The following is a 72089-nucleotide window of genomic DNA, read 5'->3' on the forward strand; positions in this document are numbered from 1 at the left end:
TGGTCACCCTCCTTAGTCCCTGGGAGTTCACGTACTCTCAGGTCTTCCCTGTGTGTAAATGCATGCCGTTTTTCGGTAAGTGGAACTATTGACTCCGCATGATTAAAAGTTTGTTTGCTTACACAGTTTAATAGTAGAAGGATTTGTTTGCAGTGAGCTTGTTCTCCATTATCTTACCTATGTGAATATTTGGTAGCTTATAGAGATTAACAAAGATTAGTACTGCTTTATTGCAAGGTATCTCTGGGTCCGATCCTTTCATATTGATTCATAGGTAATCCTGGTTCAGGGTAATCTTTTTTAATGATTTTAATGACGGGGCACACCCCTTAGGAGGTTCCAGTGGATCTCTTTCACTTCAATCCCACCCAGTTGAAAGTAACCAAACTAATAAATGTACTGGGTAAAGGGACAGAACGAGATGGTCCCAACAAATTGGACATAGTTGGGGAGCTCGTTCACCCAGGCTTGAGAGCTACAGTAGAAAGGAAGAGGTGTTTTTGTGGGAGCACGGTTTCTCCCCAAGGGTGTGGCACGAAATACCACTCTGTTCTGTAATGAAGTGTTGGGTAAATGTTCTGTACTGACATGGTGTAACCTTCTCTTAGAGAGTGGCAACACCATAAAGCTTCTGACAAGTACTGCAGTAAAGAAATCTTTATACTTAGTATTCCAAACTTTTTTGACCCTTATTTTACCCTTTTGTACATAACACATATTAATATACTAAGACCTCTAAAGAATCTGACCCCACCCTTCTCTATCAAATCAGTCAATATTTTTGGTACCACTTTCTAGTTCTGTTGTGTAGGCCCATATTCCTCACACCTACTGCCTATCATGCTAGAAGGGGCAATCCTACTCTTCCAGGATTATTCTATCAGCACCCTACTGTAGCAGTTTGTGTATTCCAATAGTACCCTGTATTTCGCTTGTCGTAGCCTTATACTGTGTTATAATTTTCTTTTTATTTGTATCTCTCTAGAAAGTTCCATGAAGGCAGAAACCATATCTTACCAGTGAATTCTCAGTATCCAGTACCTGGCATTAAATTACTTGGTAAATTTTTGATGAATGAATGAAAGAATGTTTGTCAGATAATTGAATTAAAAAAGGAGGCTTAATCATAGTAGTAGTTTTTTTTTTAATAGGTTTCCTAACCATGAACCATCATTGCATCCTGTTATAAAAACTCTGTATTACAATATATTGTGCCTTTAATACACTCTAGAATTCTATTTGCTTTCCAAAAGTGTTAAGGTTTTGATCTGTATTCATGAGGTTTTCTTTTAAAAATTGTTTTATTATGTTGGTTTGGTTTTGGAATTATGGTTCTGCTAGCTTTATAGAATGAGTTGGCAAGCTTATCTTGTTCTATGCCCTGGAAAGAAAATTGAAAAATATAGGAATTAACCTGTTTCTTTAAGACTTGTTAAACTCCTTTGTAAAACTCATTTCTTAGAAGTAACTGGTTTTTTCTCCCATTTTTTGTTTTGGTTATCAGTCTATCCATATTTCCTACTTTCTCAGGAATCAATCTGAATAATTTATACCTTTCTAAAAAAAAAAACCCCATTTTCTCTGTCTTTCCAAATTAATTGACAGTTGTACATGGTATTTCTTAAAATTTTTGTTAAATTCTATCTGCGGTTATAGTTGTTTTAGTTCCTGACATATTTTACTTTCCCTCCCCCATCTTCATTAGACTCGCTGTGCTGTTATACATTGTGCATTTATTTATGTAAAAGCAGCATGCCACATTGTTTCTGTTTTTGAAACCTTCCCTTTTAAAGAGATCGAAGTAAAAGTTATATATGATTCCGACAGTAAACCATTTCTGGAGCTCTTTGGTCCTCCGTGTAGATCCATCTGGTATCTACTTGGAGGTTTTTGGGATATGTCTTGTAGTGCAGCCTTGCTGGTGATGAATTCTTGTAGCTTTTGTGTCTGAAAAAGTATATTTCATCTTTGTGTTTGAAATATCTTTTTGCTGGGTATAGAATTCTAACTTGACAGTTTTTCCCCCCCTTTTGCTATTTTAAAAATGTGGCTCCACTGTCCCCCTGCTTGCATTTTTTCCTATAAGAATACTGCTGGCTAGTACATAATGTGTCATTTTTGTCTGGCTGGTTTTGAGCAATTGGATTATAATGTGCCTTAATACAGTTTTCTTCATGTTCCTTTTGCTTGGAGTTTTTTGAGATTCATGGGTCTGCGGGTTTATAATTTCAATCAAAATTGGAAAGCTTTGGCCATTGTTTGAAAAAAAATTTTTGTCCTCACTTTCCTCTTTGGAAATTTCAACTACGCTTAATACGAGACTACTTAATGTTATCCCATAGCTCACTGATGTGTTGTATTTTTTAAATTTTGTTTTCTCTGTGTGTTCATTTAGATAGTTGTATTACTAGGTCCTCAAGACTACTTTTTCCTTTTTTTTCCCCCCTGCAGTGGCTAGTTAGCAATTAATTCCAATATAATCTTCATCTTAGATGTTGTAGTTTTTCTCTCTAGAAGTTTGATTGCCGTCGCTTTTCTTCTGATTGGTACTCTGTTTTTTTTTTTTTTTTTTGTCTTCAGCTTCATGAGGTACAATTGACAACATTGTAGTCTATTTAAAGTATAAAGCACGATTTGACACACATTGTGAAAGAGTCCCCCCCCCCAGTGAGTAAATTAACACATGACTTTTGGATCTTTTTTTTTGTATCTTCACTATCTTTACTTAATTTTTTCAACAATTGGAATAAAGTTACAGTAATTTTTAATGTCCTTGCCTGCTAATTCTAATATTTTTGTCAGTTCTCCATTGGTTTCTGTTCACTCCCGTTATTGGATGTGTTTTCCTGCTGCTTTTGCACACCCTGCAATTTTGACTGGTTGCTGGGCAATAGGGATTTTACCTCATTGGATACTTGATAGTTTGTATTTCTGTAAATATTCTTGAGCTTTCTTCCAGAACACACGTAAGTTATTTGTAAACCATTGTAGCCAGGACATGATTTAAGATTTGTTAGGATTTCACAACTATTTAGGATTAACTCCCCCATTACCAAAGCCAAACTCTCGAACACTGTAACAGATGCAAACACTGTAACACATGCTCGTGAATTACAAAATGTTTCAGTCTATCTAGTGGGAACAGATACTATTCCTGGTCCTCTGTGAGTGCTGAGTAGTAGTCCCTCTAATTCTCTGGGGCAATTCTTTTCCCAGCCTTAGATAGTTTCTTCAAACCTGTATGCTGATCTCTACTCTCATGAATACTGGAGGAAACCGGCAGATGTCAAAGTTTTCTCCTGGGCACCTTAACCACGTGCAGTCCTGTGTACTAGACGTTGTAGCTGCCTCGGTTCCCTGAGACTCTCCTGGAGTTTGCCAGGCTTTGCCTACCCCGCCCCCAACCACACTGCTGCCTGGAAATTGCCTCAAGGCAGCAAGCTGAGGCAATCTTAAGGCTCACCTCATCTGTCTTCTGCTCCTGAGGATCACTGTCCTTTCCACCTGACATCCACTGTTTTGTGTTTTTTTCTGTGTATTGGTTGTTCACGCAGGAGGGTAAATCCAATCCTTGGTACCCCATCTTGACTGGAGGTGGAAATTAAGTCCTGGGTTTTGACACGTAGTGTACTCACCATTCTTCATGTTAAATGGTCTGTATTTTCATGTTTGATTTTTCTTTCTAACTTGAGTTATTTAGTTCCTTTTTAAATTTCTAATTGATTTTTTTCCCTTCTATTGTGACTTTTTATAGCCTGTGGAGAGAGAACATGGCCAATGTGATAAAATAAAAAACAAATAGAACAAACTTGTAGAGATAAAACCCGATCACTAGCTGGATGATCACAGGCTTTTTTTTTTAGGTTTCCTGGCAGTGAGCTAACAGGGCTGACCCACGGCCCAGGCACACCTGTCCCAAGGCTGCGGAGGAGAACTTGGAAGGCACACCCATCCTCCTTGGCTGGCCCTTCTGCCTGTGAGTTCCATCCCGCCCTGTGGGACACCCGCAAGGTGTTCGCCTAAAGGTTTCTTTTCCAATTTTTCTAATGGTTCCATGCATGTGTGAAAAACAATGATTTTCTCTGTTTCAAAACTCTGCCTTGACAAAATTATCTCTTACCTGACAAAACGTGTAAATCAAAAATGTCAGAATGAGGAGTTATTAAAAAAAGTTAAAATGCGTGCATATTAATTTAATACACATAAGTATACATTCACTTGCCAATCTTTTGATGTGGAGCCAAAGCCCTTTCCTTATATCTAGGTATGCTAATTGGAGGTTAGTGGCTGTTCTTGCATAAATCACTACCAGATTGCATCGCCTATAATTTCCATTTTGCGTTTCCTCATAGTGGAAGGCAGTTGCAGAGAAATGTGTGAAGGATTCAAGTTTTCTGTTTCTCCTCAACAGTTGTCTTGCTCACACTTAATCTCAGCAAGTTCTTATAATGATTTATCCTTCCTGAATCTTTACAAAGTAATTCAACTAGTTTTCTAGAAATTTTTATGTTCTACGTTCGTATTCATATTTTATATTCATCCATATTCTTATTCATCCGTTTATATCATGTTTAGGTTGAGAATTTGCATTAATGAGCACTAAACTGAAGCAGGTTTGGAACAACTTAACTGGTAAGAGGAAGCACGGGTGAACTTCTAGGAGTGGCTGACCAGTCCCTAGGCTGCAGCATGTCAAGGACGCAGACATTTATTACAGAAAGAATAGGGAACACCAGTGAATCCAACAACTCAGTTAAGTGGAATCAAAGCAGAGAAATGTGCTAATTTGGTAGATAAGTTGTGTTAATTATATGTTTCAAATCCTACATGGTTTTCTCTTCTTGACCTCTTAGTTCTGAAAGAGATGATTCTAATTTATGATGTTCTCTGAGTAATGTATCCTGAAGTGGGTATGTATCCTGAAGCTATTCTAGATACAAAATGAAGCATGACGTTCCTTCACCGTGTACTGTAACTGTTACCAGTGTAAATATCCTCAACCCGTTCTCCTGCTATTAACTTTGGGTTCTCTTCTGGTTCATATTGCTATTTCACACCTCCATTTTTGTTAGTATTAGCCAGCTATGTCTTTGACTATTACTTTTGAATACCTCTATGTCACTTGATTTTAGGCATGCCTCTTATAGTAAGGGATGTTTTGATTTCTTCCTTCTATACTTCCTTGCATAGGTATGTTTCCAGGATTGATCCCCTTTTCTTTCCCCCCACCCCCTTTCTTCTAGGGTAGCATTTAATAACTCTGGATACACACTGGCATCACCTAGGAGCCTTTCAAAAAAACAACTTAATGCCTAAACTTTACCCCGGAGCCTCAGGGAGGAAGCATGGTGTCAATATTTTTTAAAAGGGTCTGGTATAAAGTCAGGATTGAAAACTGTACTGTCACACTATTTCTATTCCTGTAGTGTATCCCCGTACATTCTCATCAATCATATTAAAGTTTATAGTTTTTTTTTTTTTTTTTATCAGACAGGCTGAAACAGTTGTAGCAGTCAAGGTAAAAGCAGAATGATAAAGTATAAGGGACTTGTTGTAGAGATTTAACCTTAAGCAACTGTGATCGCTGGTGGAAAAATCTGTTGCCCTGCATCTGGTGTTGGGCCTGAAGTCACGGTAAGTCAGCCAGATCAGCAGCTGGGAAGAAAAGCTGAACAAGAACAGGAGCAGGGACAAACCAGAGAGTGGTAGCAAACAAACACGGAGCTTGCATCTGTCTCTCGTTACCCTGCCTTAGTTGACTTGGACGATGCCTGCAGGTGTGGCTGGCACTCTCGGCCACAGAACTGCACGTATCTTTGGCCCAGGACTCAGAGAAGTTGGAGGACATGTGGCAGAACCTGGAGGAGCCACAGCCTGGGCGCTGCCCCACGCCAACAAGGTGAGCCAGGAGACCAGCAACAACGTGCATGAGGTACCACGGTGCCTGGCACCCTCCTCTAATCTTCTGGAATGTAGAAAATATGGTTGCTGTTTTCCTTACAAGGTCCAAGTCTCAAGCAAATTTCCCTTGCGGTCAAAACCGCATTGCAATTCGAACACTCTCTACCTGGACTTAGGCTAAGAGCTTGTTTCTCTAGAGACTGTCCTCACTTCAGACACTAGCTACAAGCTCAGGGATTCCTGGGCCATAACTCCTGACCAATCTGCTACAAATTCAGGGGTTCCCACTACTCCCTCATGTCTGATAATTCACGAGAATGACTCACAGGACTCAGCTAAGAGCTATGTTTATGGTTGCGGTTTTATTATAGCAAAAGGATTCAAATCAGAATGAGACAAAAGAGGAGACACCTAGGGTGAGGTCTGGAAGGGTCTCCAATAAGGCTTCCGTGTCCTCTCCCCATGGAGTCAGAACGCATCACCCTCCTGGCACATCATTGTGTGTTACCAGGCAGGAAGCTTATCCAAGCTTTGTGTCCGGAGTTTTTACTGGGGCTTCGTGACAGAGGTATGATTGATTGCATCCTTGGCCGTGCGATTGAACTCCGTCTCCAGCCCTCTTCTCCCCCAGGAGTTTGGACTGGTATCAATTTGGCTCAGAGCCTCAACTCCAGTCGCCAGGCTGATCTTTCCAGCATGGCCAGCCCCGATCCTGAGACTATCTAGGGGCCTACCATGAATATGAAGGGTGCTCTTCTCGCTTGGGGAATTCCAGGGATGTGGAGAGGCTCTCTCCCAGGGACCAGGAACAGAAGCCAGTTGAAATCTTTACTATAGAGCACCAACTCTAAATGGAACTAGACCGGGGAGGCTATTCTGGTTGACACAGTGCAAAACCATCACAACAGGAGGATACCTGACCCCCTTGCGCCCCACCAAGAAAACACCTGTGGAACACTTTCCCTTTCCTTGCCACGTCTCTCCTACCATGAGCATACAGACCACCTTCCAAGCTCAATCTCTCGGGTTTTAGTTTCAGACTGCCATTACTGTTTAAACATTTTATCTTCTCTCTAAGGTCATATTTCTCAACTTCTTTATTATGTGTTATACCATATTATAGCTTTTTGGAACTACAAAGTTATCTATTATACTATATAATATATTAAATTAGCTTTTTTTACCTTATACTTCTAAAGAAGAAAGCAACATTACTTGGCAAATTTATTTTTTATTTTTATTTAAAAAATTGTTTTTAATGTTTTTATTTATTTCTGGGAGACAGAGAGACACAAGCATGAGTGGGGAAGGGGCAGAGAGAGAGGGAGACACAGAATCCAAAACAGGCTCCAGGCTCTGAGATGTCAGCACAGAGCCCGACGCGGGGCTCAGACTCACGAGCCACGAGATCATGACCTGAGCTGAAGTTGGACACTTAACTGACTGAGCCACCCACGTGCCCCTTGCCAAATTTAAAATGATGTGTATCGTATTTGGTTTGGGTCTTGGTATGGGAATAACTTTTTTCAAACAGCTAGCATTTAGTGAGTATTTACAATGTGCTAAGGGTTGTCAAAAGCTACTTAAGACTGTTTTGCAGAAGAAGGAGTTGAGGCTTACAGAAGTTAATAACATCCCCAAGATCACACAGTGGTGGTGACCTGGTTCATATCCAGTCAGTCTGATTCCAGATGTCAACCTCTTAACTCTTAACTATTCTTCTTCTTCTTCTTTTTTTTTTTTTTTTAATGTTTATTTATTTTTGAAGGAGAGACAGAGCATGAGCGGGGGAAGGGCAGAGAGCAAGGGGGACACCGAATCCGAAGCAGGCTCTGGGCTCTGAGCTGTCAGCACAGAGCCCGACTAACCCACGAACCATGAGATCACGACCTGAGCTGAAGTCGGATGCCCAACTGACTGAGCCACCCAGGTGCCCTCCCCACCCCCTTTTTTTTTTTTTGAGAGAGAGAGAGAGAGGGCACAAGTGAGCAAAGGTCAGACACAGAGCGAGAGAGAGAGAATCCCAAGAGGGGCAGAGAGAGAGAGAAGTGGAGCTCACCAGAAGCAGGGCTCAAGCTCACCCCAAGCGGGGCACGAGGTTACCCAATGTAGGACTCAGACTCATGGACCTGTGAGATCATGACCTGAGCTGAAGTCAGATGCTTAATGACTAAGCCACCCAGGTGCCCCTATGCTTCTTTAGTTATGTGTGACAGCACCAAAGGTAGACCGTATTGCTTTTATGGCTTGATGTTCGGAATGCTTGTATTTTGTGCTTAAAATAAGAAATTACTTATTTTTATAAGTTTGGTATTTTTTTTCTTTATGTAAATGATAATAGAGCAGATACCAGGAGTGTAACTGCTTCACAAGAGTTATAGTAGTAGATAGTTTTTATTCTCATTTAATGAAAAACTAAACTGGATAGGCTCTTTATTACATTTATCTTGATATTGGTACTTGAAATACAAAGATATACGAGTGTACTACTTAAAATGTTTTTATTAATGTTGCTAATATAACCTGGAGATCTTTTTTAAAATTTTTATTTATTTATTTTTGAGATGGAGAGAGGCAGAGAACAAGCGGGAAAGGAGCAGAGAGAAAGGGGGACAGAGGATCCTAAGCAGGCTCCCCACGGACCACAGAGAGCCTGAAGTGGGACTTAAACCCATGAACCACGAGATCATGACCAGAGCGGAAGGCAGCCGCTTAACCGAATGAGCCACCCAGGCGCCCCTAACGTGGAGATCTTGAATTGTGATTATTTGAATGAAATTTTCATGGATGTGATAAAGAACCTCCTTTGGGAAATTTACAGAATTATTATCATTTTTATGCGCCTTATTAACGTGCTTTATTTCAACATCAATGTGAATTATACTTTCTTTTTAAAAACAAATAATTACAATGTTCCTCAAATGCATTGGTTAGTATTTCTTTGCCTAAAAGAGTCACAAAAATGTGACTCAATTCCTGTTGGTGAAGGTAAAAACTCATGTATCCCGTTTGTTCTAGCTTTCTACTGCTGTTTAATAAACTACCCTAAAACTCATTGTTAAACCCCAAACATTTGTCCGGGACTCAACAGGGATGCCTCTTCTCTGCTTAGCAACATTGGGGTGACTCAGTTTGGGGCTGAATGATCCCCTTTGAGATTGGATTACTCATACAACTGTCACGTTGGTGGTGACTATCGGCTGAGACCTCAGCCGGGGTGGTGAGCTGGGTGGTTTTGTTCCTCTCCACACAGCTCTGCTTGGGCAACCTTTCAGCACAGTGACTGCATTCTAGCAGTGAGCATCCCAAGAGAGCAAATACACAGCACTTCATAATCTAGCCCGAGAAGTCACTTCTGCTGCATTCTGTTGGTCAAAAAAGTCACAGTGGTCCACCCTGGTTCATGGAGAGGGGACAACGAGAGCCCAATGATCAATGAGAGGAGTTTTAAGATCATACTGTAAGAGCAGAATGTGGGATAGGAACCATGGTTGTGACCATTTTTTAAAAGCTATATCTACCATAGTATTCTTCCAGGACCTAGATTTGGTAAACAGCACAACTAAACACAGCTACTGTTGTTTTCTTCTAGCTATTTTATTTAAAAATTTTCCCACTTAAATGTTTACTCCATTTAGATTTTATTTCGGTGTAAGTTTTGAAGTCAGGAGCCGATTTAAGTTTTTCTTCAGGTATAGCTGCCTAGTCACTAACACAATTTGTTATCAATCCATCTTTCATCACTTATAAGAAATGGTATCGTTACCAGATTCTACCTTTCCCCTTTGTTTTGTCTGTTTCTGGCCTAACAACCTATAAATGTCTGGCTCTTCCTACCCTAGAACCGAATTATTGCAGGACTAGTTTCTTCCATGCCCACCCCACCAATTGTTTTTCTACCCCCCCCCCCCCCCAAATTTTGCTGGCTCATTCTTGGATGCTTATTTTTCTTTGTGAACTTTTCTGTATCAACTTAGCTTGTCTAGCTCTAAACCACTCTGTTGGTATTTCCATCAAAATAGTGATTACTAATTTTAAATCACTCTTACCATGAATGAAACTGGGTATTTTTGGCTTCTTTGTATCAGCCAATAATATTTCTTCATGAAACGTTCATATTCTTTGACCATTTTTCTACTAGGGTTTTGATTCTTCTTATTGAACTGTGAACACTCTTCGTATTTGGGAATATCAGGGCTTTGTTTGAAATGTTTCTTGTAAATGTTTTCCCCAATCACAGTAGTCCAATTCTATCTGTGGTTTTTCTTTCTGTGGTTTCAGTTTTCTACAGTCATCGGTGTTCAGAAACCAGACTGTCCTCTCTGACAATGTGTGAGTAGGGCCTAGTGCAACGTCACAGCGCCTACGGCATTCCCCTCACTTCCTGTCTTCATGTAGGCATGTTTTCATCTCACATCATTGCAAGAAGAAAGGTGAGTACAGAAAAATAAGATATTTTGAGGAAGAGAGAGACCACATGCACATAACTTTTATTATAGTATATCATGATTGTTCTATCTTATTAGTTATTATTGTTAATCTCTTACTGTGCCTAAGTTATAAATTAAACTTATCACAGATGTTTTGTGAAAGAAAAAACATAACACATATACGGTTAGGCACTATCTGACATCCACTGGGGTTCTTGGGACATATCTCTTGTAGATAAGTGAGGACTGCTGTGGTTTTGCTTCTGAGGTTTTTTTTAAGTACTGAAATAAACAGTAAATTGTGTGTGTGTGTGTGTGTGTGTGTGTGTGTGCACACATACGTGGGCAGAGGAAGTGAAAGCTATCTTTTCTTGAGTGGTTTCTTCTGCTAGTTTGAGATTTATGCATTCTTTGCCTACCCCCAAAACAGCCATAGTTTTTCAGGATTTTTTTGTGACCTTGTTTTTATGTTTAAGTGTTTAATCCATTTAAAATTTTTTTCAGTGTATTGTGTGAAATTCTGACCAAACCAGTTTTTTGCTAGTCTACCTTTCCAACACTATTAAACAAATGCTTTTATTTAACTGTTTTTCAGAGTTCAAAATATAATCAAGAACACATAATTTTTCAAGTTGGAAGAAAAATCCAATTATGATTTTGACTTTAATTGTGTGAAGTCTTACACTAATAACAGCAAGAACTGCTACTCAGGCCTAAATGTGAAATGACTCGTTGCTGGAGTATAAGCACATTCAAGTCACAGATTTAGTTTCTATTTTAAGAAGATGGCCCTCCCTCCAAATTTGGTGATCTGTAAACTTTATTTAAAAAAATTTTTTTTTAACTTTTATTTATTTTTGAGAGACTGAGAGCATGAGCAGGGGAGGGACAGAGAGAAGAGGGAGACACAGAATCCGAAGCAGGCTCCAGGCTCCAAGCTGTCAGCACGGAGACTGATGCGGGGCTCGAACCCATGGACCGTGAGATCATGACTTGAGTCAAAGTTGGACGCTTAACCGACTGAGCCACCCAGGTGCCCCGAGATCTGTAAACTTGAAAAATTTTTTTTTTCAATGTTTATTTATTTTTGGGACAGAGAGAGACAGAGCATGAACGGGCGAGGGGCAGAGAGAGAGGGAGACACAGAATCGGAAACAGGAGGCTCCAGGCTCTGAGCCATCAGCCCAGAGCCCGACGCGGGGCTCGAACTCACGGACCGCAAGATCGTGACCTGGCTGAAGTCGGACGCTTAACCGACTGCGCCACCCAGGCGCCCCAAGATCTGTAAACTTTAAATTAAAAATTTTAATTCCTGTTCATAAAGGAATAATTCTATTAAAATTTTTTTTGTGGTGAGATACGTTAAATTTGGCACTTGAGCCCTTTTAAAGTGTACAGTTCAGTAACATTTAGTATATTCACACTCAGCAACCGTCACCGTATTTCCAAAACTTCCTTGTCATCCCAAACCCACTCTGTATTCAGTAAGTAGTAACATCCAGTTCTGCTGTCCTTCCCAACACCGCCCGGTCCCGCCACTCTCCCCCCTCACCCCCCCCCACCCCCCCGCCGACAATTCAGCCCACAGACATTTGGTCTTTATGAATTTGCCTTTTCTAAATATTTTATATGAGTGAAATAATGCATCATATGTCCCTTTCTGTCTGGCTGATTTCATTTAGCCTAATTAAGGGAATAGTTGTAGGAAGCAGTTGTTGCTATTATTTAATTTTTTAAAATGTTTATTTAGTTTTGAGAGACAGAGAGACAGAGCACAAGTGGGGAGGGGCAGAGAGAGAAGGAGACAGAATCTGAAGCAGGCTCTAGGTTCTGAGCTGTCAGCACAGGGCCCCACGTGGGGCTTGAACTCACGAACCGTTAGATCATGACCTGAGCCGAAGTTGGACACTTAACCAACCGAGCCACCCAGGCGCCCCACAGGTATGTCAGAATTTGAATGTAGGTCTCAGACACCCTATTACCACAGTTATCCCCCTCTGCCACCCTCCCAAGATGAAGTGTTATGGTTTGGAAATAACTGTACAAATGGGGCAAAAAAAAAGGGGGGGCGCATAATTGATTGGTTTTTTTGTGTCCATAACTTTTACATCCATAACCTTTTCTTCTCAAGATGGAATTCAAAGGCTACTTTGAGGTCAGCACAGAAACAGATGATAGGAAATGGAAGAGGTCTAACTATTTGAATAGTTAGGATTAGTCATCAAAGTATTCTCTAAAGTGAAGTGCATATTTCTTACTGCATTTCCTAGGAAGCAAAATAGATACAAAAAATTCCAAGAATGAACGAGTCCTAAGGGGTTTGTAGAGTTTGCTTTTAAAGCAATGCTTACTTTAGCTGTATCAATAATAAGTTTTATAAAATAAAAGGAGAGATGTACAATTGGATGAAACAGAAATAGGTCATTAAAGCTTGGGCTGTGGCACGAGGTGACTAACATCCAAAGGTAAATGATGAGCTCTGAAGAGAGTCTAATTTTATGAACACACTTCTGGTGTATTAGTTTACTCTTAGTTTATTTGCTGTTAATGACAATTTAAAAAGTATAGAAAACCCATTTGACTTAAGCTAATTATGCAGTTTTCCCAACAATCACCTTCCTTCCGCATGAAGTTTTCTTGTCTGTGTTGCAAGATTTCTCCCCTTTCAAAATTACATTCTGAGTGCTGTTATGCTCATTTAAAATTTAATGCAAGTGTTTGAGGATGGCACTTAATTTGCTACATAGAAAGGGAATTATTGCTGTCAGCACTTACGTTTGAAAAATTTTGTCAGGACAATACAATTATTTTAAAAAACTGTTCATTCGAAGAAGGTTTCATTTGTTAAAGTAATTATCCTAAGACTTGTCCCAGCCACTCTGTTTCTGATTGTTCTTCTGGAACCTCGTGCAGATACCCTTTTCTCAGCTTCATTCTTCCCCACCTCTTTCCCTTTATTTCCCAAGCTTCCTGCTGTCGGTGGCAATGTGGTTCTTCTTCTCAACAAACTTGTTTGCTCCTAGACTGCTTCTCTTCCATTCTCTCTGAGACACCAAGGAAAAACCTTTATTACTCTCTTTGTTAACTTGCAATTCTCTGATTTGTTTCTCAAGCTGCAGCAGAATTTTGTGTTCTAATGGCCAAATACAATGACATCTTTCTGACCTCATCCTGAGTTTGATACCAATGACTTCACACCTTCCTTCAAATTTTTTCTTCCTTTATTTTCTGTAATGCTGCATTTTATTTTTCTTCTTCTTTCCTTCCTTTCTTTTTTCTGAGAGAGAGAGAGAGCAGGGGAGAGGCAGAGAGAGAGGGTGATAGAGGATCTGAAGCGGGATCTGTGCTCACTCTGGGCTCAACATGGGGCTCAAACCCTCGAACCGTGAGATCTTGACCTGAGCCAAAGTCTGGCGCTTAACCACCTGACCCACCCAGGCGCCCCTGTAATGCTGCATTTTCTTGACGCTTTTCCCATTCCTACCGTTTTGACCAATGGTTATCTGTCTCTGATTTCCTTTCTTCACTCACATTTGAATATAGGCAATCTCCAAAGCATGTTCTATAGGGGTTAGGGATTGTTTTGGGTTATCAAGAACAGAGGCTCAAAAATAGTGTCGTAACAAAGTAAGGATTTTTCTTTCACCTAACCCAGGTTTCCGGCTAATATGGAAACTCCCCTAAGTCACCATGCATAGAGACACCAACATTGCTCCTATCTTTCTGCTTTACCATTTTCATCACTATTCCTGCTCAAGATCACATCATGGTCCAGGACAGATGCTAAGGCTTTGACCACTGCGCCAAAATTCCAGGTATCAGAAAGGAAAAGAACACTTCACAGTTAATTCCTATCAAGAAACCTTGTGGAAATCCAATGGTATCATTGGCTAGAACTTAGCCGCATGACCATAGCTAGCCACAAGGATGGTAAAGTGCCTGCTGAAACTCAGAGATGTGTTATGCATGAAGAAGTGTATTTTTTTCAATGTTTATTTATTTATTTTGAGAGAGAGAATGTGAGCAAGCACACATGCATGCAGGGGAGGGGCAGAGAGAGAGGGAGAGAGAGAATCCCAAGCAGGCTCCACAATCCATGCAGGGCCTGACACCAGGCTTGATCCCACGACCATGAGATCATGATCTGAGCTGAAATCAAGAGTCAAATGCTTACTTGACTTAGCCATCCAAGTGCCCCAAGAGAGAAATGTATTTGATAGTTAATGATTAGTGTCGGCCACAGTCTGTTTTCTCAGATGCTGGCTACGTGACCAGACGTGATCAGTATTTATATATAGTGAGTGGGGTGGGCCTTTTAAATAATAATAACAATAACTTATTTATCCTATTAAGCACTTGCCACATGCCGGGTATTGTGCCGCCTTTGTGCCTAGCATCTCAAACTCTTACAATAATTCTTGAAAGGAAGTAGTGCTCTCAGTGTTCCGAAGATGAGGAAAGGGAGTCTCAGAGAGATTAGAGTCAACTTGTTTAAGGAAATATAGGCAGAAATGAGCTGAGGTAGGGTTTGAATTCAGCTCATTTGTCTCCAAAGCCTATTGTCTTTTTCATTATACATGGCCCACGCTGAATATTGATGCCCATATTCTTTTGTCCAATAATTCATTAGACCGCTCTAACTGGATGTCATAATTTCCAGTAGCATGTACCTTGGACTATTCAGAACTAGAGTTGTCTAAATTTGGTTGCCATGACGATTACTAATCAATTCAAGTTTGTCATCAAGATAGCTGTAGACCACCACGTACATTGGTAGCACAGGGAGGTAGTTAACTCTGAACAAGCTGTGGGTGCCAATGAGGAACCCACAGGAAGGACTCACACTTCACCCTGGGGCCCTCTACCCGAGTAACTCAGGACCTCAGGTCTGCAAAGCCTCAGGCCCCAAGTACCTGTAGGTGTGCTAAACAAACCCACCCCCTGGGACACTGCCTTTGCATGGGGTGGCCCTGTTCCAAATCTTGAAATTTTACTTCATGTTTTTGTGAGAAATAAGACAGGCCAGGTGCAAGAGGCCAGGACTGTTAGGCCTGTGGTACATCCTCCACATGGAAGGGAAGTCAGGAGTGAGAAGAAATACTCCTCTTCATTCCCCATCCCTGCTCCTACCTTGCTTCAGTTTGTTGTTGTTGTTGTTGTTTGTTTTTTTGTTGTGCTAGTGGAGAACTCAAGCAGTGTTGTGCCATACCATTATCATAGGTACTTTTCGTTGAAAGAGCTCTTTTAGAATACGTGCAGCCGCTCTGTTCTCCGTGGACCTTACACACACATCCAGTAGAGACTAAGCCAGGAGACAGATCTAGTACATGAGAACTGCTGTGCTGTCAGAATTACCCTTTCCCTCCTTCTAACTTGGTCAGCTTATTCTCTGCACTATGCTCTTTGTTTCTGGCAACTTCTTCCTTTAGTTGATTTCTCTCCCGGGATACTCCTTACTTTTCCAAGAAATGGTCTTCTGGTAGGCTTGCCTCACCAGTTTGTTCAATGTATGCCAACACGTTCAAATCCAGCTGAGAACTTTTTTTTTTCTTTAATTTAAAGCTTATTTTGAGAGAGAGCGAGCAAGATTGGGGGGGGCAGAGAGAGATGGAGAGAGAGAATCTGAAGTAGGTTCCACACTGTCAGCTCAGAGCCCAATGCGGGGCTCGATCCCACGAACTGTGAGATCATGACCTGAGCCAAAATCAAGAGTCAGACGCTTAACCGACTGAGCCACGCAGGTGCCCTGAGAATCTTCTTTATATGCTAACCGGGTTTACAAATTAGGTTTGCATAAACTGAAGACCTTAGGGCTGGCCTGAGCCTATAGGTGCAGTGTTTGGACAACCTGCCACCTTCTTCCCTCCCGTTGCTTCATCTACTCTCTCTGTGTGGACGACTTCCAAGTTTATGTCTCCATCCCTGCACTCTTCCTATCTGCCTGCTTGGTCCCTCCATGTATTGTCCCTCTCAAAGTGAGATTTCAGCCTTTCTAAAACAGAACTCTTACCTGTTCTTCTTGCGCTTGGACGCTCCTTTGGGTTTCTCTCTTAGAGACCCATGACTCTAGTTGCTTAGGTCCAAGATACTCTATCTGGAATAGGCTTACCCATAATATTTGTTGTCAAAGTTACCTTCTTTAAAGATCTAATTCAGTTTCCATCCTCCTGTATCTCTTCAGAAAAGATGAATCCCTTTCCCCTATATTCCCCTAGTACTTTATAATTCTTTAAGGCATTGGCACAACGCTCTTGTATTAAGTTTTGCATTCTCTGATTTGCTTACAGAAATCAGTGAGTACTTATTATATATTAGATATTGTATATGCTTTGGTTTAATCATCATACCACCCATTGTACAGATGGAAAAATTAAAGCTGTTTCCTTATCTGCAAAATAAAGAACTCTAAACTCAAAATGAATCATCTTATTCTTGGAGCTAAGACTATCTTAATATCTTACATACTTACAGTTTCTGGTATAGTAAATATTATCTTAATAAGCGTGTTTTTACTTTGGTATTCAAGACAGTATCTGATACACACCAAGTATTTGTGTTTTTTTGAGCTGAATTGAGATAAAGTGTGATTCAAATTTCATGAAAGCCTTTATAAAGTGTCCATTTTGTGCAAGGTGCATTTTGAAGATTATGTTTGGCTTTTATTTTTACCTTGTTTTTACCTTTTTTCCCCTTTATTCTGCAGTGATAAAGGGTAAAGGCAAAAGATTTATCATCCTTTCGTTCTCCCCAGACCACTGGCAGGACGTAAACAGCACTTATCTGCAGTTATCAGCAGTGAACCTGATGTCAATACTTCTCAAGACAAGGTTGCATAAGGCAGTGGAAAGGAAGAGATATTATCATCGACGGTTAAGTATTCATGAGGGACCTTCTGCCTGTTTAAAAATATTTTATAAGCTGTTGGACAGTTTACAGGTGTGAACTAGTTTCATTACTTTGGGGACTACTGATTGGCACGGCCACCATTACTCTGTGGCTCCATGCTAGTCCTATGAAAGTACAAAAATAAATGGATTTTGGAAATGAAAGTCTACTTTAACAGGATGGTGATAAAGCATAGCAGATAAAGTTTACTAGAACACAATTTTAACAATGTTACTTTTATGAACCCGCTGCTACAGTTAACAGGAGGAACCAGGGGTCTCTCCTAAGAGGGAGTAATAGGAAAGGACATTTTAAAAGACAGGATTTGGGATGATTCTAAAGAGGAACCAGGGGGAGTGGGGATCACCTCTGGATTGATTATCATAGTAATCTTTCCTTATAAAGTGAGAGACCAAAGCAGGCCTGGGGAAGTCCTGGTAAGAAAGCTCAATTTAAAAAATAATATTAACAATAATGTCAGTGTTCACAGTAATCAATGGATGGAAACAACCTAAGGGTCCATCAAGGATAAACAAGATGGTGTGTGTGTGTGTGTGTGTGTGTGTGTGTGTGTGTGTAATGCAATATTATTCAGCCTTAGAAAGGAAGAAAATTCTGATGCATGCTATATGACACGGATGAAATTTGAGGACATTATGCTAAGTGAAATAAGCCAAACACAAAAGGACACATACTGTAGGATTCTACTTATATGAGGTACTTAGTGTAGTCAGATTCAGAGAGGCAGAAAGTAGAATGGTGGCTGCTGAGGGCTGGGGGAGGGGGCCGGGGAGGTTGGGAATGGGGAGTTAGTGTTTAAGGGATATGTAGTTTCAGTTTGGGAAGATGAATAAGTTCTGGAGATGGATGGCAGTAATGGCTGCATAATGATGTGGTTGTTTCTAATGCACTGAACTGCATACTTAAAAATGGTTAACATGGGAAATTTTATGTTTGGCATATTTTATCCCAAGAAGAAAATAAAAGTAAAAAAACATGTAAAAAAGAAGTAGTGATCTCTCAGTGAGGGGAGTGTTTGTGTGGCCTTGGCCGTGTTCTGTTAGAAACATTGTCATTGATTCTGTTAGAAACATCATAGTCTGACTACCAGCAGTGTTGAGAAGCTGACTCAGAGCCCTATTCATTTAGAAACTAAAAAGTCAAGATGAATGTGGAATGCTGTGTCTGACAACCTTTTATCTGAATCTCTGCCCCTGGGTTGGAAATTGAGGCAGCTTTTCTGTGTCACTGACTCACATGGCTCAGATTCTTTAAAGTGAGAAGACATGGTCCATTGTCACTAAAATGTCTTCACACAGCAAAGCTTATCATAGTCTATGATATCAGAGAACAAGATTTCTTAGCACTATAACCTTGTTGTTAGTTAACAAAAGCAGTTTTTATAGGATCCAAATAGAACTGAGAAAGCAAAGTTTCTGAGCAAAATGGTGTGGAAAAGAGAAATAAATTATTGAGTCCACTATGGGATGAGGCTGCCTTCAAATATTAGGGTCCCATGTTCTTATGTCTGTCCTCCTTTTTTACATGGTGTGGATTTGTGATTTTGGAGCGTTTGCTTTTGGGATGCTAATCTTTAATACCACCAATGTAATGATATTGTACACAAAACCTAATAAGCTACTAAGTCTCCTTACATTATAGCGCCAATCACCTAAAATGGGTCTTTCTTGTTATAAAGTAAATTGCTACGAAAACTTAAGTTTCAAAAATGTTCACACATAATTTTAACTACACATCGTTTTAAAATTAAGGTCATAAATTTTCAGAATATAAGTTCTTAAATCTAAATAGCATTTTCTAATTTGGAATTTCTAAGAAAACTGAACAGTGTTCCGGGGAACTTTGAAAACACAAGTGTTCTGTGAAAGTTTAAAGAAATAATAATACTTTAGAATGATGATAAAAAGCCCAATTGGTAAAAGTTTCTGTACTTCAACTGATTCTACTTTCTATGAATCAAGGTAAAAACTGAGGGGGCGGGGGGAGGAAGAAATGTAGTCTCTCTCTTATAAGGTAGGCTACAAATGAATAAAAAGCTACAGAGAAACAATGTGACTCATCAGGCAATGCAGTTATAATATATACACATTGTGCACAATAAAAATCTTTATAAGTATACAATCTGTGCACACAATTTTGTTTCCATATGCCCGAGCAGGTGGGGGGTTGGCTGAACGTGGCATCCAGCACGCTACAGTATCCTTACAGCTCTGATGAGGCAACAAAGTTTCTCTCTCACAAAACCAGCTCACCGGGTACGAATTACTATGCGATGGACCACAAGCTCCGTAATTAGTGTCAATATGGCTTTCAGAAAAAAAAAAAAAAATGTGGAGGGTATAATTCGAGGCTGAGATCAATGTTTGCGACAACATTGCACTCTGCACAACGAATTTGCTACTGTATAGCAAAGCTTTAAGGGATTCCTGCAATTTGACACTACAAGGTGGAAAGGTCCTGTTGGTGACCATCTTTGCTCCTGGAAATGATGGAAACTGTAGCTATGCCCAGAGGAGGTAAAAGATACTTTGATCAAAACCAAAGCAGATTTCAGACCAGGCAGAGCCGTTTTTAGTTCATTTTAATTTGCTGCAGATTCGTTATAAAAGGACAAGATTTAAACTTGGAGGGACTTGAAAGAGTGGAGCAGGACGTCTTCATTAGCATTGATACACCACAGCTGAACTGAAACACGGACTACCTCCCTTCACAAGGAATAAGGAGCGACCCTTTGCCAAGGAAGTCTTATTGAACACCTAATATATGCTAAGTGATCACTGATACAAGATCTCAAGGATTTCTAAAGGATTTGACAGTGGAATTGGCCTTCTGGCCTAAAAATAGCACACCGCCCTGCTGCATTACGTCAACGAGAAAAATACCCTGCGTGGAGGGGCAGGTAAGTAACAAGGTTGGGGGTGGGAGGGGGAGAGGCAAAAAGAGGAAAGATCTGTTTGAAAAAGTATATGTATACATGTATAAATAGATAACCTTATCTCCCTTGACCAAACAAAGTAAGAGACTTCTTTCTCAACCAGGCGGTTCGCAACTAATCCAAACTCAGGAAATAACTCTGTGAAACGAATAAACTTAGTTCTGAAAAACATGCGCGTCCAGTAACATCCGAAAACACGTGGCGGGGGTGGGGAAAGCGGTCGGAACACCAGGCGAGACTCCAAATACCATCATCCCATTCGGCAGCTAAGCCGGGCTGCTCACGGCGAGCCGGCGCACTGGATGCTGGGACTTGTGGTTTTCGCTCCTGCGCCTCCCCGCGGGTTTGCGACGTTTAGCGACCATCGCGCCTGCGCCAGCGCCGGCTGAGAGGTTGGGGCCGTGGCGGCTCGTGCCGGGTGATGCTAGGCGGCTCCCTGGGCTCCAGGCTGTTGCGAGGTGTGGGTGGGAGTCGCGGGCAGTTCGGGGCGCGGGGTGTCCGCGAAGGTGGCGCAGCCATGGCGGCAGGGGAGAGCATGGCTCAGCGGATGGTTTGGGTGGACCTGGAGGTGAGTGCGGTCGGCGGGGCGGGGGAGGGGGGGGGTGAGGGGAGGCGAGTGGGGTTCGGCGCGGAGACCGAGTAGCTGAGCCTGTCCGCGGACGGCGGCGGGTCTCTGGGTCTCAGGTGTGGCAGGTGAGCGCCGCCGGGCTGCGGGCTGCGCGGGGCAGGTCGGCAGGCTGGACTCCTGCGGGTGTTGGGGACCGTGGTGGACTTGTGGGGTGTCTTTTCAAAAGGGAAGAGTCATCCATATGGCTGCATCCCGCCCCCTCCCCCCGCCCCAACCCCCGAACTCCGCTCGGGTGTGACCTCCCTGACGCTTTGGTCCTTCTGGGCTTAGGGTCACCGGGGTGGGGGGTTGGGGCAGCGGCTGTGCCAGCCTCCACACTCCCCTTCCGCAGCCTTATGGGACCCTAGGTTGTTCGAGCTGGACGGGACTCCGGAGATGACTCAGCCTTACCTCTCATTCCATAAAGGAGAAAACTGAGGCCGAGAGAGAGAGTTCGTCCCATTCAAGGTCATGCTGTTAGGGTCTCACTTGGGACTAGAACCTACTTTTGATCCCTTTAGGTTTTCCAAACCCATGCCGACGACTCCCCCCTCCGCTGAATCTGAGTTTTCTTATATATGAAAGGGGGGGGGGGGCGGGAGGAGTGGTGGTTAATAACCGTGCTTTCTCCATTAGACTGTGGTCAAGATCAAGTGGTGTAATTAATGTGAAAACTTTGTAAGCTGCAGAGATGTGGCGATGTGAGTTGCCTAACTCTTGACCAAATTGAATGGTGTCAGCCCTCAATTTTGCTGACTTTTCATCTGTCCTACAGTAGAACTGGGGTGCCTCACATAAAGTAGGCCCTTGGTAAATATTTATTGAATAAATGACTCATGTTTAGTGCCTGGAGGGCTTGCCCGGGAAGCATTATTGTCTCTTTTATCCTGGCTATGGGAGATGAATGGACTATGTTTGGGGGGATTCCAGTTAAATAAAATTGGGTGAAATAGAGAGTTGGTTCTGTGTGTGTTACATATTTACTTTTGATTGCAGATGACAGGATTGGACATTGAGAAGGACCAGATTATTGAGATGGCGTGTCTGATAACTGACTCTGATCTCAACATTTTGGCTGAAGTAGGTGATGCCGTGTAATACAGTCATACAATTTGGAGTGTATTGGAAATCTAAATTGTTGTTTCCTCATCTCTTTATGTGGAAAATAGGAAACCTGAGGGCCATATATAGGTTAAGTTCCAAAGTAATATGCTAGGTCATGGTAGGGTTGGTTGTAGAACCGAAGTAGTCTCTCACAACCTATTTAGTTTTCAATATTCCATGCACCAAATGGCAAAGGGAATTGCTCTCGTTTACTGAGACCCTACTGTGCACCACACACATTTCTGACTGCTTTACGTGTACGTACTCTCAGTCCTCACAGCGACTGCGAGGTAGGAGATTACCCTCATTTTCTAGAGGAGGGTGTTTTGGCAGGGATCTTGGGTAATTTGCCCAAGGCCACCTGGCTTGTTATTGGGGGGAGCCAGGAGTTTCACCCAGGCATTTGAAGTAAAGAACTTGTAACCAACCAGACAACCAGCTGTTGTCTCATCAGGATTAGTGCCTCATGCCAAACTGTCATCTTTGTATCATCACCTTAATTTTAACTTGAGTCTGTATGTCCACTCTCGGCCTTCTCCACTAGGATGTGTGGTTACCTAGATCTATATTCAGATTTTAGAATTTGGTGATGCAGAATTGGCATATTCTCCTATTGATATATTGGGCATGATTCACATGCTGCTTTTAACCGAAACATTAAGCAAAACAACACACCTGTTGCCCTTTGGCCCCTTGTGAAGCATTTGAGAAGTGTGGGAGAGAGCTTCTGATTGGTAGACGGTGAAATCCTGCTCTTGAATTGGTCCCTGGTCTCATAGTGTCAGCAGTTTCAGAGGTAGTAAGAAACTCCAGGAACACAGTAGGGATGCTTGTGGAAAAGGCGGTTCTGTTAAAGTCAGTTCCCGGAGGGTGGTAGTGATGTGCTACTGACATTGGATACATTTCATAAATCTCCAGTAAGACCTCTACTTATCTTGGTAGGTAGAGACGGGAGAAGGCATTTATAGATGAATTACTACTTTAGTGGAGTACCAGGCACACATCCTGGAGTACCTCTTGATACATCAGCTGGAGGAGAATCATGAGACTTTGTGTTTCTCATCATAACAACTAGCTCTTTTTTTTTTTTTTTTTAACTTTATATAAATACAGTTCTGTGTTTTGGGTTTGGTTTTTTTTTTTTTTTTTTTTTTTTGTCACTTGGAATTTACTGCAAATGAATAGTGAAGCGAAGTGTCTTTATTTTGTCAGCCCTCCTTACTCTTGGCTGAAGAAGAGTTTTTCCCTTAGTCTGTTGATATAATGCGAAATACTGACAGTTTAATGGACCAGTTAGTTAATATGTACCCTGGAGGAAATTTGGGTCTGTATTCACACAGCTGCAGATGACTGTGGCATTTGTAAATAGACTCAGTCAGATGAGGATAAGAATGTTAAAAAAAAAAAAAAATGCTTATGGACTGTTGGCACTTAAGTGTCATTTCTGTGGAAAATACATTTTATTTTTGTATATGAGTCTGAGGAAAAAGTTTTATGCTGGTAGAGGAAAAAACATCCTACCCTGAAAATTTTTCTGTAGATAGTTCAGGGTTCTGAGCCGGGACCTAGAATAAGTTATAGAGCCTTAGATTAATAGTTTGCTTTTCCCATCAGAGTTTGTTAGAATTGCTTTTTTGTTTGTTTAATGCTTGTTTTTTTTTTTTTAAACAATAGGAGGGTTTTGTGTGTGTGTGTGTGTGTGTTGTGTGTATGTGTTTTAATATATGTAATCAGTGAATTTTTTGCTTCTTGGAGATTGCCTTTACCAGTTTTCTTGTTTGGCTGAAAGTCCTTGTTAGTTGTAAGATGTCTAATAGTCAAATTCTAGCCTTTTCTCTCAGTGATTACAAACTATTTTTACCACTGTAATTGTAATAATACCTTGGATTCATAGAGTACTTTTCTTCCAAAAAGCTTCAGAAACTTTGGTATCTATAATTTCTTTTATCCTGTTAAGCAGCCCTTTGAGGGAAGGGGGGCGGTTTGTTATCTCCATTGTACAGAGAAACGACGCCCAAAATGACCTGTTTTAATGCCACAAGTGAGACTTCTGTTTCTGCTGGGACTGTGTCTGAGACACTCAGAAGTTGAATGTTAGAGGGCCACGTGTTTTTTTTCCCCCCAGATGTTACCAGTTACCCTTTTAACTTTTTGATATAAAAATATCATTAAAATTCAACAGTGTAACTTTATCTAAAGTGTATGTCTAGTCAGCTGTTAGTTTTTTGCCCCGTTCTGCTGCTGCCTCCTACTTCCCAAACTCTGTGTATTTTCTTGATACTTTGTATGCATATACAAATGTGTGTATTTTTATTTGTTTTTATCCAGCGTAAATGAAATCACATGCACATACTTGCTGTTGCACAATTTGCTTCTTTCACTTGGCAATATAGACACTTTCCAAGTTGAACTCCTAATTAAAGGTTGGCAAGCTTTGCTAAAAAAGACTGAATAGTAAATATTTTAGGCTCAGAGTGCCATATACCTGTCACATGTTTGTTTGTTGTACAACTCTTCGCGATGTAAAAATCATTCTTAGCTCACTGGTAAAAAAAAAAAAAAAAAAAAAAAAAAAAAGAAAGAAAAGAAAAAAGCCAAAGGTCAGGGCTGGGTTTGCTGACCTTTGATAGGCAACTACTGTCTTCTTATTAGGCATTTCACTCATCTGAGGCATGCATGTGTGTGTATGTGCGTTTGTGTGTGCGTGCGCACGCGTGTGTGCATTCCTTTTCGCCATCGTACACAGTGCTGGCATGAATGAGGACCACTTAACAGAGAAAACAAAGGGCCCTCATCTCTTTCTCTGCTAGCTGTGTGTTTAATCCTCACAAAGTGAGGTTAGACTTTACCTCAGACACCAAGGTTGTCCCTGTTGATTCTGGATGACTAATGGCTTTTCCCATCCACAGGGTCCTAACCTGATTATAAAACAGCCAGATGAGTTACTGGACAGCATGTCAGATTGGTGTAAGGAGCATCATGGGAAGGTAACATTACCAAATAACAGGAGTGCTGCTTTGGGGATCAGTAACAAGCGTGTTGCTCCCACATCTGAATCCTATACCATTGTTGGATGGGATTGTAAAAAGGGTTAGAGGAAGATTGCTTGGCAAGCCTGGGAGACCACTTGCTTGTTTACCTGTCATCTCTGGGACCTGTCGAGATCATCTTCTCCTGAATGTTCTCTCTTTTCCTCTCCTGCATTCAGTCTGTCGCGAACGCATTGCGGATTGTCAAGTATTGCTCAAGTCAGTCTTTTGGATAAGGTTAGACGTCAACTCTCAGAAAAGGGGGAATGCTGCTCTCCTGTTCATAGTTGTTTCTTCCCAGAGCTTATATCCTCGGACTCTGAGCACCGTCTTTTCTGACTGTGTGGAAATGCTATTAACAATCAGGAACATAGCCTTTTGGGCCTGGATTCTTTAAGAAAAAAAAAAAAAATCAGTGCAAGGATGGCAGTTTCACTTTGAACTTGAGCTTTACGAATAGTCCATCTGTGGTTATATTTGCCCATTTTAGAAGTGAAGTTTCATTTCTGGATGCCTTTGAAAACTGACTTGATGTGTTTCTGGTGGGGGCTGGGGATTCTCTCTTGCAGTCTGGTCTAACCAAGGCAGTGAAGGAGAGTACAATGACATTGCAACAGGCAGAGTATGAATTTCTGTCCTTTGTACGACAGCAGACTCCTCCGGGGCTCTGTCCGCTTGCAGGTAAAATCCGATCCTATGTATATCTCGTAGATAGTCTTCCATTGTGGTAGTTCAAGAGACCGCAGTTCCAGAAAGATCCACTAAGACCATCATGCCTTCTACTTACCCTGATTTAGAGTATACATCTTAATTTTGTGTTCTGTTTTCCTTGTGTACGTTATAACATGAGTATTGGAAAAATACCCTGAAACCCAGTGTGAGATCGAGGGTACACAGACTTAATAAAATTTTCCCTCCTATTTTTACTATGGGAAATTTCATATGTGCAGAAAAGTGGGATTTATAATGGTTAACCTTGTGCCATGTATGTTTTGGACATTTGAAAGTAAATTGCAGGCATTCTGAAACCTCATTTCTCAATACTTCATTAAGCATTTCCTTTTTTTTTTTTTTAACATGAAATTGATTGTCACATTGGTTTCCATACAACACCCAGTGCTCATCCCAACAGGTGCCCTCCTCAATGCCCATCACCCACTTTCCCCTCCCTCCCATCCCCCATCAACTCTCAGTTTATTCTCAGTTAAGTATTTCCTAAGAATAGGGATGTTTTCTTCGGTAGCCACAATGTCATTATCACATTTAAGGTAATTAAAAATAGTTCAGTAACATCATTTGATATCTAGTCCACGTGGAAACGTCTAATTGTTTTTGAACCAGTACTCAATCAAGACTCATGCACAAGTTTACCTGTTTCTCCCCGCCCACCCTTCCCCCCTCATCCCCCACCCCATGTGACATTGACTTTTTAAAGAGACCAGGCCAGTTGTAGGTTTTGAAAGCACTGCCATTGTCAGAGGACAGTTAATGGTCTGTGGAGATGCGTTTGTATTTGTATATGTGAATTGATGTGATAGCTTATGCTTTCCTTGAATTTCATTAAAAAGTTCTGACATTAAGTACTAGAGCATAGGTTGTATATGTAATCTCCCTCTAGCTAGTGTCGTTGGTGTCTATTTTAAAGTACGTATTTAAAATTTAGTGTTTTTAATATAAATTACTGTATGGAAACATGAATATGGATATGATTTGTTAAAATTGGAATGTGAATAAAGGTTTATTTACTTAATGTGATTCAGTTAAGTTTTTAGTGTTAGTAGTGTGGATTTCATGACACGGGAGAAAATTTGCACATCTGGTATGATCCGAAAAAGTAACGAATAGATGTGTGTGTTAAGTATGTGGAGTGGTAGATTTATCTTTTTTTTCCGGAGAGAGCCATTAATAAATTTACCTTGAGCCTGACTAAGTACTCAGAAATCTGCGCTTGTAACCTAATCACATGCCCTCAAACCTGATTTAGAGATTTTGAGATGCTTTTAGGAATTGTTTAAATTAAAAAAAAAAAAAATCCTTTCCATTTCAAAAATAGTTAATGAGTTTTTATATCCTGTTGTATATTGCTAGAAATACACAGATGCGGTATGCTTGGTGTCTTTCTAGGAAATTCAGTTCATGCAGATAAGAAGTTTCTTGACAAATACATGCCCCAGTTCATGAAACATCTTCATTATAGAATAATTGATGTGAGCACTGTTAAAGAACTGTGCAGGTAAGGGCTATATTTAGGATCCATTGAATTGCCCCATTTAGCATGTTTTAATTGAGAATTTGTGGAAAGTAATTGAAGAGAACTCTAGAACTTGAGGGTGCCAGGTGGGTGTGCAACATTGTCCCTCGCTCGCTGGGACAGTTCCTTCATTGATTCTGGACTGGTAAGAATTGCGAGGAATGATGCCAGAAATCTTCTGTATAAATTTCGTTAGTTGAGAAAACGTGTTGAGCACCCATCCTGTGCCACGTGTTGGCCTGTGTGCTGGGAACATACAGATGAAAAGCCTTTAAATAGCTTAGAATCTAGTGGGGTGACAGATGTGTAAAGCACACACCCTCCAAATATACTCTTTGATGACTCCTGTCGTGGAAATGTGCATAGAGAATATTGAGGGCCCAAGGGGGAAGGAGCCCTGAAATGTACCGGATTGAGGAATGGGAAGTCAGGGAAAGCTTTGCATAGGAAATAGGTTTTAAGTTGATATTTAAAGAAGAGTGGACGTTTTCTAGGCATCTAGGTGAGGTGGGAAGATTCTTTAGAATGGGCACAAGTATGAAGAAATAGAGGCACAGGAAGATACGGGCAAAATATAGTTGAGGCCTTACAAACAGTTCACTAATGCTGGAGGGCAAAGCATGATGTTTGGCAAAGGTGGGAGGTGAGGCCATTTGCAAAGGGCTTGTATGCCTTGCTGAGATGGTTAACATTGTAAGGGATGGGTTCCTTTAAAAAAGTTCAAGTAGAGAAATGAGTGATAACAATTAGATCATTCTGATTAGAAGGTGGCAAGAAAAGAGGGAGATCAGAAAGGAGGCTTTTCCCTCATCTTGGAGAGAGGAGAATGAGCAAGGGAAATGGCATTGGGTGGCAGAGAAGGGTACGGAGATAAAATACCTGAGAACATCCCTTGGCGAACGAAGGAGTGGGGGAAAGAAGAGCGGTAAAGCAATTCTAGTGTTTCTGGTTTGGGCAGTTAGGCAGTTGATGGAACTGTTCAAAGATAAAGGGGAAGATAGGGAAAGCCGATCTGGTGGATGGGAGAAGGGAGGCCTTGAGGATAAGCGTGGTTTTATATATGTTGATTAGAAGTGTGATGTCCAGCAGGTGGTTGGCTATCCACGACCAACTGGGGGAGGGCTGAGATGGTGTGAATCTAGGAATCGTACACATTGACGAGCTTGCCTAAAGAGAATATCTAGGGTGAAGCGTGGGTGGAAGAGAGCGTCCCAGGCAAGGAGGCAACGTGATAGTTGACCCAAATGCCTTTTTCCATGTTGATAAATTGCTTGAAGGAGGTACTTACCCAGTATATTTGAGACAGTTTCCTTTGAGAGTTCCGTTTTTGCTGTGTATAGACGCTGGTATCCAGAAGAATATGAGTTTGCACCAAAGAAGGCTGCTTCTCACAGGTAAGTTTGGGTCCTTCCAAGAGCTTGGCTGTCTGACAAGCACATAAGTCTCGAACTCCTGGCTGCCTACAATAATGTCTGTTCTCTGCTCTTGTTTTCTTGGGGGAAAAATAAAGGTCCACCAGCATAAAGACAACTTTCTTTTGCTAAGATGATCTGGAGCTCTGTTCAGGATTCTGTTATTCCATTCTGAGATATGTAGCATCGTATGTCTTTATTGCAGTTTTAAAACTTTTGGATAGCTTAGTGTGTAGGTATGATGAAACAGTCTATAATCTTTCTAGTAATGAGCAATATTAATATTCCTCCCAGCAAGAGCATGAACTTGTAGCCATTTGAAATTCATTACAACACTTTGTGGACAGTTGTATTAACATAGCCTAACTTTGATACTTTTTAGTTTTTCAGATCCTTTCTTTTATGTCTATAGACTTAGGCCCCGGAACCAAAGAAATTGAAGATCTTGTTTGTCTAGTGTCCTGTACTTACTGGCTCTTTAAAAAAGTTTTTTTTTGTTGTTGTTGTTTGTTTTTTTTAATTTTGTCATCATTCAGGAGGAACATAAAATTTTGACGGGGGATTTAGCAGGCAGCTTCTAAGGGCAGCACTTGGTTCATTCCTTTATGGAGTCCCCACCATGTGCCACGCCCAGTTTTAGGCAAACAGACAAATCCCTGCTCTAGAGAGTGTGGCGTTCTAGTGTTTTTTGGGGGGTAGGGATTAAATGGGCTACAGCACAATAATACATAATACAGGTTTAGAATACCTTATCTGAAACAGGGTTTGATGTCTTTCAGATTTCAGATTTTTCAAGCTTTACAAAGGTAATAGTGTATCTGTAGTGGTTACGATTATATAACATGCCTAACAAGGTCAGAGGAAGCATCCCCTGATCAAACACATCAATGTTTCTGCAGTGAAACATAGGGATATTCACACCAAATAGCCTAACTACTGAGTATGAATAGTTTTGTATCAAGATTAATCAGGTTTTGCCACATAGTGAGTCATAAAAGTACTTTGGGTTTTAAGATCTTTTATGGACTTAAGTGTTGTGGATAAGATGTTGTATACCTTGATTTAGTCAGAGGCTTTATTTTTGATGGTTTCAGCTGTCCACTGGATATCCAAGACCTGGGAAGAAAGCAGAACTGTTAGGTTAGCCACAATAACCGCCGTGAAACTCCTGCTCTAACGTTTGTGCAGTTTATTCTCTAGAAGAGGCCCTTGGCTTATCATTCAGGGCTTACTGATTGACCTGCACACTGTTCTAATAATCTCGGTTACCCGATTTCTCAGGCTACGACAGACGAGAAACAGCATGTTGGAGGAGAAGAGAGGCTGTTAGATGGAGTCAGGCTGCCACTGGTTATAGCACAAATCTCCACCAGAGAGAGAAGTAGATCTTTTATGGTTAGGTGCTGTCTGGTGATCGATGTGCATTATGACTGAGTCACGAGTTATGTTTGAGCATGCCAGTATATATTTGGTGTAGGGATGTCATTAAGTATTGCACAGTGTTTCCCAGACTTTGTTCCATGAGCTGTTAATGAGTGTTCCACAAATGTGGCCGATTCAGTTTTAGAAACACTGTGTATGTAGTACAGCCTCCCTTTGGAAATTCGCGGCACACATGGGTACATGAAATGCTTTGCAAAGAAGTTCAGACAAGGAATACTTGACCTAGATTTTCAACTAAACTTACTTGACCCCAGAGTTCTTTTTTCCCCATGGAACCCCCCACCATTTTCTAGGACAGTTTGGGAGACTTTATCATCGGATATATTTTAGAAAAATATTTTTAAGCAAACTTATTTTTTATTAGATGAAGCCCTTAAATTTGCTTTATTGAAATGTTCCTCTTCTTAATGATATCAGATAGTGGCATTTACAGTAATACCTGTTCTTAAGTTCTTTAGTCCATTGCTCATAACCTCCGTGGACATTTCAGTTCAGCGTGATGTGTTTGCTTGTAGGGCACTGGATGACATTAGCGAAAGCATCAAAGAGCTTCAGTTTTACCGCAATAACATCTTCAAGAAGAAAACAGATGAGAAGAAGAGGAAAATTATAGAAAATGGGGAAAATGAGAAGACCGTGAGTTGATGCCAGTTCTCACACTGCCAGCACGTAGTTCTCTGGAAAAGCAGCTGCTGGCGGTTTTGTTTCATTTTGTTTTCTGTTCCTGCTGATTGCTTGGTACAGCGCCTTCTTTCAGTTACCTTGCGTCTCCAGATTATCCAAACAGACAGCACCTGAAATCTTACTTTTCCCCTAACACTCTGTTTTCATTTATGACACAGCAGCTCCTTTGTAAGTACCGGGTCATGTCCATCCCTTGGTACATATCTGCATTTGCTTTTAGACCATTTCTTTTGTTTAAAATAATAATAATAAGAAGAAGAATAATAAAGCTAGTTCTATTGAAATGCAAACCTTTTTGTACCATCTATTCTTTCATAGTTTGATTACTGGAAAATGGTGGCGTTTTCTAAGTGGTATGGCTAATGTTTCAATTCTCGTAATGACATTAGGGATGGATTAACTCTCTTATGTTAAACAGGAAGTGAACTTGTTCTGTCTTGCTTCATACATCAAGACTAGAGTAACTGGAGATAGATCCAGAGAAGCAAATTTCATTGTTACAGTTACCAAACTAACAGAGTTCTGCAATAGCTACTTGTAACGGCATCCGAGAAATTCAAGTCAGTCGTCCCACAGGGATTCTGTAAGTAATAACTAAGGTTTATCGAACAGATACTGTGTGTAAGGCAATCACTGCTAGTTTTGTGGAACGTCGGCTCCCCTAGGTTTCATGGTCAGTAAGTATTTGAGAAAGGATTTCAGTCTGAATATGCTAACTCTGGATTTGCCTGTTTTACAGCACGATGCTAAGGTGAATCCTTAGCCAGAGGCTATATCAGAATCATCTGTCTGTAGAACACAACTCATTCTGACAAACTCCTCTTAAGGCAAGAAATCAGAATTGGGAAAGGCCTACAGATGATTTCTGCCTGACCTAGAGAACCACTGTACTTGAACGACTTTCCATGGCAGACTCAAATTGCATTTCTAAGTCCATTATGGTCATTATGTGAACATAGGTAGCAGCGTGATCCTAATGTGTGAAAGTTGCAGATAAAGAAATCACTAGAACGTAGAACAGAATTATCATAACTTTATTTACCAAGTTGTTTGAGCTTTGCAACAACCTTATGAGTGGCGAAAGCCTTTAGTGTAACTTTTTCCAAATGGTTAATTCTCAAATTCATAAGTGCAGTTAAGTGTAAGCTGATGAAAACATAAGTCTGCTGACTTTTCTGACCAGTGTTCTTTCTGCGGTCTGGAGTAGCATGGGTTTCAGCCTATGTGCCGACTTCAGTGGTTTGGACAACAGGATTGTTTGATAGTTGAAGACAGGGTTCTTGAATCAAACTCTGGCTTCAAACCCGAGCTCTGAGACTTACTGAGTGGCTCTGCCAGGTTCATTTCTCTAAGCCTTAATTTTTTTTATTTATAAAATGAGAATGATGGTACCTAACTCATAGAATAATGTTAGAATGAAATACTTCTCTTATTGTTCTGGGCTCAGTGCTTGGCGTGCAGGGAGCACGCGTGATAGCTAATGCCGAGTGAAGGTGCTGTGATTGATGAGCTATGGCGGTTGGGGGCATTACTGTAAATCGGTATTCACTCAAATGACCTATGACTGACTATATGCTGCTGAAGATCGTTTCACTACCAGTGTGACCTTGCCTCGTCTTCGGGCTTCCAGCTGAAATTTGGCAAGAGAGTCTTTGTCCTTACTCAGCTCTCAGGAACGTTACAGATTCTAGTGCAAGGATGGGTATGTAAACACTGAGCTTGAGCAACGTTCATAGGAAGCAGGTTAATGGTTTGAGCCCTACTGTTTGGCTTTCTTAAGAATTTTAACTCCTGGTGTTCATTTTAAACCTTCCATCACGTAAGTGACCCTGCTCACCGATTTAATCCTCTGTTCTTTATCTCCATAATGTCGCAGTGTCTCCTCCTAATGGAGCGAGCACACGTTAAGTTTTAGCAAAATAATTGGCAGCCTGGGAGAGGAGCAAATCTGGTCTGCTGCAGGTCTGTATGAAGGCATGATGGTTCAGTGATTTGTTCATTATTTATTAGTCGGCTTTAAAAAGAAGAAGAAGAAGAAGAAGAAATTTAAATTTGTAGTGCTGGTAACTGATTTCACAGGGGATTCCTGAAGCTATGAAGTAATTTCTGTGAAATGAACTGCCATGCAAATTGGTTTAAATATATCTACAGCCTTAAGAATGATCAGTATGTTTGTTGAGCAGAGTTTGCTGCTCCAGTGCTCCTGAGGGCTTTTCATTTGGTGGTTCTTCGGGCTGTGCTATAATTACCCTGCAAGCTATATTCTTAGGATTATTCAGGTATATATCCCCTGCATTAAACTCCTGAGGTGAATGAATTAGTACAGTGGTGATAGTCTCCAGTCAGCATTCCTTGAGTGCTCATGGTAATCTTGCCCTTAGAGTGAGTGTATGGGCAGGAAAGACACCTTTTTTTCCAGTGGCTTAGCCATAGGAGATAAGAATGCAGCCTGAGACACCTGTGCTTCCTCATTTACAAAACAGTAGATCTCTTTATCAATAAACCAGTTAACAAATTCGTAGGGGAAATTGATAGTTTCCTTTGGGAGAAGTGGTGTTCTCAGATACGTAAGCCTAAAAGAAAAAAAAATAAAGAATAGCTAGTTGTAATGTTCATGTGCAATTTTGTCGTTCAATAAATTTTGATATATTGATTGCCTTGTGATAGTGCATGAGAGTCTTAGGTACACTCGGGTGTTTACATCTTGAAAAATTAATAAGCAGCAGGGACAGTGGAGAATTGATTTTTAGGATAAGCCGTTTGTAGCAGATTGATGGAAGCAAGAGCTGTTAATGTATGTCTTTTGATGAGGCAAAAACTAATGCTGTATACTTTGATCTGTGCTGTATGTCTGTTGTGAGTATTGAGTTTTGGTTATGTGAACAAAGCCTTTTAATGTTATGTGGCTCCTGATTTATTCCACAGCCGTGGTGGTAATGTAAATGAAGAGTTTCTCCCTAGTTGAGTATTTTGTACTGAGTAGAGGAATACTTGAAATTTTCTAGGAGGACAGATCTTCAGTCTACTCGACACACACAGAAGGGTTACTGTGTATGGATATTTAGCTTGACAGTGGTTTTTTCAAAGATGTACCCCTTCAATATATCATTACTGTGTGTCAGAGATCTTAATAAAGTTGCTGATAGGTATATGTTTAAAAGGCTGCCAAAAAGAAGGGATTTATAAGTCTCCATTCCGCCAGAATGCAGACAGACAGAAGAGTTGCTTTCATAACTGACTTGTCACGTTGAGTGCATCTGACCTGAGACTTGACTTGGCCTCCAGGATAATTTAATGCGTTTAGTTTTGCTCATGAGTTGTAATACCACTGGTATTCTATGATACAGAAAACAAGAGTCTGTCATTTAGAAATAAGCCCTTGGAAATGGGAAGGTTGGGGAGTGTGGACCAAAAACACGTTCCTGTGCAAATGAAATCCTGCCACCGGCAGCCTGTGGAATCTTTGGGGACCCACGATAAGTTGCACAATTTGGGCTGCATAACAATATGAGTGTGCAGTTGACCCTCGAACAACACGGCGCTTGGGGGCGCCAACCCCTGCCCAGCCAAAATCTGCATATAACTCTTTACTGCCCCACAACTTTACTAATAGAATCTCTAGAGGTCACTTTTTGTTGCAGAACTCATGCAGGGATGTTGAGTGCCACACAACATTCTACGTGGATACTCGCAATGCTGGAGCTCACCATGATAGCCAAGATGGCTGCGGAATTACCACAGTAGTACAGTTTTATGCAATTATGATTTAATACCTTCATACAACTATGGGTGGTGCTGTGTACAACCTGTAAGTGTGTAGGTGTTGACAATTTTAACTTTTTATAATAGATTTGTATACATTTTGTGGTAGTAAAGGATGAAAACTATGTATATTTTACGCATTTGGGACATAACTTTTTCTTAATTTTTTTCATGTTTGTAGGCTATGCAGTTCACTTGTGAGTTATTTCAAATTGTCACAAATCTCCAAAAACTGTCCAACATATTCATTTCAGTATAAGCGGACATGTGTTGTTCAAGAGTTAACTGTACTTAATGTCACTGAACTCTCTACACTTACGGCAAAAATGGTAAATTTTAGGTATGTTTTACCACACACACACACACACACACACACACACACACACACAGATGAGTAACTTGACACAACCCATTTTCAGAATGATCCGGTCTGAGGACGAATGTGTGGATGAAAGCCGGCCTGGAGGAGCTGAGCTTGGGGACGAAGTTGCCCCTTGGGAAGAAGAACTTCTTTCCTGGTTTGGAATGGCAGGAAGTGGACAGTTTAGGGAGCTGCGTTCTCTTAGGTGTGCATCCAGGTGCCATAAGGGATGGCTGTTATGATTTACGGACAAAGTAAATTTGACAAATACTCTTTAGGAGCACCCAGCCCTCTTCCCGCCACGTGAGGTGGCAGAGAGATGCTTCTGCTTCCTGAGTCAGCTGGACGTCCTGTGCGTTCACGGAGGCTGCCCTGGCGTCCAGGCCTGTTGGGCTTCTGAGGGAAGCCTTTTCCACTTTTCATTCTTTTTTAAATTTTTTTTTTTTCAACGTTTATTTATTTTTGGGACAGAGAGAGACAGAGCATGAACGGGGGAGGGGCAGAGAGAGAGGGAGACACAGAATCGGAAACAGGCTCCAGGCTCCGAGCCGTCAGCCCAGAGCCTGACGCGGGGCTCGAACTCACGGACCGTGAGATCGTGACCTGGCTGAAGTCGGATGCTTAACCGACTGCGCCACCCAGGCGCCCCTCCACTTTTCATTCTGCCTCACCAGCTCTCTGCCCTGGGCAATAGGATTCACTGTTAAATTAGAGACTGTATCCAGTAAATACTTTGATTCTCCCTTGGTTGTACTTTGTCTGCCCAGGTCATTCATTTATTTTTCTTACACACTTGGGTACTATTCTAGGGGTTCTAAACCACTTTATTCTACCTTCTACCTTATTCTGTCCTTAGCGTGCTTCGCGAGATAGGTCGATAGGGTAGCCCCATCGTTTTATGTTCGCATTTAACAACTAGCAGAAAGCAATTTCAGAAGAAAAGTAGGACCAATGTTGGAGACATGGTGAAGGGAATTCCTAGCCATCCCTAGAAGGGAATAGGGGCAAAGGGAGCGCCTGTTAGAACTATGTGGTAAATAGAAGCTTCCAGAAATGTCTGGTTGGCATTCCATGTTCCAGGGCCTGCTCATACTAGAAAACCTTGTTTTTTTCCCTCAGACTGTCAGTGTTTGTTTTACACGGTTTTGGTTTTATAAACAGTAAAAATGTTAAGTTATTCTTAACTCTCTCTAGAGATCGCCAACTTTTATTTTGCCAGATGAGGATGTTAAAAATACCACCTTCTATCCATCATTTCATAAAAGAAAAGTCATTTTAAAACCTAACAAAGGTACGTATTTTCAGGATAAGGGACAGGTACTTTAAGTGGAATACATTTAGCTTTGTGAAAAATCCAATTGTGTCCTTGTTTTCATTGCACTTTAGATTGATTAAAAAACACACCATTTTCATCCTTGGCCTGTATCAGTTCCCAGATTGGAGTTTGGGAATCACTGGTGTATTTATGCATGGGACATCTGTCCAAAGCACTCCTGGAAGAGAGAAGAGAGAAAGAAGGTACATTCTATACTACCCAAATAATTCTTTTTTTTTTTTTTTTTTTGACAGCTATTAAGTGAAAGGAATTGAAAGATGGGCAAAAAGACTTGCCGTGGTCTATATTGAGGTGAAGTTGTGGGATGGGTTAATGATCAGAACATCAAAGCAAGGGCTTTGTCCATGTGTTTTATTCTATTCTTGATCTTGTACAGTCTTTCCAGGTGATTCTCAGAATGCTGTGAATTCTTTTGTTATTTGAAACTTTGTTTTTCCAGTTTTGACATTCTGAAATTGTTTTTGTGTGACCTTTAGCTACAAAGTCTTTGATGTTCAGACACTGACTTTCTGCAGACGGGTGGGGACAGGTACGAGTTTTAAAGTTATTTGAGTTTCAGACAAAGCCTCAAAAGTTAAAAAAATAATTTCACTCGAAGTAAATCCCAAATCTAGTTTAAGTTTGAAGAATATAGGTAAGTGTTTCCTGTGTTTAACACTGGTTTTTGAGAAAAGTGTGACAACTACTTTTAAATACTGAGCTTCTGAAAGACCCTTGGATATGCAGTGTTACAGATCATTGATAAAAATAGTTCTAAAATTAGGTGGGAGAATGGTCCATGCTTTGGGAGGGGTTTTCTTCTCTGGAAATACACAGCTTCCACTACCTAAATGTGATAGCATACCTCCATAGTTCTAGAGAATTAAATTAGCTCTTATTTAGTTGATAGTGAGAAAATGACAATTTTATGAATAAAAATTTTTTACGTGTTTCAATACATGTGTTGAAGATTCCGATTGTGCTGTTTGTTTCCTTATGAGGTATACTTGCACACAAAGTGTTAGGCTACAGACTCAGGTATACAACACAGTGACTTCACAACACATTACTTGGTGCTCACTCTAAGTACAGCCACCCTCCGCCCCCACATAATGTCATTACAGTACTATCCACTATATTCCCTATGCTGTAGTTTTCATCCTCCTGCCTTATTTACTATATAACCGGAAGTTTGTACCTCCTAGTCCCCTTTATCTATTTTGCCCATTCTCCTACCCAACTCCCCTCTGACAGCCGTCTGTTTGTTCTCTGTATTTGTCTTAGATTCCACATATAAGTGAAATCATATGGTGTTTGTTTTTCTCTAACCTGTTTCACTCAGCCTAACACACTCTAGGTCCATCCATGTTGTTGCAAATGGCAAGATCTCTTTTTTTCTGGCTAAGTAATAATTCCATTGTGGATGTATATACCACATCTTCTTTATCCACACATCTATCAGTGGACACGTGGGCTGCTTCCATATCTTGGCTATTGCAAACAGTGCTGCAGTAAACATAAGGGTGCATATATCTTTTAAAATTAGTGTTTTCTTTTTTTTTTGAGGGGGGGATGTTTTCTTTGGGATCCGGTAGAATTACTGGATCATGTATTATTTTTCCTTTTAATTTTTTGAGGAACCTCTGTACTGTTTTCCACGGTGGTTGTACCAATTTGTATTCTCACCAACCCTGCGCAACTGTTCCCTTTTCTCTACATTCTCACCAACACTTGTTATTTCTTGTCTTTTGTTTGCTAGCCATTCTGACAGGTGTAAGGTGATGTCTCTATGATTTTGGTTCGCATTTCCCTGATGATTAGTGATGTTGATCATCTTTTCATGTGTCTCGTGGCCATCTGTATGTCTTCTTTGGAAACATGTATGTTGAGGTGCTCTGTTCATGTTTTAATTGGATTGTTTCTTTTTTTGGTGTTGAGTTGTATAAATTCTTGATGTATTTTGGATATTAACCCATTAGTGGATATATCATTTGCAAATGTCTTCTCCCATTCAGTAGTTTGCCTTTTTATTTTATTGTTGGTTTCCTTTGCTGTGCAAAAGCTTTTTATTTTGGTGTAGTCCTAATATTTTTGCTTTTATTTCACTTGGCTGAGGAGACAGATCCATAAATATGGTGCTAAGGCTAATGTCCAAGAGATTATTGCCCTTGTTTTCTTTTAGTTTTTATGGTTTCAGGTCTCCCATTTAGGTCTTTAACTGCTTTTAAGTTTTACTTTTGTGAATTATGGAAGAAAGTGCTCAACTTTCATTCTTTTGCATGTAAACTGCCCCAGTTTTCCCAATACCAGTTTTTGAAAGGACTGTCTTTTCCCTCTTGTATCTTTTTGCTGCTTATGACCATAGGATTGTGGGTTTATTTCTATGTTCTGTCCTGTTCATCTGTTGTTGTTGGTGTTTTTTTGTTTTTGTTTTTTTTGTGTGTGTGCAGTACTGAACTATTTTGATTATTGTAATTTTCCAGTATATTTTTAAATCTGGGATTGCACTTCCTCCAGCTTTCTTCTCTTTCAAGATGTCTCTGGTTGTTCAAGATCTTTTGTGGTTTCATACAAATTTTGGGATTATTCTAGTTCTGTGAAAAATGGTATTGGTATTTTGATAGGGATTTCACTGAATCTGTAGATTGCTTTGGGTAGTGTGGACATTTTAATGATATTTGTTTCAATCCATGAGCGTGGTATATCTTCCCATTTATTTGTTGTCTTCAATTCCTTACATCCATGTCTTGGAGTTTTCAGAGTACAAGTCTTTGACCTTCTTGGTTAAATTTACTCCTAGGGTGTGTGTGTGTGTGTGTGTGTGTGTGTGTGTGTGTGTGTGTGTGTGTGTGTTTGTGCAATTGTAAATGGGATTGTTTTCTTAATTTCTCTTTCTGTTAGTTCGTTACTAGTATATAGAAATGCAAGAGAATTTCTGTATATTAATTTTGTATTTGGCAACTTTACTGAATTTGTTTTTTTTTTTTTAAATTTTTTTTCAACGTTTATTTATTTTTGGACAGAGAGAGACAGAGCATGAATGGGGGAGGGGCAGAGAGAGAGGGAGACACAGAACCGGAAACAGGCTCCAGGCTCTGAGCCATCAGCCCAGAGCCCGACGCGGGGCTCGAACTCACGGACCGCGAGATCGTGACCTGGCTGAAGTCGGACGCTTAACCGACTGCGCCACCCAGGCGCCCCTTTACTGAATTTGTTTTGATAGGGTTTTGTTGTTGTTGTTGTTGGGGTCTTTAGGGTTTTCTGTGTGTAATCATGCCATCTGCCCTCAGTGACAATTTTACTTCTTCATTACCAGTTTGGATGCCTTTTATTTTTTCTTGTCTAATTGCTGCAGCTAGGTCTTATAGTACAGTGTTGAATGAAAGTGGGGAGAGCGGACATCCTTGTCTTGTTCCTGATCTTAGAGGAAAACTTTTAGTTTTTCACCACTGAGTATGATATTAGATGTGGATTTTTCGTATGTGGTCTTTGTTGAGTTATATTTTCTCTAAGCCCACTTTGTTGAGAGTTGTTTTTTTTTTTTTAATCATGAACAGATGTTATATTTTGTCACAAGCTTTTTCTGCATCTGTTGAAATGGTCATGTGGTTTCTATCCTTCTTCTTGTTAATATGATGTATTACATGGATTTGCAAAATTGAAACCACTCTTACATCCTGGAATAAATCCAGGTTGGTTGTGGTGAATGACCCCTTTAATACATTGTTGAATGTGGTTTGCTGATAACTTGTTGAAGATTTTTGTATCCATGTTCATCAGGGATATTGGCCCACAGTTTTCTTTTTTTTTTTTTGTCTGGTTTTGGTTATTAGAGTAGTGCTGGCCTCACGAGGATGAATTGCGAAGTTTTTATTCCTCTTCTATTTTTTGGAATAGTTTGAGAAGAATAGGTATTAACTCTTCTTTAAATGTTTTTAGAACTCACCTGTGAAACCATATAGACCTGTACTGTGGTTTGTTGGGAGTTATTGATCACCAATTCCATCTTGTTACTAGCAGTCAGTCTGTGCAGATTTTCTATATCCCTTCTTGATTCAGTTCTGGAGGAGTATATATTTCTAGAAATATATACTATAAATACTAAATATATTTAGTATTTACTATATATACTAAATATATTTAATTTTTTGTAGTACTCTCTTAGAATTCTTTGTGATTCTGTATTTGTATCCACATTTTTTTTTTCTTCCTTCCTTTCTGATTTTGAATCCTCTCCTTTTCTTGATGGGAATGGCTACAGGTTTATCCAGTTTGTTTCTCTTTTCAAAAAACTAGCTCATGGCTTCACTGATTCTTTTCTAATTTTATTGTCTTTATTTCATTTGTTTCTGCTCTAATCCATATTATTTCTCCTTCTATTGGTTTTATTTCCCCTTTTTCTGGTCCCTAGGTGAGAGGTTAGCTTGTTATTTGAGCTTTTTCTTGTTGCTTGAGGTAGGCTTGTATCACAATATATATGCCTCTTAGAACTGCTCTCACTGTCCCAAAGATTTTGGACCATTGTGTTTCTATTTTATTTGTCTTCATGTATTTTTTCATTTTTTTTTTTTAATTGCTTCATACCCATTGGTTGTTTAGTATCTTGTTGTTTAACCTCCACGTCTCTGTTTTTTTCTAGTTTTTTTCTTTGTAATTGATTTCTAATTTCATATTATTTTGGTTGGGAAAGATGCTTGATGTGATTTCAATCTTAAATTTATTGAGACTTGTTTTGTGGTCTACCATATGATAAGCCCTGGAGAATATTTCATGTGGCCTTGAAAGAAGTGTGTATTCTGTTTTGATTGGAATGTTCTCTATGTAGCTCTTCTAAGTCCATCTAGTCTGATAAGTTATTCAAAGCCACTGGTGTCTTGTTGATTTTCTGCCTGGATGATCTATACACTGATATAAGTGGGATGTTAAAATTCCATCTTATAGTTGTTTTACTGTCAGTTTCTCCCTTTATGTCTGTTAATTTTTGCTTTATATATTTAGGTGCTTCTGTGTTGGGTGCATAGATATTTATAGTTGTTAATTTCTCTTGTTTGATTGACCCTTTTATCACCATGTTCTGCCCTTCTTTCTTTGTATCTTGTTACAGTCTATTTTGTCTGATGTAAGTATTGCTACCTGGTTCCCCCCCCCCCCCCCCTCCGGCCCCCTTCTATTTGCACAGGATATCTTTTCCCATCCATTCACTTTCAGAGTCTATGTGTCTGTAGGACTTCAATGAGTCTTTTTTGTGCAGCATATAAATGGGTTATTTTAAAAATCCATTCAGTTATTCTATGTCTTTTGATTGTAGCATTAAGTCCATTTACATTTAAAGTAATTATTTATAGTTATGAACTTCTTCTCATTTTGTTAATTGTTTTTTGGTTGTTTTTGTAGTTCTTCTCTGTTCCTTTCTTCTTTTACTCTCTTCCTTTGTCATTTGATGCCTGTCTTTAGTGTTGTGCTTGGATTTGTTTGAATGTATTTTTGCATATCTATTTATAGGTTTTTGTTTTGTGGTTACCACTGGATTCATATATGACGTCCCATATTAGTTTCATGGTTGCTTAAGTTCAAACACATTGTAAAAACACTGAATTTATACTCCCCCTCCAAGTTTTTTGTGTATGATGTTATATTTTATATATCTTTATTTTGTGTATTTATTTTGATTGATTTTTGTGTATATAATTGCTTTTCCTACTTTTGTTTTTTGAACCTCCACACTGGCTTTGTTTTGTTAGTGGTTAAGATACTCTCTTTACTACATGTTTGCCATTACCTGTGAAATTTTTTTCTTCATAATTTCTTATACTTATGTCCTCCCATGCCCCCCCCACCCTTTTTTATTCTCATTTAAAAAATTCCCTTTGACTTTACTTGTAAAGCTGGTTTAGTGGTGATGAACTCCTTTAGGTTTTGTCTGGGAAACTCTTGATTTCTCTCTCATTTCTGCATGATAATCTTGCCATATTGAGTATTCTTGGTTGTAGGTTTTTTATTTCTTTCAGCACTTCAAATATTTCATGCCACTCCCACTTGGCCTGCAAAGTTTTTGCTGTAAGATTAGCTGATAAACTTAGGGGAATTCCCTTGTATGTAGCTGTTTTGCTCCTTTTGCTGCTCTTAAGATTCTCTGTTTTTTAATTTTTACCATTTTATTTATTATGTATCTTAGTGCAGACCTCCTCAGCTTCATCTTGTTGGGGATCTCTGTGCTTCCTGGGTTTGGATGTCTGTTTCTTTCCGCAGAATAGGAAAGTTTTAAGCTATTATCTCTTCAAATAAGTTGTCTGCCCCCTTCTCTCTCCTCTTTCTGGGATCCCTATCATGTGAATATTAGTATGCTCGGTGGTTTCACAGAGGTCCTTTAACATGTTCTCAGTTTTTTAAATCATTCTTTTTAAAAATTTTTTTATTTATTTTATTTTTTGATTATTTAAAAAACTATTTAAATTCAAGTTGGCTAACCTACAGTGTAGTATTGGTTTCAGGAGTAGAGCCCAGTGATTCATCTCTTACATATGACACCCAGTGCTCCTCCCAACAAGTGCCCTCCTTAATGCCCATCACCCATTTAGCCCACCCACCTCCTCCACCCACCTCCCCTCCAGCAACCCTCAGTTTGTTCTCTGTATTTGACAGTCTTTTATGATTTGCCTCCCTCTCAGTTTGTAACTTTTTTCCCCTTCCCTTCTGCCATGGTCTTCTGTTAAATTTCTCAAATTCCACATATGAATGAGAACATGCGATATCTGTCTTTCTCTGACTAATTTCGCTTAGCATAATACTCTCCAGTTCCCTCCATGTCCTTGCAAATGGCAAGATTTCATTCTTTTTGATTGCCAAGTAATACTCCATTGTATATATAAACCACATCTTTATCCATTCATCTGTTGATGGACACGTGGGCTTTTTCTGTACTTTGGCTATTGTTGATAGTGCTGCTATAAAAAATTTTTTTTTAGTGTTTATTTTTGACAGAGACAGAGTATGAGTGTGGGAGGGGCAGAGAGAGGGAGGGAGACACAGAATGTGAAGCGGGCCTCAGGCTCCAAGCTGCCAGCACAGAGCCCTACACGGGGCTCGAACTCATGGACCATGAGATCATGACCTGAGCTGAAGTTGGATGCTCAACCGACTGAGTCACCCAGGTGCCCTGATAGTGATGCTTTAAATCCTTTTTTGTTGCTGTTGTTCAGCTTGGCTGCTGCTTCTTTACTTTGTCCTCCAGATTCTGATCTGTTTTTCTGCATCCTCTAATCAGCCTTGGATTCCCTCTGGTGCATTTTTCTTTTTAGCTACTGTATTCTTTGGGGTCTGACTGGTTATTTTTTTATATTTTCTCTTTGTTGAACTTCTTACTGAGCTCACTCCTTTCTCAAATCTCTTGTTTTTATGACCATTACTTTGAGCTGTTTATCTGGCATAGTGCTTATCTCTGTGATTTTCTCCTGTTTGTTTCATTTGGGACATACTCCTCTGTCTCCTCATTTTGTCTAACTCTGTTTCTGTGTATTAGGTGGGTCAGCTCTGTTCCCTGCTTTTGAAAGTGGGGGCCTTGTGCAGAGGTCCTGCGTTGCTCTGTAGCACGTTGCCCCCTGGTGGCCACCAAGACTGGGCGCTCCACAGTGTCCTCAGTGGGTTGCAAGTTCTGTTTTGGCTGAGACACTATTGTGTGGGCATGTTTGTCAGTGGGCTGGCTTTTAGCCCAGTTGACTGCAATGACACACTTCACCAGCTGCGGGCCACACTGTGCGGGAGTTTGCTCTGCAGGCTGTGGGAAGGCCCAGCTGTAGCTGCTGTGGGCTTATTGGTTGCTGGGCCTAGCTGCCTGTAGTTAACCTCTGCCACAGTTCAGGCCCACAAATGGCAGGCCTCACCCCCTGCACAGCCAACGGAAGGGCTCACCCACAGGAACTGTGGGCATGCTGGCAGGTTGACTTACCCCTCCCCACTACCACCCCAGGAGTCTCTTTGGAGTGGTGCTCATCCTGGCCAGGGCTGCCTGAAGTGTGGTGGGGCAGGAGCTGCTTTGGAGGGGCACCTGCTGGGGTGGGTGGGTTGGGTGGGGCAGGTCTGCAGGGGAACAGGCTGGGTGAAGGCAAGAAAAATGGCACCCACTGGCACTTTTGTTCCCAGAGAGAGCCCCTGCAGATCTCTGTCCCTCTGGCACACGTTCTAAGCTAGGTTAATAAATCTTCACGTATACCCCAGACGCTTTTCAAAGTGCTTTATCTGCTGTGTCCAGGGCTAAGTTATTTAGTATGCTGGCCCTTTAAGGGTGGGGACTCAGTTTCCTCCCACCTGCTGGGTCTCCTGGAGGTAAGCCCTGCTGGTTTTCACAGCCAGATAGATGTAAGGGAGACTTCACTTCTCAGTGTGGGTCCCCAGGGCTGGAGGTGCCCTGTGTATAGTCTGTCCCCTCTGAGTGCACCAGGGATTTGGTTCCTAACTGTGTCTTCAGCCCTTCTACCCTCTTCTATGTGGCCTTCTCTCTACGACCAGCTGTGGAAGATCTGTTCTGCTAGTCCTCAAGTCACTTTCAGAGTTAGTTGCTGTGGATGTAGTTGTGTCTGTGGGATAAGAGGAGTCTCGTCCCCTCACTCCACCATTTTACCCAGCCGCCTCAGTACTGAGCATCTTTTAAAAATTGGGGATCTAGCCAAAACTTACATTTCCTTCCCTTCATGGAGTTTATGTTCTAGTGAGCAAGACAGATATTAGACAAATAAATAATTGTGCTGTTAAATAAAAAGGTATTGTGGTGAGGACAAAGCATAGTGGGGATTAAGGGGGAGGAATGGCTCTTTTATTTTACTTTATTTTTTTTTTTAATGTTTATTTTTATTTTTGAGAGAGACAGAGCATGGAGGGGAGGGGCAGAGAGAGAGTGGGAGACAAAATCTGAAGCAGGCTCCAGGCTCAGAAGTCTCAGCACAGAGCCTGACGCAGGGCTCGAACTCATGAGCTGTGAGATCGTGACCTGAGCGGAAGTCAGATGCTTAACCGACTCAGCCACCCAGGTGCCCCCGGGCTCCTTTAAATCAGGCGGCTAGTGCAAGATTGTCTTGATTGCACAGTATTTTAGTCTGGTCCAGAAATCGCCTTGAGGGTAGTAAGGGGTGTAGTGTATTCTGAAACTGTCAGAAAGTCAGCTTGGATGGAACTCAGGTGAAAGAGAGGGGAATACTCCAGGTTCTTTTTGTAAGTATTTGCTTAATGAAAGAATGAATGAATGAGCATAAGATCTTCATAGCCTCAATTCTGGCAAATCATTACTGCATACCGAATCCCTTATTGCAGGGTGAAGGAAGGTGATCATGAGTGAGATGGGTGTCACTGGGGATGATGGTCAACTGGTCAACTCAGAGACTCTTGAGTAGTGACTTAGTTGGTACAGACATCTGGGCTCCTGAGGGTTATAGGCCCAGAAATCTGATTTCATCAGTGCACCACTAGTCCCTTAAGAAGGAAAGTGTTCTAGTCACACACCCAAGGGACTAATGTGTAATTCTGAACGCTGGTCAGTTTACATTGGGATCTTTTTTCTAATAAGCAAGATAACCCTGTTAATGTGTGCTGAGACATCCCTTTTTCCAGCATCAGGGCATTGGGAAAATGGGTTTGTAATTGGAAGTCCCCCTAAGTAAATTTAGAGAGAAGAAAACTCTGTTACAAGTGTTTTCTGCATTTATTATCTTTTTAGGTTTTAGGAAAGGACTGGATTCGTGTGTACTTCCAGGTCACTGGTTTGATTTTACTGGGGTCCTTTTTTCGTTACCTTTTGACAGTCTTTTTTTGTTTGCTTGTTTTGTTTTAATTTTGTGTTTAAAATTTATTTATTTTTGAGAGAGAGACAGAGAGAGACAGAGTGCAAGTGGGAGAGGAGCAGAGAGAGAGGGTGACACAGAATCTGAAGCAGGATCCAGGCTCTGAGCTGTCAGCACAGAGCCTGACACGGGGCTCGAACTCACAGACTGTGAGATCATGACCTGAGCCGAAGTCGGACACTTAATGGGCTGAGCCACCCAGATGCCCCTGTCTTTGTTTGTTTTGTATGTATTTTTGTGTTTTGTATGTTAGTTTCTTTCTATGATAGCTGTCTTTTTTCTTTGTGAATCCATGTATATAGCAGGCTGCTCAGGCCGGTTTAAAAATGTAGTTCTCCCACCATAAATATTTAAAGCAGATTGTGTCAGAGGTGACACCAAAGCATCTTTGAACAGACTTTTTGCTTTAGTGAGGCCGTCAAAATACCTCTTGGGTTATGATTATAACCAAATACTCTTGTATTTTTTTTTTCAATGTGAATAAACAATCAGAATACAAAAAGTGAGATGGAGATACCAAGTAATCTGTTTAATAATAATAGTTGATTCTCTTGGGGGAAAGTATGTCTCAGCAGAAATTTATTTTAAAAAATGTTTAATAGAGTGTTTAAGACATCTGCAAAAGTTGAGACTAGAATAATGAGCCCCCAAAGACCTTCAGCCAGCTTGAACAGTTATGTCTACCCTAGTGTTATTTCTACCCCCAAGTAATCTCCCCCATTATTTTGCAGCTAACCCCAAGCAGCATATCATTATTATTCCTGTAAATATTTCAGTATGTATCTCTCTAAGATAAAGACTCTAAGAAGATAGAAACAATAACCGTGATAGGATTTTTATTCCCCCCCAAAAAATTGACAATGTCTTCCTAATATCATATAGTAAATACCTATTCTGTATTTCCCATGTATAATTTGCATTTGTATCTGGTAGATTGAATGAAATTTCGGTTTGATTTTCACCACATGTCCTTTTCCATACTTCAGAGGTCACTGGAGCCAGTAACTAAGTGATCCCGCATTAGAGGACAGGAGATGTTAAACCCTTCCTTCTGGCGAAGGGGAGAGAATCCAGAGAGTGATGTGATGTCAGGCAATTTTTTCTTTTTTTCCTGGTTGTCTCCTTCAGGCTGGTAAAGAGTGGAAGATGGAAGGAAGAAGAACTCAGAGCTGACTAGGCATTCCAGGCTGGTAAAGTGTAATGACTTCGATTTTGGGTCTTGTTTTCATGGGTTACGATTCATAAGTTCAGTGACGCTTGTCCTGTGTCTACTATCCAGCATCAGCAGGTAGCCAAGCAAACTTGAGGGAAGCAGAGCTTGTAAGTTGCAGTGATAAACTGAACCAGTGGCTCTCAGCAGCCGTAGAACAGCAGTCATCGGTGACAAGTGACAACCCAGACATCCAGGCCCCTCGCAGGAATCCTCAGACATTCAGGAGGGACTTGAATTTCCTGTAGTAAAAGGAGAGGTTTGACTTCTTTTCATTAGATCTTACGGAAGAGGACAATTCCAGAAAGCAAGAGTTCTGGGGTTACTTGTGATGCACACAAGGTTTCATAAACCCGTGGGTACAACATGATGAATCACTTAGGGATTATGGTGTGAAACAAACTTACTACATAGGCTTCCACTTGGTATAAAGTATCATTGTTTTTAATACAACATACACCCAAATAGGAAAATAGGAACACAACTTTTTTTTTTATGTTTTTTTAAGTGGTATTTTAATTTTAGTTAATATACAGTGTTATATTGATTTTAGGTATACAATATAGGGATTCACCAATTCCATACATCATCCAGTGCTCATCACAGGTATACTCCTTAATCCCCATCACCTATTTTAACCCATTCCCCTGCCCACCTCCTTTCTGGCAACCACCAATCTGTTCTCTATAATTAAGAGGCTGTTTCTTGTTTTGACTCCCTCTTTCTCGGTTGTTTTTGTTTTGTTTTGTTTTGTTTGGCTTGGCTGATTTGTTTCTTAAATTCCGTATGGTGCTTATCTTCCTCTGACTGACTTATTCACTTAGCATTATACTCTCTAGCACCATCCGTGTTGGTGCAGATGGCAAGCTTTCATTCTTTTTTGTGGCTAAATATTATTCCGCTGTTTATGTATACTACCTCTTTCTTATCCATTCATCATTTGATGGACCCTTGGGCTGCTTCCATAATTTGGCTATTGTAAATACTACTATAAACATAGGGGCACATAGGCCTGGGTGGCTCAGTCTGTGAAGCATCCATCTTTGTCTCTGGTCATGATCTCCCGGTTCTCGATTTTAAGCCCCGTGTCGGGCTTTGTGCGGGCAGCTCAGAGCCTGGAGCCTGCTTCGATTTCTGTGTCTTGCTCTCTCTCGGCCCCTACCCCACTCATGCTCTCTCACAAAACAAACAAAAAAACCCAAAAACAAGCAAACAAACCCCATAGAGCCACATGTATCTCTTTGAATTTGTGGTTTTTTACCCTTTGGGTGAATACTAAGCAGCGCAATTGCTGGATCTATTTTAAAGGTAGTTCTATTTAAAAATTTTGAGGAGCCTCCATACTGTTTTCCACAGTGCCTGCACCCAGTTTGCATTCCCCCAACAGCGGATGAGTATTCCTTTTTCTCCACATCCTTGGCAACACCTGTTGTCTCTTGTGTTGTTGATTTTAGCCTTCTGACAAATGTGAGGTGGTATCTCATTGTAGTTGCGATTTGCATTTCCCTGATGATGGGTGATACTGAGCATCTTACGTGTTGGCCATCTGTAGGTCCTTGGAGAAACATCTGCTCATGTCTTCTCATTTTTTAGTTGGATTATTTGTTTTTTGGGTGTTGAGTTTTATAAGTTGTTTATATATTTTGGATACTAATCCTTCATCAGATACGTCTTTTGCAAATATCTTCTCTCATTCCCTAGGTTGCCTTTTAGTTTAGTTGATTATTTCCTTCCCTGCGCGGAAACTTTATTTTGATGAAGTCCCAATGATTTATTTTTGCTTTTGCTTTCTTTGCCTCGGGAGACATATCTAGTAAGAAACTGCTATAGCCAGTGTCAGAGAGGTTACTGCCTGTGTTCTCTTGTATTTTGATGGTTTCATGTCTCACATTTAGGTCTTCAGTCCATTTTGAATTTATTTTTGTGTGTGGTGTAAGAAAGTGGTGTAGTTTCATTCTTTTGCATGTGGCTATCCAGTTTCTCCAATACATTTGTTGAAGCGACTGTCCTTTTCTCATTGAATATTCTTTCCTGCTCTGTCAAAGATTAATTGATCATATAGCTGTGGGTTTATTTTTGGGTTTTCTATTCTGTTCCATTGATCTTTGTGTCTGTTTTCTATTCTGTTCCATTGATCTTTGTGTTTGATCTGTGTGTCACTACCGTCCTGTGTTAATCACTACAGCTTTGTAATATAACTTGAAGTCTAGAATTGTAATATCTCCAGCTTTGCTTTTCTTTTTCAAGGTGGCTTTGGTTACTTGGGGTCTTTTGTGGTTCCATACAAATTTTAGGATTGTTTTTTCTAGCTCTGTGAAAAATGCTGTTGGTATTTTGATAGGGATTTCATTAAATATGTAGATCGCTTTAGGTAGTATAGACATTGTAACAATATTTGTTCTTCAAATTCACAAACATGGGAAAACACAGAACTCTTTATTTGAATGGCCTGACACTTAGGTTTTTTAAATTAAATTTTTTATTGTTATTTTGTTTACTTTTAGCAGCAGTGAACTGCTACCAAAATTGCTAGCTCAAGGCCAAGAATAATAGAATTTTATTAAATTCATAAGTGTCTGCATTCAAAGGCTTATGAGGTTTGATTTTTCTCAGGTTTTTATTAAAGTATTTTTCTCTTCACTTTCCACATTTACTGAATTGAATTAATTATACCCCTCAGTCCATTCATGGCACATTATTATTGATTAATGCAAAACGCTTTTTTGTTTTGTGTTAATGCGTTCCCTATCTCTAAGCTACCATATTGAATTCCTTAATCCCTGTTATGTTGAATATATGTTCTTCCATTCTACGTTTTTAATTCTTTTTTTTTTTTTTTAATTTTTTTTCAACGTTTATTTATTTTTGGGACAGAGAGAGACAGAGCATGAACGGGGGAGGGGCAGAGAGAGAGGGAGACACAGAATTGGAAACAGGCTCCAGGCTCTGAGCCATCAGCCCAGAGCCTGACGCGGGGCTCGAACTCACGGACCGCGAGATCGTGACCTGGCTGAAGTCGGACGCTTAACTGACTGCGCCACCCAGGTGCCCCCTACGTTTTTAATTCTTAATGTGTATGTGCTGCATGTGTGTGTTTTAACTTGGTATAAATGGTATTTGGACTTTGGTGACTTTCTTTAGAGTTTTCTCTAAAGTGTGTATTCAGGAGTAGGATTTCCAGGTCACTGGCTATTCCTATATTCAATTTTTTTAAGTACTGGTAGCATTTTCTTATAATGGCCGCAACAGTTTTAGTTATGACCAGAAATACAGTCTTACCATCTTCTGAGATCTTTGTCAGTCCTTGGGTTTATACGACTTTATAATTTTTGCCATTTCATGTGCATAATAGTATTTCCTTATTAAATTCGCATTTCTCCGAATATGTGCTTGAGCATGTCTTCGTGTGCGTTGCGGTATTTTCTCCTTTGGTAAGTCATCTAGTCGTATCCGGTGTACATTTTTCTATGAAATTTACTGTCTTTTTCTCCATGATTTTCATTTCACTTATTTCTTGCCCATTTGCTATCCATGTGTTGACTTTCTTTAAGCAGAGACCTTTGATTTTGTTACCGTAATGTCTGTCACTTTTCTTCTTCAAGGTTTGTTCTTGGAGACTATTGTATAATAAATAGTTGTCTACTTCAACACCACGAAGATATACTCTCCTATGTTTCCTTTCATTAACTTTATACCTCAGTTTTGCTCTTGATGTTTTGGTTTCTAATAAATGTGGAGTCCGCCTCTGAAGATTAAGTGAGGTAAGGATTCGACCTTACTTTTCCATAGACCCCACTACTTCCCTGTCATTATTTGTTCAGTAATCCATCTTATCTCACTGACTTGTGATAACACTTCTGAACACCAAGTTTCCTATGCAGATGGATTTATTTCTGGGCCTTTTATTCTCTTACATTGGTCTTTGATTCTGTGTTGCTGTTTTCGTTTGTTTTTACTGCAGTTTTATACTATGTCTTGATTTCTTATAAGGTCTTTCGATGGGATGGTGATCATCCTGGGTTTTCTGTGTGGACTATACAGTCAGCTTCAAATAATAACATTACCTTCCCTTTTAATTGCTTTTGCCTTTATTTCTTAAAAAAAATTTTTTTTAATGTTTTATTTATTCTTGAGAGAAAAGAGAGACAGAACATGAGTGAGGGAGGGGCACAGCAAGAGAGGGACACAGAATCCGAAGGAGACTCCAGGCTCTGAGCTGTCAGCACAGAGCCCGATGTGGGGTTCGAACTCACGAGCCGTGAGATCATGACCTGAGCTGAAGTCGGATGCTCAACCGACTGAGCCACCCAGGCGCCCCCTTGCCTTTATTTCTTTTTTTATTACATTGTCAGAATATTCTGTACTGTGTTGAACTGTACCTGTGGTAGTGGCATTTTTATCTTGTTATTGACCTTAAAAGAAATACATCAAAAGTTTTTCCATTAATAATGATGTTTGCTCTAGGGCATTAATATATAGCCTTCCAAGAGTTAAAGAAATTCTGTTCTGTCCCTATTTTTTTTTTTTTTTAGGGAAAAATGATAATTACATGTTGAACTGTCTTTCCTATGCCTTCAGAGATAATCATGTGTTTTCTTCGTGATTCCATTGCTCTGGCAAAGTCCATCTATAGGTTTTCCGATATTATATTGTCTTTATACTTAGAGAATAAACTCTTAATAAAAAATACTTAATAAAAAAGTATTATTGGAGTTATTTTTCAAACTCCCAGTTGGATTCTGTTAGCTGATATTTTATTTAGTGAGTTTGCTTCTATCTTTGTTAGTAAAATTCGCCCGTACTCTTTTTTTTTTTTTTATTTAAAAAAAATTTTTTTTAATGTTTATTTATTATTGAGAGACAGACACAGAGTGTGAGCCGGGGAGGGGCGGGTAGCGAGAGGGGGGAGACACAGAATCCAAAGTAGGCTCCAGGCTCTGAGCTGTCAGCACAGAGCCGGACCTGGGGCTCGAACTCACCGAGTGCGAGATCATGACCTGAGCCGAAGTCGGTTGCCCAACTGATTGAGCCACCCAGGTGCCCCGGCCCATATTTTTCTATATTGTCTTTATCAGTTTCCTTTTTTAAGGTTGTACAACCCTGAAAAATGGGCATCTTTCACAGTTTTTCTGATTTTGGATCAGTCAGAGACTTAACTTATTTTAGTGCAACAGAATTCTGTAAAACCATCTGGGAAAAGTTTCTTCAAGAGATACTTTATTTTAGATTACCGTTTCAATTTCTTTTACATTATTGGCATCTGCAGGTTTCTGTTTCATATAGTACTAACTTCGCCATGAATATATTTTGGCTAATCTATATTGTAGGTTTTCAATTTGAGTATATTTGTGTATAGTTTTTCTTACAGTAGAACTTGACTTTTTAAATCTTTACGATAGCTATAGTTTGTCCCTGGAGTTAAGTATGTTCTGTTTAGTTGAATTTTATTATTAACTTGTTGAACAGACTTTCCTGAGGTTGTCTATAATTGTCTTCTTAAAGAAGGAGCTTCTGGTACTATTAATCTTTTTTTTTCTATGCAATTTTATTGTTTGTTGTTTTATAATAAAGGGCCCTACCCTTTATTATTTTTTTCTCTTTTGGTGTCTTTGCATGTATTTTCTTGCTTACATTTTCAGTTATGTTTATTTTTCAACTTCACTTATTTGTATTCAGAGCCATGAATTTTCTTCTAACTTCTCTTAGATCCTATGTAGCACATTGCCCCTAACAACTTCACGATAAACTTTCTTTGCAAGCACTTGATACTTTAAACAAGTATTAAAGGGTTGAAATGCTTCAAAGAGTGTTATTTGATAACAATGCAACTAAGCTATAAGTCCATAACTATAGGGTAACTAGAAAAATTTAATATAATTCCAAACAACTCAGATCACAGAAAATTTTAAGTAGGAATTAGGAAACATTTGGAACTGAAGGTTCATGGAAACACTACAGATGAAAACTTTTAGCTACATAGTACTTTGAGGAAAAAGTATAGCTGCAGATCCTTATTATTATTTTTTTAATGTTTATTTATTTTTGAAGGAGAGATAAACAGTGTGTGAACAGGGGAGGGGCGGAGAGAGACACACACACAGAATCCAAAGCAGGCTCCAGGCTCTGAGCTGTTCAGCCCATGCAGGGCTTGAACTCCTAAGTGGTTAGATCATGACCTGAGCCCAAGTTGGATGCTTAACCGACTGAGTCACCCATGCGCCCCTGCAGGTCCTTATTTTATTTTATTTTATTTTATTTTATTTTATTTTATTTATTTTTCAATATATGAAATATATTGTCCAGTTGGTTTCCATACAACACCCAGTGCTCATCCCAAAAGGTGCCCTCCTCGATACCCATCATCCACTCTCCCCTCTCTCCCACCCCCCATCAACCCTCAGTTTGTTCTCAGTTTTTAAGAGTCTCTTATGCTGTGGCTCTCTTACACTCTAATCTCTCTTTTTTTTTTTTTTTTTCTTCCCCTCCCCCATGGTTTTCTGTTAAGTTTCTCAGGGTCCACATAAGAGTGAAACCATATGGTATCTGTCTTTCTCTGTATGGCTTATTTCACTTAGCATCACATTCTCCAGTTCCATCCATGTTGCTACAAAGGGCCATATTTCATTCTTTCTCATTGCCATGTAGTACTCCATTGTGTATATAAACCACAATTTCTTTATCCATTCATCAGTTGATGACATTTAGGCTCTTTCCATAATTTGGCTATTGTTGAGAGTGCTGCTATAAGGTCCTTATTTTAAAAAAGGTGCTAGGCAAATGGAATAATAAAATTATGAACAAAAGTTAATGGAATAGAAACGAATATTGAGTACTGAATGTCAAATGAGCTCAAAGAAATGTAACACTGACAAATGTGTGTTAACTCTGTGCCAGAAGAAAAAAGGCACCTATAAACCAAAGTTGCGGGGGAAAAGGATATAACTAAGGATGCGGGAAGGCTTGAAAATACAAGAAAATATTGTGAACTACATAGAAAGGCTACAGTCCGAGCATCATTTTATTCCCATTCAAATGGAAAAATCAAAGGTCTTTTGGCACTAAGCATCGGAGAGGATCTCGATCAGCAGCATCACTTAACACTTTGTGGTGGGAATGTTAGTATAGCCATTTCATGAAGCCGGTTGGCATTATCTCAATAGTTAAACATTTACATACTTTACCAGCACTCCCATGCCTGGGTGAAGAAACTTGCAAAATATGTACACATACAATAGTTCCTATCAGCTTTATTTGTTAAAGCAAAAACATGGGAACAATCCAAATGCCCACAAACCAGGGGTATGGATAAGTCAAGTATATTCCCAATGACAATATAGCTATCGAAAGGAGTAAACTAAATGAGTATGCAAAATTTCTACATAAAATTGAGTGAATAAATAAGTTCCCGAAAGATTAAAATGTACTATGATACTCAGTGTAAAGTAAACAAAAAACACAGTCTCTAAGAATGTACATACACGTACACATATTCCACTTTGGATGAGATGCCTCATCCACCTATGGCTCTGCCCTGTGCAGTAGGGATTATTTCCTCACGAAATTTTGTTGGATATAAATATAACAAAAGTTGCTCTGTCTTACAGCATCCGTGCACAACATGGGTTTGAACTGCACAGGTCCACTTTACATGGATTTTTTTCCAGTAAATATATTGGAAATTATTTTGGAGATTTGCAACAGTCTGAAAAAAACCTGCAGAGGAAACATGTAGCCTAGAAATACAGAAAAAATTTGAGAAAAAGGTGTGTCATGAATGCATAAAACATAGGTCGCTACTAGCCTCTTGTAACATTTAGTACCATAAAATATACACAGAGTATAAAAAGTTACAATTTACTAAAGATCAGTGCATACGCTTGGAGACCGTTCGTGGTGCCATTCATAGTTGACCAATGTTAAATGAAAAGATGAGCATTAAATTATAACATTACCCGTATAGTACATACCGTATTACTGTAGTAACTTTGTAGCCACCTCCTGTTGCTATTTCGGTAAGCTCAAGGATTGCCAGGATCTGCTTAAAAGGCCACGTGACGCTAACCACCTCTCTGTAAGCAGTCTGCAGTAAATTGCATATCACGGTAAAAACGGATCTTGGTTCTCGTTTATTTTTCTTCATGTTTCGCACAGTATCGTAAACCTTGACTAACACCATGGGACTCATGGGACTCTGTATGAGCGATTCTAGCGATGCCGGAAGTGCTCCCAAGAAGCAGAGAATAGTCACGACGTTAGAAGGAAAGGTTGAATTGCTTGATGTGTACCATAGACTGAGGTTTGCAGCTGTGGTTTCCTGCCATTTCAGGACAAATGAATCTACCATAAGGACTGCTGTAAAAAGAAAAAAAGAAAGAGAAAGAAGAGGGAATTTGTGAAGCCATCGTGCAGCCCCACAGAAGGCACAACAACACTGCGCTTTTTGTGAAATACTTTTTTGTGTGTCGTACTGAAAAAGGAGCTTCTTTGTGGAGGCGGGACTGCTGGAAGAAAAGCATACCTATGGGTCCTAATATGATTTGAGAAAAAGGCAAGTCGTATGCAACTTGAACGTGAAGGATGTAAAGCTGAAGAATTTAATAGCAGCAAAGGATGATTTAGTAGATTACAGGTTTGGCTTAAAAAACCCCAACGGGGGCTCCTGGGAATCTCAGTCGGTTAAGCGTCCAACTCTTGATTTTGGCTCAGGTCACGATCTCATGGTTGTGAGACTGAGCCCGCATTGGGCTCTGTACAGACAGCATAGAGCCTACTTGGGACATTCTCTCTCCCTCTCTCTCTACTCCTTCCCCACTTGTGCTCTCGCTCTCTCACTCACTCGCTGTCTCTCTCTCTCTCTCTCTGGGGTGCCTGGGTGGCTCAGTTTGTTAACTGTCTGACTTTGGCTTAGGTCATGATCTCATGGTTCTTGAGTTCCAACCCCAGTGCGCTCTGCACTGACAGTGTGGAGCCTGCTTGGGATTCATTCATTCTCCCTCCCTCCCTCCCCCACCCTGTCGTGCGAGCACTTTCTCTTTCTCTCTCTCAAAATAAATAAATAAACTTAAAAAAAAAATGTCAGGCTAACTGGAGAAGAAGCTTCATCTGATCAAAAGGCAGCAGATGGGTTTCCAGACTTTGTTAAGAAAATCACTGAGGAGAAAAGATACCTGCCTGAACAGGTTTTTAAAAAAAAAAATTTTTTTTTAAACGTTTATTTATTTTTGAGACAGGGAGAGACAGAGCATGAACGGGGGAGGGTCAGAGAGAGAGGGAGACACAGAATCTGAAACAGGCTCCAGGCTCTGAGCAGTCAGCACAGAGCCCGACGCGGGGCTTGAACTCACAGACCGCAAGATCGTGACCTGAGCCGAAGTCGGAGGCTTAACTGACTGAGCCACCCAGGCGCCCCCTTAACAGGTTTTTATTGCAAATGAAAGTGCCCTGTTCTGGGTGGAAAATGCCACAAAGGACATTTATGAGTAGGGAAGAGCGTTGAGCCCCAGGATTTAAGGCAGGAAGGGATAGGTTAATTTTACTGTTTTGTGCAAGTGAAGTTGGGTTTGTGATCAGGATTGCCCTTAACTATAAAGCAGCTAACCCTCCAGCCTTAATGGGGAAAAAGATGAACACCAGCTTGTTCAAAAGTCCTGGGCAACAGCAACATTCAGCATTTATTCTGGATTGGTTCCTTCAGTGCACGGTCCCTGAAGTCAGGAAATAACCTTGCCAGTGAGAGACTGCCTTTAAAATCCTTTCAATATTGGACAATGCCTCTGGCCACCCAGAGCCCCATGAGTTTAACAGTGGAGGCGTTGAAGTGGTCTACTTGCCTGCAAACACAATGTCTAATTCAGCCTCTAGATCAGGAGTTTATAAGGACATTTAAGGCTCATTACACATGGTACTTTGTGGAAAGGATTGTTAAGAATGGAAGAGCATTATGAGAGTCTGGAAGCGTTACACCATTGAAGATGCCGTCATTCTTAGAAAACCGTGAAAGCCCTCAAGCCCAAAACGATACATTCTGGCTGGAGAAAACTATCTAGATGTTGTTGCATGACATAGGATTTAAGACAGAGCCACTCAAGGGAGTCATAAAAGAGATTGTGGATGTGGCAAAAAGAAAAAAAAATGTGTGAGTGTGAAAGGTTTCAAGATAATGCATCTTGGAGTCATTTAAGAGCTAATAGCGCACCAGAGGAATTGACAGAAGGCGATTGGATGAAGATGAGTGTTTCTCATGCCAGAGAGTGAGGAAGAAGATGGAGAAGAAACAGTGCCAGAGACAAGATTGACGTGACACAGTCTGGCAGAAAGGTTCTGATCAAGACTGCTTTTGACTTCTTTTATGACATGGGCACTGAAGCTAAAGCCAATGGTCAAAGAGAGATTGGTGCTGATAGAAACATTTTTAAATAAATTAAAAAACCAAAAAAACCTCAGAAACTGTGATGTATTCATGTAAATTTCCATCAGTGTGCCTCCCTCCCCTCTTACCTTCTCCACCTGGTCCCCCTCTGCCACCCCAGAGACACCAAGACCATCAGCCACTCCTCCTCTTCCGCCTACTCAATGTGAAGATGGGGGGGGGAAGACTTTTATGATGATCCACTTCCATTTAATGAATAGTAAATCAGCCGTTCGTACATCTATCCTAATAAACCTATCTGTGTGTGTGTGTGTCTTTGTGTGAACATCTATCCAATAACCATACAGCAAGAACTGTAGGTGTTTTTGTGTCGCCCATCATCATCGTCTAAGTTTTCCTTGTGTAGAACATCGTGTGCGGGACACGGACGGCTTGTCTCTACCTAGGCATCAGGTGAGTGATATTTAATATAAAATTACTAATGTGTTAGTTTTCTTAGTGTTTTATACCTTTCCTGTCAAAGAGTTACATCCCCATACAGTATGCCTCTCTCATAATTGGAGAAACTGTTTTAGCCTGTCATCACCGGTAAGTGCTTTTGTTGTTGTTGTTTTTTATTATTATTTTTTTTAATGCAGCTGTTTCCAATTCTGTATCAGGAATATGGCTGGAATACTCTATTCCATAAAAGTTGTCTAAGGAGTCATTCATTAGTGGATAGACTAGGCTGCCATGGAGTACTGTTGGTCTACCCTAAAGCAGTCATCTTGCTGCTGCTTTGTTATCAGTGCATGAAATCATTATGCTTGTAAATAAGTATGCATTTCTTTTTCACGTTATCTTTTCAATTTTGGTATCTGGTGTTAGTGATACATGTAACATCTACAGTATAAGACAGTATTGATGTAGATACTGGCAAACGGTTCATCTTGTAAAAAGGTGATAGAAGTTGTTTTTTTTTTTTTTTTAAACATTTATTTATTTCTGAGAGACAGAGCCAGAGCACAAGCAGGGGAGGGGCAGACACACACACACACACACACACACACACACACACACACACCACACACACACAGAATCCCAAGCAGGCTCCAGGCTCTGAGCTGTCAGCACAGAGCCCGACGTGGGGCTCACACCCACGAACTGTGAGATCATGACGTGAGCCGAGGTCAGATGCTTAACCGACTGAGCCACCCAGGCACCCCGGTGATATAAGCTTTTGACACAGTGGTACTGTAAATGTTTTTTTTTTCTTAATTTGCTTTTTTCTCTAGGTTACTTTATTGTAAGAATATAGCATATAACATGCATACAAAGCATATGTTAACGGTTTATGTTATTGATAAGTCTTCTGGTCCACAGTAGGCTATTAGTAGTTAAGTTTTGGGGGAGTCAAGTGTTGTATAAGGATTTTCAACTACTTGGGATGGGACAGATGCTCATAACCCCACATTGTTGAGTCCACTGTATTTGTGTGTGTGCGTATGTGTGTAAATATATGTGTGTGTATATATACATACGTGTGTGTGTATGTACACATGTGTGTGTGTGTATATATCTGTAATGCATATATATGTTGTAAGTTTCAGGAAATACTCTGGGTTGGGGTTATGGAATGGAGGAATATCACAAAGCTGTATAAAAATTTGTGCCTGTTTCCTAAAAGTTTCTTTGTAGAATTCACAGGTATTTACTATATTATTAAGATAAAAGATGGCTTATAAACCACTGGCCTGAATGTTGCGAAGCAAGGGTTCTGAGCTCAGCAAACATTCAAATAGCCAATAATTTAGCATGTTGATGTACTGAGGGAGAAAAATCATATGATCATCTTGGTAGATGATCACAATCATTTGTTAGAGTCAAAATCTATTTGTGAATAAAACTGGGCATTCAAGAGAATTTGCTTGTTTTTAGTGTAAACACAGTAACTTTGTACGTTTTAATACGTCACATGGGATACATAAATTATTAGAATATTCTACATGGCACCTTGATGTCACCAGTGCCATTTGCTTCTTTCTTTTACATGAATAATTAATTCCATAAATATTGACGATTGATACACTTTTCAGTACCTAAAGATTAACACAACAGCAAAGTGGCCATCCTGGGATGCACTTGGAGGAAGTCTGGATTGAGCTGCAGGACATTTGGAACAAACAGCAAGCAGAAAGTATGAATTCATAGAGGTGGGGAGTAAGAAAAACCCATGCGGTCTTTAGGAGACAGGCCCCCCTGCATGAACAAAATATTTCTTGTTGGATAAATGTGCTTCGGTGTCGATTATCCAAGAAAAACGTATCTCAGAATGCAGTGAAGGAATTGTGATGTAGGGAGTAGGGATATATGTAGTGTTTGGAAAAACCATAGAATTTACTTAATCTGGCATATGGTATGCATAGAAAATACTATCATAAACACCAGACATCATCTCCCCGCCCCCCAACCCTGACTACACTCCTTGTTATTATTACCTTGCATTAATGCAGTACACTTGTTATAATTGTTGAGGCAATATTGATAATATTACTATTGACCAAAGTCTATAGTTTACATTAGGGTTCACTCTTCATGTTGTACATTCTTTGTTACTGGCAAATGTATAGTGACATATATCCACCATTACAGTATCCTACCAAATAGTTACACTGTCTTAAAAATCTGCATTCCACCTGTTCATGCTTTCCTCCCACACTTGCCTGAGCCTGTGGCAGCCACTGATCTTTGTACTGTCTCCATATGTTGCCTTTTTTGGAATGTCAGGTAGTTGGAATGATACAGCACGCTTCTTCAGGTTTCCTTCTTTCAGTTAGTAATATGCATTTAAGTTTCCTTCATATCTTTTCATAGCTTAATAGCTCATTTGTTTTTAGCACAGAGTAACTTTTCATTGTCTGGACGTACTAATTTATTTAGCCATTCACACAGTAAAGGACATTTTGGTTGCTTCCAAAAGATCATTCTTAATATTAGCTGAAAGTTCAAAGATTTCCTGTTGAGAATGGCAGCTTGTGAGGCATGCTCACTGCCAGTTCTGTTGATCATCATACTGGAGCTACCCCACATAGTAAGAAATAAAATCATATTAGGGTGTTGGGAGGTAAGTAATGAAACTTACTATCTATAATGACTTGAGTAAGTTTATATGGAGGCCCAAAGGAATGTACAAAACATTTTCAGGATTAATAGAATTTAACAAGTTGACCAGATTCAGAAGAGAATATCCTAAAACAATTTGCATTTTTATATCAGCAAATATCAGTTAGAAAAGGAAAATTTAAAAACATGTCATTTATAACAGTATAGACAAATATGAAACAAATAGGTATAAATTTAATAAAAGGTTTATAAGAAACTAAGGGAGAAAATGATAAAACTGTATTGAAAGAAATTAAGGGATATTTAAACAAGTGGAGAGAGGCACAAAAAAGACTCATACTGTGAATGTCAATTTCCCAAATGTTATTTATAGAATCCCAGTAATCCTAGTAAGAATTCCGACCTTATTATTTTGTGGACCTTTGATGAAATGATTCTCAAATTTATATGGAGTTTCAAAGCCCTACCTATTGGCTTACTTGAGAAGAAGAATGTAAGGTGGGCCCTCTTAAAAGTAATGACTTATAAATTTAAAGAATTGAGGTGAGTGTGTTACTGTTGCTGGAGTAGACAAATAGAGCAATAGAACAGAATAGAGGATCGAGGAAGAGAACCTCCTATTTCAGGACTCTTGGTATATAACTAGATGGTCTTCAAATTGGTGGAGAATGGGTAGCTTTTTTCCCCCCAATAAATAATTATAACATTAAAATACATATTATTCACAAATGGGACAATTGGGTGCCCATGTTTTAAAAAATGAAATGGGACCCCTACTTCACACCATATACAAATAAATTCCAGGGAACTATGTCTATATTTTCCAGGTAGGGAAGAATTTTCTAAAGGAGACTACACTCACACATGCAGGCCAAAAGCAAAATAAAGTGCATGCGTGCCCAAAGACACACATATGCATAGCATAACAGAAAAGATTGTTACGTTCAGTTACCTGCAACTGAATTTCCTTTCTTAAAAGCTACCATCAAGACAGTAAAGATGCAAGTCACAAACTGAGTGAAGATAATTGCAAATCATATAATTGACAAAAACTGATATCCAGTGTGTGTGTGTGTGTGTGTGTGTGTGTATCTCCAGAATAAAGAGACAGAATCTTACTGAAAAGTGGAAAACACAAAAGAGGAAACCTGAATGTCAGTAAACGTGAAAGTGGTCAACTTCATTATTAGGAAAATTAAATTTAAACCTATAATAAAAAACATTCCTACCAGACTGGCGATATTGTAAAGTCTGATAATTCCTGGGATTAAGAATTTGGCACCATAGGAACTCTTAAAGCACTACTGATGAGGTTGTAAATTGGTTCAACTACTTTGGAGTTGAATTGGTAAATTGGTAAATTGGTGTCAACTACTTAATAAACTTAAATATGTGCCTATCCTAAGATCCAGTGGTTCTACTTCCAGATATTTAACCCAGAGAAAATCTGGCACATATGCACCAGAAGACAAGTATAAGTATATTCATAGCAGCCCTAAAATGAAAATGACCCATGTATTCATCATCAGTAGAATGTATAATTGTGGTATGTCTGGATGAAACAGCAACAATCTACATACAGCAGGGCGCAGCCAGTGAACTAAAAGACAATGTTAAAATAATCAGGCTACAAAAAGATAAGTGTAATATGATTCCACTTAAGTAAAGGAGTGGCCCAAATTAAGCAGTGTGTTTTTTTAAAAAATGTGTACATAGTTGGAACAATGATGAAGTCAGGGAATCAGGACAGTGGGTTGCTTGTGCAGGGAGGGAAAGGATATCATTGGGAAAGGAATGCCCAGGAAGTCTTTGAGATTTTGGCAATATTTTCTTTATAAAAAAAAGGGTGGCGTTCACCTAGGTGTTTGCTTTTCAGAAGTGATTATTCTTTGAAAAATATATGTTTTATTTTCACAAAGATATATTAAAAAGAACCACAGGCCCCAAATGCTGTCAGGCCCAGTCACCAAGCCAGGGCTTAAATACCTAACTTAATTGTAGTTTCAACCTCCTCCTGAATGGAGTTTTGACTTGTCAGCCAGGAATGTTCTGGTCCACATCGGTCAGGTAATCTGTCCTCTCTCTGTCCCCCAAAGCAAGATAAGGTAATCTACCTATAAAGACTTCCTGCTCTTCCTTCTGAGGGAAAGTGACCTTTCCCTAAAACAATCCTTTCCACTGCTAAAACTTTCTTGTCCCACCTCCCTTCCTATGAAAACCCTCTATTTTATACAGCTTCCCTGCACTCCCCTCTACTTGCTGGCTTGGGTGCTCTCAGATTCATGCATCCCTTAAAGGCAGTTAGGTCTTCAAATTTACTCAGTTGGATTTTTGTTAATATTTTACAATAAAAATGCAATTAAGGGGTGTCTGGGTGGCTCTGTCAGTTAAGCGTCCAACTTCAGCTCAGGTCATGATCTCACGGTTTGTGGGTTTGAGCCCCACATCAGGCCCTGTGCTGACAGCTCAGAGCCTGGAGCCTGCTTCAGATTCTGTGTCTCCCTCTCTCTCTGCTTCTTCCTTGTTCATGCTATCTCTCTCTCTCTCTCTCAAAAGATGAATAAAAATGTTAAAAAAATACAATTAAAAAGTTTAAATGTGATAATATGTGAAAAGTGTAGTATGCATGGTGTATATAAAGTATTCTACATTTTATTATTTATTAATATCAAAATGTTTCCTTCTAAATATAGTTGTAGCTACATCTATCTCACAAATTTTTCATGTAGTGCTTTTATGTAGCTTTAAGTGTTTTTAAAATTCCCTTATAATTTTGTCCTTAAAAGTATTATTTAGTAGACTGTATTATAGTTTAGGGGACATAAGATTGTTCAGTCACCCTCCCTCTTTTTCATAATAGTGCTGCCTTGTATTCAGGAAACATGGTCTCTGTGGAGATAGGTTTTTTTTGTGTTTTTTTTTTGCATTTATTTTTGTCCTCTTTTTTTAAATTTTATTTTTTAAATTTACATCCAAATTAGTTAGCATGTAGTGCAACAATGATTTCAGGAGTAGATTCCTTAATGGCCCTTACCCATTTAGCCCATCCCCCCTCCTACAACCCCTCCAGTAACCCTCTGTTTGTTCTCCATATTTAAGAGTCTCTTATGTTTTGTCCCCCTCCCTGTTTTTATATTATTTTTGCTTCCCTTCCCTTAGATTCATCTGTTCTGTGTCTTAAAGTCCTCATATGAGTGAAGTCATATGATATTTATCTTTCTCTGACCCTTCCCTTAGGTTCATCTGTTCTGTGTCTTAAAGTCCTCATATGAGTGAAGTCATATGATATTTGTCTTTCTCTGACTAATTTCACTTAGCATAATACCCTCCAGTTCCATCCACGTAGTTGCAAATGGCAAGATTTCATTCTTTTTGATTGCCGAGTAATACTCTGTGTGTGTGTGTGTGTGTGTGTGTGTGTGTGTGTACTTGTGTACTTTATCCATTCATCCGTTGATGGACATTTTTGGCTCTTTCCATACTTTGGCTATTGTCGATAGTACTGCTATAAACGTTGGGGTGCATGTGTCCCTTCAAAACAGCACACCTGTATCCCTTGGATAAATGCCTAGTAGTGCAATTGCTGGGTCATAGGGTAGATCTATTTTTAATTTTTTGAGGAACCTCCATACTGTTTTCCAGAGTGGCTGCACCAGCTTGAGGTTTGTTTATTTATTTATTTATTTATTTATTTATTTATTTATTTATTTATTGGCACTTACTGAATAAGTTTATTTGTAGCTTGAAATAGCAAAATGTACTCAGATGAATAAAAATAACTTTATTGAGAGATGCCTGGGTGGCTCAGTCAGTTAAGTGTCCATCTTTGGCTCAGGTCATGATCTCAAGGTTCATGAGTTCTAGCCCCTCGTCGGGTTCTGTGCTGACAGCTTGGAGTCTGAAGCCTGCTTCAGATTCTGTGTTTCCCTCTCTCTGCCCCTCCCTGCTCAGGCTCTGTCTCTGTCTCCCTCTCTCTATCCCTCCCCACCTCATGCTCTTTCTCTCTCTCTCAAAAATAAACAAACATTAAAAAAAATACCTTTATTGAAATTCCTGCAATGAAAATAATCTTGGTATTGCAATTCTGAAATTCTCTACACCATTCCCCCTTTGCCCATTATGGCCTTGACTTTAATATTTTTGTTTTTGATAATCAGAGGCTTCTTAGTACTGTAACCATAATGATATTACAGAGTAGACCATCATTTTCTCTGTTTTTTTAAAAATTTTTATTTTTTAATTTACATCTGATTTTCTCTGTTTGTACATATTGTTTAGTGTTAGAATACCCTCAGCCACACCCATTCCTTGTTTGCGTGTGTGTGTGTGTGTGTGTGTGTGTGTGTGTATGTGTGTGTAGTTACATGAGTAAAGTTTAATTTTTTATCCTGTATTCAATTATCATTCTATGTGAGTTGTTTATGCTCTCTACTAAGTTTGTATTGTGGAAACAATGTGTCTTTTAAAATTAACTTAATTAAAAAAATTTTTTTTGGGGGTGCCTGGGTGGCTCAGTTGGTGAAGCATCCGACTCCGGCTCAGGTCATGATCTCACGGTCCATGAGTTCGAGCCCCGTGTCGGGCTCTGTGCTGACAGCTTAGAGCCTGGAGCCCGTTTCAGATTCTGTGTCTCCCTCTCTCTCTGCCCCTCCCCTGTTCATGCTCTGTGTCTCTCTGTCTCAAAAATAAACGTTAAAAAAAATAAAAAAATTTTTTAACGTTTACTTATTATTGAGAGACAGAGAGACACAGAGCATGAGCAGGGGAGGGGCAGAGAGAGAGGGAGACACAGAATCTGAAGCAGGCTCCAGGCTCGGAGCTGTCAGCACAGAGCTGAACGTGGGGCTCGAACTCCTGGAATGTGAGATCATGACCTGAGCTGAAGTTGGGCGCTTAACTGACTGAGCCACCCAGGAGCTCCTAAAATTAACTTTTACAACCTATTTTTTATATTAAGGATGATATCATCCCTTGTTGAAAATTTCCCTCTAAATTTCACATTTTAATTTGAACGTACTCTTTCTTCCTTTTCTTCATCTTCTTTAGAAGCAAATGTCCTCACCTTTTCCTTCTTATTTCACCTACAGTAGTTTAGTCTTTTATTGTGGGGAGAAGATGGTCGTTTGGCAGATAATGTAGCCCGGGTTGCAGAATCAAGTTGGAAGTTGAAGTATGTGAGCTCTGATTTTTGACAGTTCCGTAAGTCAATGACTATCACATCTATTCAGACAGCTTCTACATGATAGATAAGTTTACAATAGAGTGACCCCACCGTTATGCATGTCAAGAAAATATAACCTTCTGACTCCTTGACAAAATTTTATCTTAAGTGACTTCATAAATACACTGTGCACACTTTATCAAGCAATCCATGGTATCTCTTCTGTCTATAGTGAAAGCATAACATTGACATTTGTCAAAGGTCAGGGCTTCGGAAATTTAATCTGTGAACTGCTAGTATTTTTATATTGTGGTAGTAAAAATCGCAAGATTTTTTTTTTTTAAACACATGTTGTAGTTCCTACCAAGAGTTTCTAAGCACATTGTTTTTGTACTAAAATCCAATCTGTTCCACATTTTTGACTGAAAAAAGCTAAATGTTTTCTTTTTAGAAAAAACACATCTATTTTTAAGGATATCTATATAGAAGAAAGGTTTAGGAAATATGTAAGCTTTAGTACAGGCTTTCCCACATTCCCTGAACTGATTTAAAATGACTCCATGATAGCACAAATCTTAAATGGGCCCTGGAAATAGGGAAGAAAGCCATCCACATGCCACAATCCTAGAGATCATTTACTAACTGTAATATAGGAGATCCGTTGAAAGAAGCCTGCAATATTGCTCTTTAAAAAAACTCATCAGAATCACAAAGAATGAGCAAAGAAAATTATAGGGAAGATCTGCGAATAGCCCTTAGTTTTGAGGAGTGAGCTAGAGGTGAGGGCAGGCTGTGGGACAGAAAGTGAGCCCTTGTAAGAATCAGCTACTGAACTACTGGTATTTAACAAACTTTGGAGTTGTATGTGGTCCACTCTCAAAGAAGGGATTCTTTATTTTTTTATTTTTTTAGATTGAAGCATAGTTGACATATAATGCCACATTAGTTTCAGGTGTACAACATAGTAATAGGACAAATTTATCTATTATATTATGCTCACAAGTGTAGCCGCCATCTGTCGCCATATAATGTATATGATACCATTGACTATATTCCCTGTGCTGTACCTTTTATCCCCCATGACTTATTCCATTATCTGGAATCCTGTACCTCTCACTCCCCTTCACCCATTTTGCCTGTCCCCCAACCCCTTCTCCTCTGGTAACAACCAGTTCTCTGTATTTATCTGTCAGTTTCAGCTTCTTTTCTTTTTTTTTTTTAAACTTCACATATAAGTAAAATTATCTGGTATTTGTATGACTTATTTCATTTAGCATAATATCCTCTAGGTTCATCCATGTTGTTGCAAATGGCAAGATCTCATTCTTTTTTAAGGCTCAGCTATATTCCTGTTTGTGTGTGTGTGTGTGTGTTATATAAAAATAAGTGTAAATATAAATATATATATACACACACCATATCTTCTTTATCCATTTATCTATCCATGGACGCTTGGTTACATCCATATCTTCACTCTCATAAATAATGTCTCAATAAACATCGGGGTACGTATATCTTTTCAAATTAGTATTTTCATTTTTTGGGGGGTGGGTAAATACCCACTAGTGGCATTACTGGATTGCATGGTATTTCTGTTTTTAATTTTTGAGGAACTTCTATACTGCTTTCCAGAGTGGCTGCACCAATTTGCATTCCCCCCAACATTGCACAAAGATTCTCTTTTTTCTGTATCCTAGCCAACCCTTGCTTCTTTTTCACACCACCCATTCGAACAGGTATAGGGTGATAGATCATTGCGGTACTGATTTTGATTTCCCTGATGATTAATGATATTGAGCACGTTTTATGTGTCTGTTGGCCATCTGTATGTCTTCTTTGGAAAAATGTTTATTCAGATTCTCTGCCCATTTAAAAAATTGGATTACTTGGACTTTTTTTGGTGTAGCATTGTCGGAGTTCCTTATATATTTTAGATATTAACTCCTTGTTGGATATGACATTTGGAAATATCTTCTTCCGTTTGGGAGGTTGCCTTTTTGTGTTGTTGATGTTTTTCTTCAAAAGCTGTTAATTTTGGGGGCGCCTGGGTGGCGCAGTCGGTTAAGCGTCCGACTTCAGCCAGGTCACGATCTGCGGTCCGTGAGTTCGAGCCCCGCGTCGGGCTCTGGGCTGATGGCTCAGAGCCTGGAGCCTGTTTCTGATTCTGTGTCTCCCTCTCTCTCTGCCCCTCCCCCGTTCGTGCTCTGTCTCTCTCTGTCCCAAAAGTAAATAAACGTTGAAAAAAAAAATTAAAAAAAAAAAGCTGTTAATTTTGATCTAGTCCCAGTAGTTTATTTATGCTTTTGTTTCCCTTGCCTGGCAAGACATATCCATAAATATGTAGCTAAGGCCAATACTGATTGCTGTGGTTAGGACTTCCAGTACTCTGCTGAATAAAAGTGATAAAGGTAAGCATCCTTGTCACATTCCTGATTTTAGAGGAAAAGATTTCAGTTTTTCACCATTGAGTGTGATATTAGCTGTGGGTTTGTCATGTATGGCCTTGTTAATGTTGAGATATGTTCTCTCTAATCCCACTTTTTTGAGAGTTTTTATTATGATTGGATGTTAAATTTTGTCAAATGCTTTTTCTGCATCTATTGAGATGACCATATGATTTTTATCATGCATTGTGTTAGTGTGGTGTATTGCATTGATTGATTTGCAGCTTCTGAGCCATCCTGCATCTCTGGAATAAATCCGTCTTTATTGTGGTGAATGATCCTTTTCATGTATTGTTGAATATGGTTTGCTGATATTTTATTGAGGGGTTTTCAGCTATGTTCATCAGGGATATTGACTTGTAGTTTTCTTTCTTTCTTTTTGTAGTGTCTTTGGTTTTGGTATTAGGATGATGCTGGCCTTGTAGAATGTATTTGGAAGCTCCTCTTCCTGTTAAAATTTATTTTTGGAATAATTTGTGGAGAATAGGTATTAACACTTCTTTAAGTGTTTGGTAGTATTTACCTGTGAATTAATCTTGTCCTGGGCTTTTGTTTGTTGGAAGTTTGTGATTACCCATTCAATTTCATACTAATTAATTGGCCTGTCCAGATTTTCTATTTCTTTCTGGTTCAATTTTGGATGACTTTATGTTTCTAGAAATTAGTCCACTTCCTCTATGTTGTCTAATTTGTTGGCATATAATTTTTTGTAGTAGTCTTTTATAATCCTTGTATTTGGGGCGCCTGGGTGGCGCAGTCGGTTAAGCGTCCGACTTCAGCCAGGTCACGATCTCGCGGTCCGTGAGTTCGAGCCCCGCGTCGGGCTCTGGGCTGATGGCTCGGAGCCTGGAGCCTGTTTCCGATTCTGTGTCTCCCTCTCTCTCTGCCCCTCCCCCGTTCATGCTCTGTCTCTCTCTGTCCCAAAAATAACTAAACGTTGAAAAAAAAAAAATAAATATAATCCTTGTATTTGCATTTCTGTGGTATTGGTTGTCATTTCTCCTCTTTCCTCTCTGATATTATTTATTTAGATCTTCTCTTATTTTTTTCTTGATATATCTGGCTAAAGGTTTTCAATTTTGTTTCTCTTTTAAAAGAACCAATTCTTGATTTTATTTAAAAAAAAATTTTTTTTTTCAACGTTTATTTATTTTTGGGACAGAGAGAGACAGAGCATGAACGGGGGAGGGGCAGAGAGAGAGGGGGACACAGAGTCGGAAACAGGCTCCAGGCTCTGAGCCATCAGCCCAGAGCCCGACGCGGGGCTCGAACTCACGGACCGCGAGATCGTGACCTGGCTGAAGTCGGACGCTTAATCAACTGCGCCACCCAGGCGCCCCTAATTCTTGATTTTATTGGTCTTTCTGTTACTTTTCTTTAGTCTTTTTTTTTTTCCCACTCTGATCTTTGTTATTTCCTTCCTTTTACTAACTTTGGGGACTGTTCTTTTTCTTGTTTATTTAGGTGTAAAGTTAGATTATTTGGGACTTCTTTCTTTTTTTTCTTCCTCTCTCCCCCTTCCTTCCTTCCTTCCTTCCTTCCTTCCTTCCTTCCTTCCTTCCTTCCTTCCTTCCTCTTCCTTCCTCTTCCCCTCTCTGCCTTTCTTTCTTTTCCTTGCTCTTTCTTTCTCTCTCTCTCTCTCTCTCTCTCTCTCTCTCTCTCTCTCTTTCTGAGAGAGAGTGTGAGCAGGTGAAGGGCAGAGGGAGTGATAGAATCTCATGAAGGCTCCACGCTCAGTGTGGAGCTCATCACAGACCACAGCCCTGGGATCATGACCTGAGCTGACCTCAAGAGTTGGATACTTAACTGACTGAGCTACACAACTGTCCCTCTTTTTTTTTTTTTTTTAAATTTTGAGAGAGAGATCGAAGGAGGGGCAGAGTGAGAGAATCCCAAGCAGACTGTGCACTGTCAGCGCAGGGCCCAACATGGGGCTAGATCTCATGAACTGTGAGATCATGACCTGAGCCAAAAGCAAGAATCAGACACTTAACTGACTGAGCCACCTGAGTGCCCCAAGACTTTTCTTGTTTCTTGAGGTAGGCAGGTATTGCTGTAACACCTCTTAGAACTGCTTTTGCTGCATCCCAAAGATTTTGGACCATTGTATCTTCATTTTCATTTGTCTCCAGGTATTTTTTGATTTTCTCTTTGATTTCTTCATTAGCCCTTTGGTTGTTTAGTACCATGTTGTTTAGCTTCCATGCTGTTTGTTTTTCTGTGTGTGTGTGTGTGTGTGTGTGTGTGTTTATAATTGATTCTAGTTTCATATCAGGTTGGTTGTGAAAATGCTTGATATGATTTCAGTCTTCAATTTATTGAAACTTTTTTTGTGGCCTAACATGATCTATCGTGGGGAATGTTCCACGTGCACCTGAAACGAATATGGATTCTGCTGTTTTGGATGGAATGTTCTGTATATCTCTGGTTAGGTCCACCTCGTCTAATTTGTCCTTCAAAGATGCTGTTTTTTTTTTTTTTTCTAAGTTTTATTTATTTTGAGAGAGAGAGTGCGTGAGTGAGTGCGTAAGTTAGGGAGGGGCAGAGAGACAATCTCAAGCAGGTTCCATGCTGTCAGCTTAGATCCTGATGGTGGGGCTCGATCTCATGAACTGGGAGATCATGACCTGAGCCAAAACCGAGTCAGACACTTAACTAAGTGAGTCACTTAGGCGCCCTGACGCTGTTTTTTTATTGATTGTCTGCCTGGATGATATGATGTAAGTGAGGTGTTAAACTTATCTCCTAGTGGGGCACCTGGGTGGATCATTTGGTTGAGCATCAGGTCATGATCTTATGGTTCATGAGTTGGAGCCCCCTACTGGGCTCGCTCCTGTCAGTGCAGAGCCTGATCTGTATTCTCTGTCCGCCCCTCTCTCTGCCCCTCCCCTGCTCATGCTATCTCTCTCAAAAATGAATAAACATTACAAAAAATAAAGTTATCTACTGGTTTTGTATTACTGTCAATTTCTTCCTTTATGTCTGTTAATATTTGCTTTATGTATTTAAGTGCTCCAATTTTGGGTGCATAGATATTTACAATTGTTATATTCTCTTGTTGATTTCATCATTATGTAATGCCCTTCTTTGTCTCTTTTTATAATCTGTGTTTTAAAGTCTATTCTTTCCAATATAAGTATTACTATCCTGGCTTTTTTCCCCCCTTCCATTTGCATGGAATATCTTTTTTTATACCTTCATTTTTGGAACTCTTTAGAACTTCTTAATTGTTCTGGGCCTTCTAAATAGTGGTGACACTTGTTACAGAGGAATTGGCTAGCAGCAAATTTCTAGGGTCAGTCCACTCTTTCAAGTAAAGCACATAAGAACTTTTTGTAGTCTCATGACAGACATAATGGGTCCAATGTCATCTTATAATTGATTTTCCTTTCTTGGGAAATGAGAAACTGAAAAAACAAACAAAAGTTTTTCTTTTCTTTTTTAATATTTATTTTTGAGAGAGAGAGAGAGAGAGAGAGAGAGAGAGAGAGAGAGAGAGAGAGATTGGGCAAGCAGGGGAGGGACAGAGAGATAGGGAGACACATAATCCAAAGCAGGCTTCAGGCTCTGAGCTGTTAGCACAGAGCTCCATGCAGGGCTCAAACTCTTGAGCCGTGAGACCAACACCTGAGCTGAGGTCGGTCACTTAACCAACTGAGCCACACAGGAGCCCCAAACAAAAGCTTTTCTAACAAAAACTTGAGTACACTCTTCAAAGAAATTATTGAGCAAGTGATTTTGAGGTGCTATTTTTCTCATGTTTAAGTGTAGAATATCATTTGGGAAAGAGGCACACAAGCATTGCTACAACTGAAGAACAATGGACAGTAATC

The 72089-nt window shown here is 39.9% G+C and overlaps 2 protein-coding genes and 1 long non-coding RNA gene across 4 annotated transcripts in view; all 3 read left to right on the forward strand.

Moving 5' to 3' along the window:
• Positions 1-1426, forward strand: part of RBM7 (RNA binding motif protein 7) — a 9509-nt gene extending 8083 nt beyond the window's left edge. The window contains exon 5 of the mRNA XM_030332386.2: positions 1-1426. This exon is cut by the window's left edge and continues 1713 nt beyond it. The gene's annotated coding sequence lies outside the window, so the exon portion shown is untranslated.
• Positions 1427-20554: 19128 nt separating this feature from the next.
• Positions 20555-30992, forward strand: REXO2 (RNA exonuclease 2). The gene is made up of 7 exons (XM_030331896.1): positions 20555-20740; positions 21776-21859; positions 24793-24870; positions 25482-25593; positions 27037-27145; positions 28504-28557; positions 30534-30992. The coding sequence occupies exons 1-7, from the start codon at positions 20594-20596 to the stop codon at positions 30661-30663; spliced, it is 714 nt and encodes a 237-aa protein (XP_030187756.1). The 5' UTR covers positions 20555-20593; the 3' UTR covers positions 30664-30992.
• Positions 30993-31294: 302 nt separating this feature from the next.
• On the forward strand, positions 31295-55728 carry LOC115525018. 2 transcript variants are annotated; one of them, XR_004344177.1, is made up of 5 exons: positions 31295-34793; positions 34884-35030; positions 36020-36116; positions 36212-36343; positions 55507-55728. It is a non-coding gene; the product is annotated as an uncharacterized LOC115525018 (long non-coding RNA). The 2 variants fall into 2 exon arrangements; XR_003972280.2 differs by having other exon boundaries at positions 36020-36343.
• The last annotated feature ends 16361 nt before the right edge of the window (positions 55729-72089 follow it).

The sequence above is a fragment of the Lynx canadensis genome, chromosome D1, assembly GCF_007474595.2.
Source record: "Lynx canadensis isolate LIC74 chromosome D1, mLynCan4.pri.v2, whole genome shotgun sequence".
Lineage (NCBI taxonomy): Eukaryota > Metazoa > Chordata > Mammalia > Carnivora > Felidae > Lynx > Lynx canadensis.

What these genes read in the sequence shown, in the direction of transcription:
- REXO2 (XM_030331896.1), top strand. Translation starts at nt 20,594, where the DNA reads ATGCTAGGCGGCTCCCTGGGCTCCAGGCTGTTGCGAGGTGTGGGTGGG. An exon ending in ATCTCAACATTTTGGCTGAA is followed by an intron (nt 21,860 to 24,792) that starts GTAGGTGATGCC and finishes TCCCATCCACAG; the next exon opens with GGTCCTAACCTGATTATAAA. An exon ending in GGGGCTCTGTCCGCTTGCAG is followed by an intron (nt 25,594 to 27,036) that starts GTAAAATCCGAT and finishes GTGTCTTTCTAG; the next exon opens with GAAATTCAGTTCATGCAGAT.